We start from the raw sequence: 72,089 nt of genomic DNA on the forward strand, positions 1-72,089 counted from the left end.
ATGAATCAGCCTCCTAGGTTCCATTAAGGAAGTGGGGGTGACTACTGACAACAAACTCACCTTTCACAACATCCTACAGGGGATACAGGACACTCAAGGGCTGAGAAACAATCCCAGGTGGCCAAACCCTGAGTTGGACCCCTCCTCTTACCTAGACCCTCAACACACCCACAACAAGGGCTCCATGTGGTTGGAAGCCTCCAATCACATGCACAAGCCTACATCCATGTGATTGCAACCCAAAATTTCCAATTAGGAGCATGTAGTCCTAGATTCAGAGCCTAAATTCCAGGTCTTCCTGCAGACCACTTCCCAGAACTTCTTGTAACTTCTTATATGCATAAATGACATGAAAACAAAGCTAAACATTCAAACTTGAGTTATAGGATTGACCTAACCAAGCCTAACCATGACATTCATTTTGTTAAGAATAGAACATGTAATTTATAGGTCATGAATTCATATTTGAATATAAGGGTCTGGTACTTATCTGGGAATCATCAAGAATGTCTAATGCCATCTCATAATATCTACAATAACACTTATTAGTTAATGCATTCAATAACCATTCATCAACAAATCAAACATATCAAACATATCAAGATCCATAACTAGAACCTGTTAGGAAACCATGCTTATAACCAATATATAACCAAACTAATAACCATGATACAATAGCCATCAAATCCACATAATAACAAGTAGAAATACTCATGAAATACAAGAGGAAAATATCTCTTATTAACATATGAAAAATCCAACCAAGTCAGGGACTTCCACGTACCACCTGACCATAGGTTGAGTTGAAACAAAACTTTCTTTCAACCAATCCCCTCGTGTCATATTCCATGCATGAATGTGGGACTCAAGACAAGAACAACTAGGGATTCGCATATATTAAACCACCTCCACCCTCCGGCTTTACCGCAATCCCACTTGTTAGGCCCCTATACCAATAGGTGTCATATGTCATGATTGACTTGATCAGCTATGTAATATGTTCATGCCTTTTATTGTTGCAAAGGTTTTCCATATTTTCAAAAAATCAAAAAATTTAAAAAATGTAAAGAGGGTATACCCTAAAAGAAAAATAAAAGGGTAAAAATAATAAAAGATGGTCAAAAAATGAAAGAAAATGAACCCAACACAAAAGATAGACCAGGAAAGTGTGCAAGTCCAAATGCCACTACTTTTTCACTTTGTGTAATAAACAATTGTGTGCAGCTTGTCACTTATGCCACAATTCATGAATAGTCAAACTATTTAAACTTGACTAATTCATTTTCAATTTCAGGTTGTAGAAATAGAGAATAAATATTTGACCAAACAGTGTAATCTTGGCAAATAAGTAGATAGGTAGAGTAAATAAAAAAGAGCTCAACAGTTTAATATGAGCCCTTGGATGTAATAAGTGCAGACTTAGATAGGCTTTGCCATGTAAAAGAAAAAGAGAATTTGATAAGGGTTTGCTAGTCTAAGTGCACCCTAATAAAGAAGAAAAAAATGCTAAGTTAAAGTAGGTAGGGTAGGTAGATGATGTTGCAGAATTATATGTGATGAATGATGACTCTAAGTATGTTAATCTTTTACTTTCATCAAAAGGCCAAGGCATATAGAACATTGAAAGCATCTCAAGCAAAGCAAAGTCAGAATAATAAACTCCCCTTCTCATTTTTCTTAATTATTCACTCATTTCCCCTAAGTACTAAGGTATTTTTTAAATTGGAGGGGCTCAGAGCATTTCTCTGACTTCTGGAGGGACCGGACCCTCGGCCCAATAATTTAAAAGCCTAAGTACTTAAAACCATTTATAAATATTTCATTCACCTTCATAAGTCTAAAATTACATAATTTCTCATAAAAACCCTTTTTCACTTAAGCCTAAGTTAAATACACTAATCAATTGTTTTATACTTCGCACTTTTCATTTCATTGTCATATTAATTTCTAACTGATATTATATAAATCCCTAATAATGTTCACCCTTTCCCGTATTATGTAAATATGAAAAACCCCGAAATTCTATATATCCTACCCCTGGTTAATTATAATCATAAAGCATCCGTAATCGGGATTAATTAGTTAATTCGCAACTAATTAACTATCGTTAAATCCCCCGTCACATCAATATGGGATTAATTAACCCTCATGGTTAATTAATAACCTCCCCGACCTATCACACCACTCCTGATATAATTAAATTAACCCTTAATTAAGTTAGGCCCGCCTTTGCTAAACCCCATCATATCGCACCTCCCGTTAACCGTCCGATTAGGTCCTCAAGATTTGATGGCTATTATGAATATCGCGCGACCCTTTGTGACCGTGCGTTAGCGTGCGATCACTAAGCGGTTTTTGCACAGTGCCTTCGCCACGCGTCAAACGATCTATGGATTCGCTGGCTCCAGGTTCATTACCGCCTGCCCCCAAAAGTGGTGCGATATGAAACCGCTTACCGCCTTCCCGCATATGACAAAAACATCATATCACTCGCCGCTGACATCATCCACCCGTAAACCAAAAAACCCCACCAACCCCTGACTTTGTAAATAAAACAAACAAGTCATTTTTTTTGTTTTGTACTGTAAACCTACACACGCATGCAAAATAACGTCGAGGTCAACAGTTCGAAGTTTTCAGTCACCAACCTGCACAAAAAACTCGTAGCCGACGCAGCCTAGAGCCTTTTAGCCACTACCAGTACCTGAATTTCACTGTTCATCCCCCGAACACAGGTATTTATCCAAATTCCCGACAAAACCCTATAAGTTCTTGTTTTCCACTGTAATTTGACAGAAAAGGACCCAAATTTATTACAATTCAGTATTTCTTTTGTCATATAAGTTTCCAGACCCTCTGTTTTGCCCATTTCCTACAAAAAACCTAAATTCCCTTTCTAAATCCACATGAACCAAAAATGGAAACCCCGGTGGCTTTGTATGTTGCACCTATAAATGCTCCTCATAAAGATTTGGACTACCTACCATTGGCAAACCAGGACTTCCAAATAAAATACCTTGCCACTGACAAAAATCAGCTCAAAGTCTTTTGCCAAAGTAGAGATAATTATCTGAATGGCTATGATGTTCTGGGACTATGGGAATCCAATCTTCCTATGTACTTTCTCCCCTCAGTCCATGTTTTCCCTGATATAATTCATCAATGCCATGCCAATTATGACCCTAACCGCAGAGCAGTTATGTCTCCCAGCCAAACAATCCTTTTCCCAATAACTGTTGAATCCATAAATGAGATGTTGCAATTTCACTCCAGTCAAGCTTTCACTCCCATTTCCATTTACTTGAGATATCAACTAAACTATCTCAATCAGAACTTAATCGCATCTATCAGACTTTCATGTTATAGAAACATCAGCCTAAGGGCCCACCTCCTTATCTGCAAACTTTCTTCACAGATATGGGAAGACTCATTGTTGATATGATATCTTTGATTATGGGATTCAACACTAGTGAGTTTGTTGATGAGTTAACCCTAGTGTTGTTGTCAATCTTCACTCCTAGACAACCCCCTACTGTTAAGTATGATTATGCCTCATTTATTGCTAATAAGATTCATGACCAGTTCTTGAGATTGGAAAATGAAGGAGTTTTCAAGTACACCACCTTCATTTATCATCTCATGCTGTATTATCAGTCAGAAAACTTCCCTTTTCCTGTCATGAAACTTGATACCAAAGGCAATCCAAGGTCCGTTATTTTTTGGAGTTCCATCTTCCATGATTCCCCTGATTCCCCTTACTCCTATAATGAGTTCATTGATCAGTTTGTTCATCCAGCAACTACCTTATTGACAGGGATTTCCCCTCCCAGGATCAGTGGTGACATTAAGAGGATCCTACAACTCTCCAATCAGTACAAAATAGGTGATTGGTATCTATACAAGAACCATACAGAATTAAGGATATATGGGTGTGATCTTTACCCTTTCAAGTTACCAAAATACGTTCCAATGAGACTGTTGCATTGGAATATTTTAGAGAAAGGATAAATTCAGACTTGGTCCATTTTCATAAAGCCAAAAGGAAAGCTCAACTCAGAATCAAAAATCAGTTAGGCCCTTTTGTCTGCAATACTAGGGAAGCATGGAGAGAGGCAGAAAAAATTCTAGAAGATCACCTTAAGTTACACAAGAGTTTTGGTTGGATGCCATATGACCCTCATAGCTTCATATGTGATAGAAGAATGAAGAATAGGCTGTCACCATATATACACCATAGAATCCCAGAGATTGAACAATTTGCCAATATGGATGAATGGAGGGAGGGGACCCTAGTAGAAACTGATAGTGAACAGGTCAATATAGAAAATGTTATGAGAGATCTTGAGAAAACACTTGACCTGGATTCTTTTGGGCAGGTATGATTTGAGTCTTCTCAGAGGTCAGGGATTAGTGCTTCTACAACTGAAACCTCTCAGCAGCACTCACAGGATACCAGCACACCATTTACAGGAACATCCAAGGGAAAGGGGCTAGAGACTAGCACTCAAGCCACAAAGCAATCTACAATGTCTAAACAACCTGAAACTTCTAAGGAACATGCCCAAATGCACACTCCTCCAACTCAAAGCAATGTGGGAGAACCTCCAATCTTGCAGACTCCTCTAAATGAGGAAAAGAATAAAAAGAGAGACAGGGAAGTAGCTACCCCTGCCAGTGGACCCTCAGAACAACCTGGTGCTAAAAGGCATAGGTTAAATCCTCTTTCAGAGGAGGAATTTATTGAAGAGACTACTGATAGTCAAAGGAAAGAAGGGGTAGATAGTCATCAAACTTTCCCAGTAGGTGGTACATCTACTAGCTCACAGAGACAGGAGCTAGAGAGACAACAAAGTGCAGAGGTATCATCTTTCAGGCCACCAGGAAAGGATACTCCAGATATCAAAAAGAAGTTTATAGAAATAAAAGCCAGAAATGATCCACTGAGGATCTAGGTTTACAATCAATATCTGAAAATGGCTCCCACTAATCAAAACAGATTGATGTCAGCCTATGACATCAAAGAAGGAAAAATGATAATGAGTTATTTCAAACCTAAAGTGCAACAACCTCAATCAACAGCAGATTACCTTAGAACCAATTTTGAGGTCATGGCAAAGGACATTCATCCTTTGGACCAAATTGAATTGCACAAACAGACAGGGGAGATGATCTATTCTACATTGACTGGTAAGGCTATGATGGCCCAAAGATTGGAAAATTCTTTGAATAATACAACTGCCCAATTACAGCTGGAGAAAGCCTCCTCACAGGCTAAAGATAATAGAATAAAATCTTTAGAAGAATTGATCATTGGGTTGGGTCATGATCCACAAGATGTGAAGGCTGCAGAAGCCTTAATTAAAAAGAAAGATGAAGACATAGCTGCCTTAAGAAAGTAGCTAAAGTTTCCTCCTTCAAGACATCCACAAACTGCTGAGATCATAAAGCAAAAGTTTGAAGAAGAGCTGATGGACTTACTCTTAAAACTTAATGAATGACTGAATGAGATAGAGCAAGAATTAGAAAAATCATTGAAGGACAAGCAGGGAGAGTCAACCTCTCAGCCTCCCAATGTGATACCAGTAGTCTCAACTACAGTCCCTTCAACCCTTGGAACAGATTTGGCTCCAAATGCCCCCTTAGTCATAGCAGAGGTGGTCACAGGTACAACAACAACATGAACAGCACAGGAAAATACTTCAAATTTGAGCATAGAGGAACTGATAAGATCAATGGAGGAGATGAAACTCCAAGTTTCAGAGTTACAAAAGGTAAAATAACAATATGTTACCTTAGAATAGAGGTATGATATTTCAAAGATAAATGTTGTAGAAAAGACAAGGGAAATTAAAGGATTAGAAAACAAGGTAAAATCATTAGAAAAAGACCTTACATTTGAAAAGCCCTTGGCAGATATTAGAAAGATTCTTTGGGCCAACATCACTCAGTCAATAAATGATGTTTGGCCATCGATACAGATAATTTTTGAGCAAATTGATTTGGTAAAGGCAGCTCGAGAAGAAATTCAGAGAACAAGAGCAGAATTAGGAAAGATGCCTGAGGAAGCCACCAGGCTCATAAATTTTTTGAATAATAAGAATAAGTACCAGCTTGAAGAACTGGGCATTGAAGACAGAACAGGGACTATTCTGGAAGTCAAAAGGGTATTAACTAAAAGGTCTCTGATGCAAAATTTAGAAAGAAGATGCCAGGATATGCAGGAGGAAATTAATGCTTTTATGGAGAAATTTGGTATTTTGCAGAACAAAGGACTACCTAGTCCTTTAGTTATAAATGATAAATTGATGAGGCACATAGATTATATTGACAAACTGGATCAATATGCAAATAATCAGGCAAGTTCATCAACTAGCACATCAGCACCAAAGGCACTGCCTACAGGCAGAGTTCTCTATGACAGTCTAGAGAACCTCTTCTATGTCGAGCATGAACTAAAGCACTTGTTTCCAATTCAACCTACCTTTTTCAAGTACACCGAAACTAATGAAACCCTCAGAAAACTTCAAAAAACCAGAATACCACAGCCAAAATGGTGGGAAGAAATGTTAGAAATTTTGTAACTAGTCCTTGGTAAAAAGTAAATTTTGGTTTTTACTATAGTCAATGATGGTAAAGAGGATAAACATATATCAAATAGGTAAAGAGTATCAAAGCATGTCAAAGTGTATCAATAAAAATATAAAAGCAGAACAGTCAGCACCAAATTACATCAAAGACAGCAAGATGCTAAATCATAGGGCCTAACTCCAGCACACTCTCAAGAATAGGGGCAGAAAACCATCTGTTTTCCTCTATCTGTTATCTATGAGACCATCTGTCTCTATTTTTATGTAACATATGGTTAGTCATCCCAGAATATATCTCACTTTGTTATGAGATATTTTATTATAAATTTTTTTTTATAAGTACTCCCTCATTTGGAGTATTGAGGATGGATTCTTAAACATTGTTGTAAAACTGTTTATTTTGGAATAAAGTGTTGTTGGACAAATCTTGCATGGTTGGCTGGATGTAGAATTGATGCAAAGGACTTTTCACGGGATTCAAGTGCAATACATCAGACAAATAAGTATCTTATAACTCATGTGTTATTGTTTTCCTATTTAAATATTTCAATTATGTTTCATATATGAATATTGAAACGAAAAAGCTTAATTCAGAAAGTGCTTTAGTGCAATATGTTTTCAATCATTTTTAATCTTGATGTTTTCTTCTAAACTGGCATAAGCAATGAATTCTTAATTGCTCATGTTTCCTAGTTTACTCATTTTGATCATTTATTAAAGAATTCTTAATTTCTCTTTATTGGTGATCATTCAAGTTCTCTTCTCTTAAAACATGTTGAAGGATTCTTAATTGCCCTTCATCCCCTTTAAGTCCATCCCATCCTATCAAGTTATCATTTGCTCCCTATTTTAGCTATCTTGCCCTGTGAAGCCATCCTTTGCTAAGAAACCAAGTCCAGTTGAGCCATTTTCTTTTGACTCCATTAGCCCAATGGCTTGAAATATTCAGTTCCTACCCTCTGCTATTGAATTTCACCACCAAACCCAATCAAAACCCCAAAGCTTTCATAACTAGCCTAATATCTTCCAAAACAAAGCTAAACCTTAAAGAGAGAGCCCTCTCTGGATACAGATTGGCTAGATTCTGTATCTAAAAGTTGGTTTGTGGTTACCTCGGACCCCTTTCCTCTTCTTACAACTTCTAGGAAAATCTAAGTGATAACATATTGGCGACTCCGCTTGGGACGAAAATTTGTTGTTATTGTTGTTCACATTATAACTACAAACGAAGCCTGAAGTTAGCCAGGTAGCCTTCGAACTGCTCTTGCTCTGCAAGATCATAAGTAGATGAATGTTGCTTCAGTCTATCTCTGGTCTAGTTTATGAACTGAACATGAACCAATTCCTCAGTCAAACAAATCTTTAGGAATGTTTTAAAATTCAAATCTGAAACATCTTAAAGAAATCACAGAAGTTGTTGTTGATATTAATTTAGAAAATCAAAACCAAGAAATATGGCTTCAGAAAGAACTCATTACACTAGGTCAATCCCTGATCCAAATCCAACACCTGTGTTTGAGAACCCCAATCTAATTCCCAGAATTCTTAGGAGACAGGAAAGCCAAGAAAATATTGCAAGTTCTCGGCCCATCTATAGATCAAGATCCTGCCCTGTAAGGTGGATTTATCTTGAGGACGAACCCTTTGATGAACAATTTGAGACCTCTTTGTTTGTAACATTTTTTGACTCTGAATTGATTCGCTTGGTTCCATACCCAGTGTTTATTGAAGAGTTACAGTTTGAAGCTGTCAGTTCCTCAATTGACAGACATTTACAAAGTTCAATACAATCTGAGCTTACTTCTGAAGGAACACCTGATCCCTCTACAGTCATTGTTGCTTCTGCAAGTTCTTCACCATTCCCTCATACATCTCAACCCCAAACCACTCCACCACAGACCCCTCCTTCTACCCCTCCATCCACAACCCAAATCCCCATTGTTACCCCTACCCCAGTTGTTGTTCCATCACTACCTGCAGCCATGGAAAACAGGTATACCCCTCTGGTTTTACCAACCAATTTAGGTGCCATGCCTCAAGACTATCAAAGTAAAATCACTCCATTTGATGGTACTGGTACCTACACAGCTCAGCAACATACCAAAAAAATGACTAACTACTTTGAAATATATGAGATTGATACTAATGATGTAAGAATGAGGATATTTGTTCAGAGTCTAACTGGTGAAGTTAGAACCTGGTTTAGGGCTCTAAGAGAAAACAACATAGATAGCCTAGAAACCCTTTATACACAATTCTTGAATCGTTGGGAGAAAAAGAAAGATCCTCTGCAGATCTTATCCGAGTATGAAAACCTCAAGAGAGGAACCCAAGAAACTGTGCAAGATTACTGCACTAGGTTCAATACTGTTTACAATGCCATTCCTCAAAACCTCAGACCCCCACCTGATTTGGCCCTAATCAAATTCCCAGATGGATTTGATTCGGATATGGATTTTCAGCTAAGGGAAAGAGCTCCTAGAACTTTAGAAGAGATGCAAAGTATAGCTGTCAGTGTGGAAGCTAACTTGATGTCTAAACGTGCCAAGGTTAGGAGTGAAAGAAGGATACCACTGAAAGAAGAAGCTTCACCTGTTGAACAGAAACTGGATGCTATAATCAAAGGAATGGAAAGACTAGGAGATAGAGTGGAAAAAATAGAAAGAAAATCTCCTTGGGATCGTCAGCAAACCAACACAGGAAGGAATCCAAATTTCTAGAAAAAACAAAACCAAAACCCTGGGAAGACTGGTCCAAATCAAAACATTAGACCTCCTTTCTAGGAAAATTATGTAGAAGCTTCCAGCTCTGAAGTCCCTCAGAAGACACTCAGATAAATCTGATGGGACTTAACAACGAAGGAGAATTTTTCCTAACTCAAGATGATCAAGAGGCTCACATTCTCAAACAATTTCAAACTCAATCAGGAGAATCCTTTGACTTTAGGGAGGGATATGACACAGCTATCTACGAAGTACACAAGCAGTACAACTTAAGGAGTAGAAGAATTGATGTTCCTGAAAGCAACAAACAGAAAGCTCCAAAACAGCCTATCAAAGGTAAAGCAATCCCTCCACATGTACAAATTTTGTCTAGATCAAATAATAACCCATCTAACCCTATAATTGAAGATGTTTCTGACAATCAACAAAATAATAGTCATTCCTCCACTCCTCCTCCTTCCAAAGGAAATGTGGAAGAACCCCCAGAAGTTGATTTAGGAGAAACTACTAATCATAACCCTACTCTTGAAAAGGAGAAAAACACTGAAAATATAGAAAGTAAAGAGAATCCCACTGTTCGAAACACAAAAGCCCAAATAGAAAAACCTTTCAATTTGGAAACTGAAATAGGAAAGCTAAAGATTGTTGTTTCATTTTCAAAATTAGTTAAACATGATGCCTACCGAAGTCAAATCAACAGATCATTGAACATCATTGGGACTAAAGATTCTGTTAATGTTTTCGATGACCAACCAGAATTAATATTTGGCCCTGAAGTAAATGGGAAACATTTAGAAGGAAGTGTTCCTCCCTTCTATGTGAGCTTGAATATTCATAAAAATCCTTCACAATGCCATGTTTGATTCTAGGGCATCTCACAACCTAATGCCCAAGTTTGTAATGGAGAAATTAAATCTTGACATTACTAGACCATATAAAGATCTATTTTCTTTTGATTCAAGTCAAGTGAGATGTTTAAGATTAATTAAAGACTTGTGTGTTTCTTTAGTTCAATACCCTGCCAAAAAAATCCTGATGGATATAGTAGTAGTAAATATACCTCCAAAATATGGAATTTTATTATCCAAGTCCTGGGGTACTAAGCTTCAAGGATCACTTCAATTGGACATGTCTTATGCTACTATCTCTATTTTCGGCCAACCTAAGAAGCTATACAAAGAGAAATTAATGAAATATGTCGTAAGTAGTCCGGAGAAACCACAAAATTTCCCTATCTACTCAAGTACACTCTGATATGGATTCGTTTATTTTGTACAATGCCAAAACCAATATTGCCAACAATGAACAAGTTTTAGCAGCAGAACCAAAAGAAATTAAAAAAGGAAAAACAAGTGTTCAGATTTAGGAAATCTCAGATGCCAATGATGATTCGGACAGCAAAGAAAAATCAGATGAAAACAAAAAACTAAATCCCCCTACTAAACAAATTCCCATCACCCCTGACACTGATTATGTGCATGAAATTCTTTGGCATTTAGAATTTGATGGCTCAGTCAATAAATTAGGGGCTGGAGCAAGAATTTGGGTGCATAACTTAGAAAATGACCATGCTGAAGGCCATGCCTATAGATTAAATTTTAAGTGCACCAATAATATGGCAGAGTATGAAGATCTTTTGCTAGGACTTAAAATTGTAAAAAGATTAGGAGCAATTAGGGTATCTGCCATAGGGGATTTAGAGTTAATCATAAAATTAATCAATCGGAAGTATTTAACTAGGGATCCTAGATTAGGATACTATAGGGGAACAGTTATAGATATTCTTAATACGTTTTTGGAAACTAAGCTTTTTGTAGTACCTAGGAAACACAACTTACATGCTCACAGTCTAGCCATGTTTTCCAGCACCTGTAAATTACCTTTTGAACCTAATCATCATTTCACTGTTGAAATTAGGCATAGGCTAGCTATCCCTGACAATCTGAAGAACTGGCAAGTTTTCGAAAGTGATGAACAAATTAACAACTTTCTAACTTTGGACAAAGATTTTTCTCACAATCACATAGATGTTGATACAGACAGTAACACTAAACAAATAGATGAGGTAGATGCCAACATTTTAGAAGAAAGCTCAATTCAAATGCTTCACCCCACAACTTTCACCAAGCAGGAAGTTCAAGACTTAAAACAGATGGACCTTGATGAGATAAATGAAGAAGAAACAGAGGTAATTGATCTAAAAGACAATCATCTACCTAAGGGATTAACCCCTCTAGAGGACCTCTTTGATTCCAATGACATTCCTAAGAAACCAAAGATGGAACCATTAAAAGCAGACATTGAAGAATACAACTTAGGGACAAAAGAAAACCCAAAAATGATAAAATTATCAAAGTCCTTACCTCCTGACCAAAAGATAAAATATGTTGAACTTATGAGAGAATTCCATGATGTATTTTCCTAGAGTTATGAGGATTTGAAATCATATGATACCTCAATAATTCAGCATACTATACCTTTGAAGGAAGACCAAAAACCATTCAAACAAAAACTCAGAAGAATCAACCCTGTATTACTACCACTAATTGAAAAAGAAATTAAACGTATGTATGAGGTAGGGATAATTGCACCTATAAGATTTTTAGAGTGGGTATCAAACTTAGTACCAACTAGGAAGAAAACTGGGGAAATCAGATTATGTGTAGATTTGAGAAATGTGAATAAGGTTTCTCTGAAGGATAATTACCCTTTACCTAAGATGGACCATATTTTGCAAAGGGTAGTAGGTTCTTCTAGAATTTCTTTGTTAGATGGATTTTTAGGGTATAACCAGATTCTAGTTCATCCTGATGACCAAGAAAAAACTTCCTTTACCACACCATGGGGCACATTTATGTATATCAAAATGCCATTTGGACTTAAAAATGCAAGAGCTACTTTCCAGAGAGCAATGGACATTGCATTTGCTAAAGAAATTCATGATTTTCTTGTCATATATCTAGATGACCTAACTGTTTTTTTCTATGTCAGATAAGCAGCATTTGGACCATCTTAGACAAGTATTTTTCAAATGCAGAAAATATGGTATCTCTTTAAATCCTAAGAAGTCCTTGTTTGGCCTGGAAGAAGGTAAAATCCTAGGTCACATCATTTCAAAGGACAGCATTCGAATTGACCCTGCCAGAATAGAAGAAATTTTACAAATACCTCGTCCTAGAAGTATCAAAGAACTTCAAGCTTTCTTAGGAAAGATAAATTTTTTTAGAAGATTCATATCTAACTTAGCAGAACTAATTAGGTTACTTAATTACAAGTTAAGAAAGGATTCAAGTATAAAATGGACAATAGAAGCCAAACAAGCATTTGAAGAAATTAATATGGCTTTAACCAAAACATCGGTTCTTACAAGTCCCCCGTTTGATAGAGATTTCATAATTTTTTCTTTTGCCTCAGAGCACACTATAGCAATTGTTTTACTACAAAAGGACGACCAAGGATGTGAAAAACCTATAGCCTTTTTTAGTAAAGCACTCAAAGATGCATCACTAAAATAAAAGATTATGGAAAAACAAGCATTTGCACTTGTTAAATCAATTAAGGACTTCAGAGTTTACATATTATATTCTCATGTGATAGCCTATGTACCAAATGTTGTTGTCAAGGACATCCTAACTCAGGATGGAATTGAGGGAAAAAGGGGCAAATGGATTGCTACCATCTTAGAATATGATATTGAAATAAAACCTACAAAATTGATAAAAGGACAGGGGTTGGCCAAACTCATGGCAGAAACAAATTGTCAAGCCCTGGACATAAATGAACTGGATGACGAACAGGAGATGGCGACTCCACAAATCAGCGAGGTCTTTTCAGATTCACCTTGGTATGCTGATATAATTTATGTGTTACAAAACCTGCAAGCTCCTCCAGGGTTATCCAAAACAAAAAAATAGGTTTCTAAAGATGAAAGCTTCAAAGTTTTGTATTTTAGACTAGAGAGGAGGTGTACCAAAGATCCCAAATATGGCAGGAAAAGCTCAAGAAGATATTTGACAGAAGAACCAAGGCAGAAGATTTCCACCTTGGAGATAAAGTGCTAAGATGGGATTCCAGAAGAGAAGATAAGGGGAAACATGGGAAGTTTGACTTCCTATGGAAAAGACCATATATTATCCATGCCCTACAAGGAAACAATACATATTTTCTAAAAAACTTGGATGGCACAGAGGCAGAAGAAGGGCTAGTCAATGGTCGAATGCTAAAACATTACTTTGATCCTACTTATTAGGATTTATCATGATGATTAACATGTACATACTATATCCTTTGTAATGTTACAGTTTTGATTGGACAATAACTTTTGGAGTTGAAGCCTGAAGAGAAGGCCCTAAGCTTCAAAAGTACCATTGTCATACATATAATAAAGCAACAGGAAAAAGAAGATTGCAGAATACAGTCAAAGTCATTCAGAGGCCATCTGATCTACTATTCTTGACTTTCCACCAGGGAAAGCCATCCCCAAGTGGAGCCACTGTTAGGCCCCTATACCAATAGGTGTCATATGTCATGATTGACTTGATGAGCTATGTAATATGTTCATACCTTTTCTTGTTGCAAAGGTTTTCCATATTTTCAAAAAATTAAAAAAATTTAAAAATGTAAAGAGGGTATACCCTAAAAGAAAAATCAAAGGGTAAAAAGAATAAAAGATGGTCAAAAAATGAAAGAAAATGAACCCCAAACAAAAGATAGACCAGGAAAGTGTGCAAGTCTAAATGCCACTACTTTTTCACTTTGTGTAATAAACAATTGTGTGCAGCTTGTCACTTATGCCACAATTCATGAATAGTCAAATTGTTTAAACTTGGCTAATTCATTTTCAATTTCATGTTGTAGAAATAGAGAATAAATATCTGACCAAACAGTGTAATCTTGGCAGATAAGTAGATAGGTAGAGTAAATAAAAAGGAGCTCAACAGTTTAATCTAAGCCCTTGGATGTAATAAGTGCAGACTTAGATAGGCTTTGCCATGTAAAAGAAAAGGAAAATTTGATAAGGGTTTTCCAGTCTAAGTGCACCCTAATAAAGAAGAAAAAATGCTAGGTTAAAGTAGGTAGGGTAGGTAGATGATGTTGCAGAATTATATGTGATGAATGATGACTCTAAGTATGTTAATCTTTTACTTTCATCACAAGGCCAAGGCATACAGCACATTGAAAGCATCTCAAGCAAAGCAAAGTCAGAATAATTAACTCCCCTTCTCATTTTCCCTAATTATTCACTAATTTCCCCTAAGTACTAAGGTATTTGCTAAATTGGAGGGGCTCAAAGCATTTCTCTGACTTCTGGAGGGACTGGACCCTCGGCCCAATAATTTAAAAGCCTAAGTACTTAAAACCATTCATAAATCATTCATTCACCTTCATAAGTCTTTTCCTAAGTAAAATCTTATTTTACTTAGGAAAATTACATAATTTCTCATAAAAACCTTTTTTCACTTAAGCCTAAGTTAAATACACTAATCAACTGTTTTATACTTAGCACTTTTCATTTCATTGTCATATTAATTTTTAACTTATATTATATAAATCCCTGATAATGTTTACCCTTTCCCGTATTATGTAAATATGAAAAACCCCGAATTTCTATATATCCCGCCCCTGGTTAATTATAATCATAAAGCATCCGTAATCGGGATTAATTAGTTGATTCGCAACTAATTAACAGCCCTTAAATCCCCCGCCGCATCAATATGGGATTAATTAACCCTCATGGTTAATTAATAACCTCCCCGACCTATCACACCACTCCCGATATAATTAAATTAACCCTTAATTAAGTCGGGCCCGCCTTTGTTAAACCCCATCATATCGCACCTCCCGTCAACCGTCCGATCAGGTCCTCAAGATCTGATGGCTATTATGAATATCGCGTGACCCTTTGTGACTGCGCATTAGCGTGCGATCACCAAGCGTTTTTTGCACAGTGCCTCTACCATGCGTCAAACGATCTATGGAATCGCTAGCTCCAGGTTCGTTACCGCCCACCCTTAAAAGCAGTGTGATATGAAACCGCTTACCGCCTTCCTGCATATGACAAAAATGTCATATCAGTCACCACTCACATAATCCGCCTATAAACCAAAAAACCCCGCCAACCCTTGACTTTGTAAATAAAACAAACAAGTCATTTTTGTTGTTTTGTACTGTAAACCTGCGCACCCATGCAAAAGAACGTCGAGGTCAATAGTTTGAAGTTTTTAGCCACCAACCTGCTCAAAAAAATCACAGTCGATGCATCCCAGAGCCTTTTAGCCACAACCAATACCTGAATTTCACTGTTCATCCCCTGAACACAGGTATTTATCCAAATTCCCGACAAAACCTTGCAAGTTCTTATTTTCCACTGTAATTTGACAGAAAAGGACCCAAATTTATTACAATTCAGTCTTTGTTTTCGTCATATAAGTTCCTAGACCCTCTGTTTTGCCCATTTCCCAAAGAAAACCTAAATTCCCTTTCTGAATCCACAAGAACCAGAAATGGAAACCCTGGTGGCTTTGAATGTTGCACCTATAAATGCCCCTCATAAAGATTTGGACTACCTACCTTTGGCAGACCAGGACTTCCAAATAAAAGACCTTGCCACTGATAAAAATCACCTCAAAGTCTTTTGCCAAAGTAGAGATAATTATCTGAATGGCTCTAATGTTCTGGGACTATGGGAATCCAATCTTCCTATGTACTTTCTCCCCTAAGTCCATGTTTTCACTGATATAATTCATCAATGCCATCCCAATTATGACCCTAACCGCAAAGCAATTATGTCTCTTAGTCAAACAATCCTTTTCCCAATAACTACAGAATCCATAAATGAGATGTTGCAATTTCACTCCAGTCAAGCTTTCACTCCCATTTCCATTGGATATTTACTTGAGAAATCAAATAAACTATCCCAATCAGAACTTAATCACATCTGTCAGACTTTCATGTTACAGAAACATCAGCCTAAGGACCCACCTCCTTATCTGTAAACATTCTTCACAAATATGGGAAGACTGGTTGTTGATATGACATCTCTGATTATGGGATTCAACACTAGTGAGTTTGTTGATGAGTTAACCCTAGTGTTGTTGTCAATCTTCACTCCTGGACAACCCCTTGCTGTTAAGTATGATTATGCCTCATTTATTGCTAATAAGATTCATGACCAGTTCTTGAGACTGGAAAATGAAGGAGTTTTCAAGTATACCACCTTCATTTATCATCTCATGCTATATTATCAGTCAGAAAACTTCCCTTTCCCTGTCATGAAACTTGATACTAAAGGCAATCCAAGGTCCGTTATTTTTTGGAGTTCCATCTTCCATGATTCCCCTGATTCCCCTTACTCCTATAATGAGTTCATTGATCAGTTTGTTCATCCAGCAACTACCTTATTGACAGGGATTTCCCCTCCCAGGATCAGTGGTGACATTAAGAGGATCCTACAGCTCTCCAAGTAGTACAAAATAGGTGATTGGTATCTATACAAGAACCATACAGAAATCAGGATATATGGGTGTGAGCTCTGCCCTTTCAAGTTACCAAAATACGTTCCAATGAGACTGTTTGCATTGGAATATTTTAGACAAATGATAAATTCAGACTTGGTCCATTTTCATAAAGCCAAAAATAAATCTCAACTCAGAATCAAAAATCAGTTAGGCCCTTTTGTCTGCAACACTAGGGAAGCATGGAGAGAAGCAGAAAAAATTCTAGAAGATCACCTTAAGTTACACAAGAGTTTTGGTTGGATGCCATATGACCCTCATAGCTTCATATGTGATAGAAGAATGAAGAATAGGTTGTCACCATATATACACCATAGAATCCCAGAGATTGAAAAATTTTCCAATATGGATGAATGGAGGGAAGGGACCCTAGTAGAAATTGATAGTGAACAGGTCAATATAGAAAATGTTATGAGAAATCTTGAGAAAACACTTGACCTGGATTCTTTTTGGCATGTATGATTTGAGTCATCTCAAAGGTCAGGAATTAGTGCTTCTACAGTTGAAACCTCTCAGCAGCACTCACAGGATACCAACACACCATTTACAGGAACATCCAAGGGAAAGGGGCCAGAGACCAGCACTCAAGCCACAGAGCAATCTACAATGTCTAAACAGCCTGAAACTTCTAAGGAATAGGCCCAAATGCACACTCCTCCAACTCAAATCAATGTGGTAGAACCTCCAATCTTGTAGACTCCTTTGAATGAGAAAAAGAACAAAAAGAGAGACAGGGAAGTAGCTACCCCTGCCAGTGGACCCTTAGAACAAACTAGTGCTAAAAGGCGTGGATTAAATCCTCTTTCAGAGGAGGAATTTATTGAAGAGACTACCGATAGTCAAAGGAAAGAAGAGGTAGATAGTCATCAAACTTTCCCAATAGGTGGTACATCTACTAGCTCACAGAGACATGAGCTAGAGAGACAACAAAGTGCAAAGGTATCATCTTTCAGGCCACCAGGAAAGGATACTCCAGATATCAAAAAGAAGCTTATAGAAATAAAAGCTAGAAATGATCCACTGAGGATCCATGTTTACAATCAATATCTAAAAATGGCTCCCCCTAATCAAAACAAATTGATGTCAGCCTATGACATCAAAGAAGGAATAATGATAATGAGTTATTTCAAACCTAAAGTGCAACAACCTCAATCAGCAACAGATTACCTCAGAACCAATTTTGAGGTCATGACAAAGGAAATTCATTCTTTGGACCAAATTTAATTACACAAACAGACAGATGAGATGATCTATTCTACATTGACTGGTAAGGCTATGATGGCCCAAATATTGGAAAAATATTTGAATAATACAACTGCCCAATTACAGTTGGAGAAAGCCTCCTCACATGCTAAATATAATAGAATAAAATCTTTAGAAGAATTGATCATTGGGTTGGGTCATGATCCACAAGATGTGAAGGCTGCAGAAGCCTTAATTAAAAAGAAAGATGAAGACATAGTTGCCTTAAGAAAGCAGCTAAAGTTGCCTCCTTCAAGACATCCACAGACTGCTGAGATCATAAAGCAAAAGTCTGAAGAAGAGCTGATGGACTTACTCTTAAAACTTAATGAACGACTGAATGAGATAGAGCAAGAATTAGAAAAATCATTGAAGGACAAGCAGGGAGATTCGACCTCTCAGCCTCCCAATGTGATACCAGTAGTCTCAACTATAGTCCCTTCAACCCTTGGAACAACTTTGGCTCCAAATGCCCCCTTAGTCACAGCAGAGGTGGTCACAGGTACAGCAACAGCAGGAACAACACAGGAAAATACTTCAAATTTGAGCACAGAGGAACTGATAAGATCAATGGAGGAGATGAAACTCCAAGTTTCAGAGTTACAAAAGGTAAAAGAACAATATGTTACCTTAGAACAGAGGTATGATCTTTCAAAGATAAATGTTGTAGAAAAGACAAGGGAAATTAAAGGATTAGAAAACAAGGTAAAATCATTAGAAAAAGACCTTACATTTGACAAGCCCTTGGCAGATATTAGAAAGATTCTTTGGGCCAACATCACTCAGTCAATAAATGATGTTTGGCCATCGATATAGATAATTTTTAGCAAATTGATTTGGTAAAAGCAACCCGAGAAGAAATTCAAAGAACAAGAGCAGAATTAGGAAATATGCCTGAGGAAGCCACCAGGCTCATAAATTTTTTGAATAATAAGAATAAGTACCAACTTGAAGAACTGGGCATTGAAGACAGAATAGGGACTATTCTAGCAGTCAAAAGGGTATTAACTAAAAGGTCTCTGATGCAAAATTTAGAAAGAAGATGTCAGGATATGCAGGAGGAACTTAATGCTTTTATGGAGAAATTTGGTATTTTGTAGAACAAAGGACTACCTAGTCCTTTAGTTATAAATAATAAATTTATGAGGCACATAGATTATATTGAAAAACTGGATCAATAAGCAAATAATCAGGCAAGTTCATCAACAAGCACATCAGCACTAAAGGCACTGCCTACAGGCAGAGTTCTCTATGATAGTCTAGAGAACCTCTTCTATGTCGAGCATGAACTAAAGCACTTGTTTCCAATTTAGCCTACCTTTTTCAGGTACACCGAAACTGATGAAACCCTCAGAAAACTTCAAAAAACCAGAATACCACAGCCAAAATGGTGGGAAGAAATGTTAGAAATTTTGTAACTAGTCCTTGGTAAAAAGTAAATTTTGGTTTTTACTACAGTCAATGATGGTAAAGAGGATAAACAGAGATCAAACAGGTAAAGAGTATCAGAGCAAGTCAAAGTGTATCAGTAAAGATATAAAAGCAGAGCAGCCAGCACAGAATTACATCAAAGATAGCAAGATGCCAAATCATAGGGCCTAACTCCAGCACACTCTCAAGAATAGGGACAGAAAACCATCCGTTTGCCTCTATCTGTTATCTATGAGACCATCTATCTCTATTTTCATGTAACATATGGTTAGTCATCCCAGAATATATCTCACTTTGTTATGAGATATTTTATTGTAAAAAATTTTTATAAATACTCCCTCATTTGGAGTATTGAGGGTGGATTCTTAGACATTGTTGTAAAACTAATTATTTTGTAATAAAGTGTTGTTCAACAAATCTTGCATGGCTTGCTAGATGTATAATTGATACAAAGGACTTTTCACAGGATTCAAGTGCAATACATCAGACAAATAAGTATCTTATAACTCATGTGTTATTGTTTTCCTATTTAAATATTTCAATTATGTTTCATATCTGAATATTGAAACGAAAAAGCTTAATTCAGAAAGTGCTTTAGTGCAATCTGTTTTCAATCGTTTGTATTCTTGATGTTTTCTTCTAAACTCGCATAAGCAGGGAATTCTTAATTGCTCTTGTTTCCTAGTTTACTCCTTTTGATAATTTATTAAAGAATTCTTAATTTCTCTTTATTGGTGATCATTAAAGTTCTCTTCTCTTAAAACATTTTGAAGGATTCTTAATTGCCCTTCATCCCCTTTAATTCTATCCCATCCTATCAAGTCATCATTTGCTCCCTATTTTAGCTATCTTGCCCTGTGAAGCCATCCTTTTGCTGAGAAACCAAGTCCATTCGAGCCATTTTCTTTTGACTCCATTAGCCCAATGGCCTGAAATATTCAGTTCCTACCCTCTACTATTGAATTTCACCACCAAACCCAATCAAAACCCCAAAGCTTTCATAACTAGCCTAATATCTTCCAAAACAAAGCTAAACCTTAAAGAGAGAGCCCTCTCTGGATACATATTGGCTAGATTCTGTATCTAAAAGTTGGCTTGTGGTTACCTCGGATCCCTTTCCTCTTCTTACAACTTCTAGGAAAATCTGAGTGATAACACCACCAAAACCAGTCAAGGGATCACAAGGCCCAAAACAAGAACATAAACAACCAAGATTTACTGCAATCCTGCCAAAACAGGTCAAGGGGTCACTAGGCCAAAAACAAGAACATAAACAACCAAGATTTACCACAATCCTGTCAAAACTAGTCAAGGAATTACTAGGCCCAAAACAAGCTTGGATGCCTCAGAATTTCTTCACCAATACCTTGAGGAGTTTTCCCATCTCCACCCTCAGGCTTTACTGCAATCTTGTCAAAACCGGTCAAGGGATCACTAGGCCAAAACAAGATCATAAACAGCCAAGATTTGCCACAATCTCACCCAATCAGGTCAAGGGATTAGTGGGCCCAAAACAATATTTGATGCCTCAGAATTTCTTCACAAATACCTTAAGGAATTTTCTCATCTCCACCCTTAGGCTTTACCGCAATCCTGACTAAATCGATCAAAGGATTCCTATTCCCTTGGGAACTTTCCTGAGACCACCTCACCTCGTTCCAAAACCATCCAGAAATCCAAATCTAAACCAAATTAAAGAACCCCATCACACCATGGCTGTCTAGAAATGGCAAGGCAAGGCTAAAACGAGTGTCACACCTAGAAAAACCCATGCCAATGACAGCAAGAGAACTAAATACACAAATTCATGTACCATGCATTCACAAACCAAGTAGGAAATCATACATGCAACCTATTACCTGTTAGGATATTCCGACACATAGGATATAGTTAAGTTCAACTTGGTCTAGTATAGAGTTAGGTAAAGTGTCTTTCTTTACCGTTGTACATTTTGTAACTTACAATCCGACGGTCACGATATGTAGTGATCTGACGGTTCACTCTCACCTCGGTATTACCGACACTTGATCTGTGGCTTGACACCAGATTGGTTCATGAGTTCTATTTAAAGCGCATGGAGGGTCATTGTTCGGGTAATCCGTGCATGAGAGAAGCTTATGTAAATTTTCATTCTTTGATTAATAAATTGCCTGTAGTACCCACGTTGGGACAGGCCGTGGACTGTTTCCCTCTTTGAGGGTTTTAACCACGTCAAAATATTGGTGTATTGATCTGTGATCTGGTTGTGAGCGGTGTCCTTTTGGTATTCTTTCTGAGGAACTTACCCTGTAAATTCCTACATGGTATCAGAGCTATTTGAGGGCCGCGTCCGTTGGTGATCCAAATCTGAAGCCGGTAGAACTGCATGCGGCTGTCGTTTCCTAGATCTGTTGTTTCTGACTGCTTTCAGGCCGAGAGGACTGCTCTGTTGCGTTCGGAGCATCTGTTCCAGTGAGGAACCCCTTTCGTTTCACGCGAAAAGGTTTCCGGTCGCCCTAGCTGCGTCATTTTTCAGATCGGGAGGTATACAGTGTTTTTGCAGTTTACTGTTATTTTCTCTCTGCTTATTTCGGTTTCGGTTTATTTAGCCCTTTTTTTTAACCGGATCTATACCTTTCATTTCTGCGTATTCTCTTTGCTCTGCGACTCTGTGCGATCTGGGCAAATCATAAACAGAAAGGAAGGATTTTTCTCATGCATATGCTCTTTTCCCTGCACCTTAGTGTGATCTCGGAAAATCAGAAACATTGAGAAAAATATTTAGTTTCTCGGCTAAAGCTAACTTTGAGATTTTTTTTTTTTTAAAATATCTAGTTTTTTTGCTAAAGCTAACTTCGAGCCGCAAGGTTCATTTTTCTTTGCATATTCGTGTTGGGTTTTGTGTTTTGTGTTTTGTAGGGGCGGATTTTTTCATTCCCGCACATTCGCGCACTTTGCCGGCAACTTCAACAATTTTTTTTCAAAAAGCCATAACTTCTTCATCCGGAAGCCTTTTTCAGAGCCGTTTTTTTTAAAACAGCCTAATTTTTCGAGATCTATCCATTGGAACACTTACTTTCAGCATCTTCAGCTTCAGTTTTTTAAAAAAAATGGAAAGTCCATGCCAAGTCATTCTTGACAGCACTAACTACTTCCAATGGGTAGCCTACATGGAAGATTTACTTAGAAGTAAAGGTCTCTACAGAATAGCCACAGACCAAGAGAAGAAACCAAAAGATGAAGACAAGGCTGCCAAATGGGAAAATAGACAAGATCAAGCACGTGGTTTTATAGGGATGTCTATTTCTCCTGATCTTAGATTCCATATTGCAGAACTTGAGACTCCTCATGAAGCATTAGAAAAAATCGCTAAATTTTTTGGGATTAAAAATGAAATTAGAGCCCATCAACTTGAAAATGAGTTGCTTACTTTGGATCCTAATAATTTTTCTTGTATTGAAGATTTCTTGTCCAAATTCAAGACCCTTAGATATCTCTTGGAAGGTGTTAAGGTTAAGAAAGAAGATGGTAACCTTATTTATTCCATTCTTACTAAGTTGGGACCAGCCTACTCTGTATTTGTTTCCACTTTCCATTCTACAATAGAAGCTTTCATTTGTCAAGGAAAAGACTACAAGGCCCCTTCCTTTGACTCCTTTTGTGATTCCTTAATAAGAGAACAAGAAAAACTCTTACACCTTGGTCTTCTTAATCTTGGAAACTCTTCCAAGAAAGCGTTAGCCGCCCAGCAGCAACCAAATTCAAAGAATCCTAAGAAGTCATATCCTAAAAAGAATGGTCCTAAACCAAACAAGGGTCCTAAGCAAAATCAGCCTCAAAATGAAAGATCATTTCAGCAAAATGATAAGACCAATAAAAACAAATGGAAGAAGACTGATAGACATTGTAACTTTTGTAATCGAGATGGCCACTTAGAATCTAAATGCTTTAAGAAGATGGAAGCCTTGGAAGCCGCAATGAAGAAACATAACATCCATGTGGAGCATACTTCAACTTCAACTTCCGGAATGGCACTTTCTGCATGTCGTTGTCAATCATCTCAGTCTGGTTATGCATTAAATGTATCTTCTTCTTCTCCTTCTCATGAGTGGCTCATTGATTCTGGAGCCTCTTATCACATGGCCAAAAACCAAGCCATGTTTTCTTCTTTAAATGATTGTAACACCAAAAACATATATGTTGGTGATGATAGATCTCTTAATGTTGTAGGGACTGGAACTGTTCATCTAGACAATGGTCAGTTTAATGATGTATTATGTGTTCCAACCTTATCCTGCAACCTTCTATCTGTATATCAGATAACTCATTCAGGTGAAGGTAAAATTGTTGAATTTTCACCTCATGATGTTGTAATCAAGGATCTGAGAGATCCTAAACAGATTCTAGCTACTGGTATTGCTGATGATTCCACAAGGTTGTATAAGTTTCACAACTTTGGGTCATCAAATCTTCCCTCAGTATTTGTTGCTCATAATGATGAAGTGAGCAAACTTTGGCATGAGCGATTTGGTCACTTAAACTATCGCTCCCTTCAGCATCTATGTAAAGAAAATATGGTGACAGGTCTTCCTATGGTATCTTGCAGAGATGGTGTTTGTTCCGGATGTGTACTCAGAAAACATCATCGGGACAGTTTTGACAAACGTGCCTCTTGGCACACCTCAGCCCCTTTACAGCTTGTGCACAGTGATTTATGTGGTCCACTTCCTGTTGCTTCATTCTCTGGCTGCAAGTATTTCTTAACTTTCATTGATGATTTCTCCAGACGCACTTGGGTATACTTCTTAAAACTCAAGAGCGAAGTATTTAACACATTTTTGGCCTTCAAAGCCTTTGTTGAAAAACAATCTGGACATCAAATTCTTAAGCTAAGAACTGATAATGGTGGAGAATATGTTAAAAACACATTCATCAACTTTTGCACCGAAAATGGAATTCAAATGCAACATACTGTTCCATACACTCCACAACAAAATGGTGTAGCTGAAAGGAAAAACCGCACCTTAAAGGAAATGGCTAATTGTATGCTGCAATCTAAAGGACTCAGTCTTAGTTTTTGGGCTGAAGCAATTAATTGTGCAAATTATATAATCAATCGCACTCCTACTAAGGTTCTACAGAATATCACTCCAGAAGAAGCTTGGAGTTCCATTAAACCAGATGTAAGTCACTTTCGTGTTTTTGGAAGTGAAGCATGGGCCCATATTCCAGATGAAAAGCATAAAGCTTTAGAACCTAAGAGTGAGAAATGTACTTTTGTTGGATATTCTGAAGATGTAAAAGGTTATAGACTTATTCCATTTAAGTCCAAAAATTTTATCATTAGAAGAGATGTAAAATTTGATGAAAATAAATCGGCCTGCGAGCCTAGTCCGGCGGATGTGCCACCTCTTCCTATCTCTTCTACTTTTGAAAACATTTCTTCTTCAGATGATGAAAGTGAGGATGATAATCCTCCCCCACCTTCTCAGGATCCTCAACTTCCAAGATGGGTCCGTGCTACTCGGGATGCAGCAGGTGATCTTGCCGGTGATCCTACAGATCAGCGACGTACACGTTCTCAGTTTGAAAGAGCCTCTTCTTTACTGGCTCAAGCTCCAGTAAATCATGATCCTGACACTTTTGCAGAAGCTTCAGGCCATCCACATTGGGAAGCAGCTATGAATGAAGAATATCATTCATTGTTGACAAATGATACATGGGATCTTGTTCCTCTACCAAAGGGACGCAAACTTGTTAGATGTAAATGGGTTTACAGAACCAAGTATGGACCAGATGGGAAAGTTGATAAACATAAAGCTCGTCTTGTTGCCAAGGGTTTTTCACAGGTTGAAGGCATTGACTACACTGAAACCTTCTCCCCTGTTGCCAAAATGAACTCTATCCGCCTTGTTCTTTCCCTTGCTGCCTCTTTAAAATGGGAAGTCCATCAGATGGATGTTAAATCTGCCTTCTTGCATGGGGACTTGCATGAAGAAATCTATATGGAACAACCCATTGGCTTCATCCAAACAGACTCCAGCCTTGTATGTCGACTTAAGAAATCTCTTTATGGTCTCAAGCAAGCTCCTTGGGCTTGGTATGCCAAAATGGATAGCTTTCTTTTAGAATCTGGCTTTTCTAGGTGTTATTCTGACAATACTGTCTACACCAAGAAAGTGGGCAACTCTCTTATCATCCTTGTTCTTTATGTTGATGATCTTATCCTTACTGGTAGTGATCCCAACCTTATAAACCATGTGAAGTCTAGCCTCAAAAGGAAATTTGAAATGACAGACTTAGGACACTTACACTATTTTCTCGGTCTTCAAGTCTTGCAATCCAAGGAGGGTATTTCCCTTTCCCAGTCCAAGTATGCTTGTGATATTCTTCATCATTTTCACATGGAAGACTGTAAGCCAGCCCCTTCTCCCTTTCAGTCTGGAGTCAAACTTTCAGTCTCTTGTACTTCTCCTGAAGTTGATGCTACCTTATACCGTCAACTTGTAGGAAAACTCTTGTATTTAACCCATACTCGTCCTGATCTTTCCTTTGCTGTTGGCCTTGTTGCTCGTTTTATGCAAAACCCCCGTGAAAGTCATTGGAAAGCAGCCAAAAGAATACTTCGTTATGTTCGAGGTACAGTACAGTTTGGGATTCATTACAGTGCCAAAGCAGCTCCTCTATTAGTTGGTTTCACTGATTCTGATTGGGCTGGTGACCCTGATGATCGGAAGTCTACTGCCGGTTATGTCTTCACTCTTGGTTCAGGACCTATTACATGGGCTTGTAAGAAACAGGCTGCCATTTCTCTTTCGTCAGCAGAAGCAGAGTATCGTGGTGCCGTGGAAGCTAGTAAGGAAGCCTTGTGGCTTCGTCAGATCCTATCAGAGTTTGGCTTTGAGCAGCAGCATCCAACCACACTTTGGTGTGATAATCAAAGTGCCATTCAGCTATGCAAAGATCCAGTCCAGCATCAGCGCAGCAAACACATTGAACTACACATGCACTTCATCAGAAAGCTCATTCATGACCATGTTCTTGAAGTGCAATATTGTTCAACAGATGATCAGGTTGCAAACATCTTCACAAAGGCTCTCACAGAGGCGAAGTTCACTAAACTTCGATATATGCTTGGAGTTCAGGAAGTTGTCACTAAGGGGGGATAGGCTCTAGTGCCTCCTTCCTTCTCCTATTGTGTCATATTTGTAAATCCTTCAATCCTATCCCAAGTTGTTCTTAAGGGGGGATGTTAGGATATTCCGACACATAGGATATAGTTAAGTTCAACTTGGTCTAGTATAGAGTTAGGTATAGAGTTAGGTAAAGTGTCTTTCTTTACCGTTGTACATTTTGTAACTTACAATCTGACGGTCACGATATGTAGTGATCCGATTGTTCATTCTCACCTCGGTATTACCGACACTTGATTCGTGGCTTGACACCCGATTGGTCCATGAGTTCTATTTAAAGCGCATGGAGGTTCATTGTTCGGGTAATCCGTGCATGAGAGAAGCTTATGTAAATTTTCATTCTTTGATTAATAAATTGCCTGTAGTACCCACGTTGGGACAGGCCGTGGACTGTTTCCCTCTTTGAGGGTTTTAACCACGTCAAAATACTGGTGTATTGATCTGTGATCTGGTTGTGAGCGGTGTCCTTTTGGTATTCTTTCTGAGGAACTTACCCTGTAAATTCCTACATTACCTACAAGTATTCCTATTGAAGCTACTTGATCCAACTTTTCCTTACTTTCCTTTGTTTACATGTCTTCATTTGCCTTCCTTTCTCCAATGCTAGAGTGCTCCAACAATAATCTAAGTGTGCAATAGTATGAGATAAGAGAGAGATCTCAAAGCGAAAACATACAATAGTTAACCAGTAAAAGCTGTGAACTAATCCTCAGAAGAATTTTTATTATTGAGGCCTCTGTTTTCATCATTTTCCTCTATTTTCCTTCAATTTTCTTCTCATGCAAATGTGTGACCTTTCATATCCCCTTTCTCCTATTTTCCTTTATTTTCATAAATAAAATACCAATAAATTCCTCTTTTCCTTTTCAAAGGCTTTGCCAATTTCTCCTTAGCCATAATAAACCAAATGAACACCCACTAGAATTTGTTTCCCAACATTCAGCTTGGAATACATATCCCATGACCTTGGTTTTATTTTTCCTTTATTAACTTTATTACATGAACTTTTAACCCAGGGCTATTACAAATTTAAATGGAAATTTTTTCCCTAAATAGTTACTCGAAAATTTGATTTAAGCACATGAGTAAAGTGAAAATTAACCACAGATGTAGAAAATCCTACAAATCTAGCTCTGACAACATGTAGAAAATTCTACAAATATAGCTCTAATACCATGTATAAATTCCTTGTAGATTCAAACTGCAAATTGTAATATGCTAAAATAATTGACTTGAATCTACTCTACTCATCAGCGAAAACAATAAACAATCGATGGAATCATGAAACATACAAGAGAAAGAATTCAATCACACATAACACAATAATTTTATGGGGAAAGCCACATCTAAAAACCCCTGCTATTTGTATATTTCATTAATCAAAGAATTTGGGTATGCTCTGCTCAACCTTGAGCTCAAACTACATAAGTATTTGCTATCCTCTGCATGATTGACTACCTTTAGCCAATACTTATCCAAATTTTCAATTCTCTAAGCTCCTTATTCCTTGCATTTTTCCCTTGGGAATTAGACCCTATTTAATGGGAAAATTCCTCAATTATGAATTGTGCAATTCTCATAGGCCTTCCTATGACTTCATGCACCATTAGTTTAATTTAGATGATTTTATTATTGGTAGTACATTGTCCCTAAACTCCAATCTCAACTGGGTATTTCTTTGATCTGACATGCATGAGTTAATTATGAGTGAATCTTAAGTTTACTGGTTGATCACTGCAGGTTACACCCCACTACTACAGGTTACACCCCACTACAGCAGGTTACACCCCACGGTTATAGGTTACACCCCACTATTACAGGTTACACCCCAATATTGTAGGTTACACCCCACTACAGTAAGTTACACCCCACTACTATTGGTTACACCCCACCATTGCAGGTTACACCCCACTACAGTAAGTTACACTACACTACTACAGGTTACACCCCACTACAGTAAATTACACCCCACTACTGCAAGTTTCACCCCATTACTGGACCTCCCACTAATTCCTCTGTCAATTGGAACTAGTTTAACTTACTTTAACTCAGCTAGACTTAAATAAATAATTACAACTCAAAATAAACTCAGCTAGTGCTCCTAATTATAGGAGACACTCTACATGACTTTAGTTAGACCCTCAGCTCAAATTAACTGAGCTAAATAAGTCAAATTAACTTAGTTAAGTATTACAAGTTGTCATGAGATGTGGAATTACAATTTATTCCCAATTTAATTCAAGGACAAATTAAATTAGTATTTTTCTTGATGTTATTTTTAACATTTCTTGTTATTTTCAACACTCCCCCTCAACAAGAAACGAATTCAAATTTATCCTCATCTAATACCTTTCGAATGTTCTACATGCATCTCTTTTCACTGTTATTATTGCTACTGCAACATATACAAATGAAAATCATCCAAAAATAAATAAATTGAATCAACTGTCTACTGGGAAAACAATGTTGTTGTTGTTGACTCTGCTACTGAGCCTCCTACTCTGTTTTCAACACTTCTCTTCACTCCTCATTATCTAACTAACATTGATCCTCCTGCTACTAAATATTGTGGGCCCCCATAGCAAGGTAATAATACTTGAGACAAAAAACCTCATTGGACCCTGCCAAAAACTCTGCAACTCTTGGGACTATTGCTTCACATCGCCCCACCTCACACTAGGAGGTATGGTTTCATATGTTCCCTCTTACCACTTGGCCTGAAATCTCCCCCTACTAGAGGTATCTTCTTGAAATGATGTTTCCACTCTTCCTCTTTTCTGCTTCTCTACTTGTGGCTGCTCCACAACTTCCTGAGGCTTCTTGTGAGGTTACATGTTGAGAGGTCTAAAATGCTCCCTCTCAACCACCAAATCTCTAGTGTTTTTTCTTTGCTCCTTAAGGCTTTTCATGCATGAGCTAAATCTGATCTACTCATATTATTATCACTAATGCTTCTGTGCTTCTGCTACAACCACTGTAATAATGAGTCTGATCTCCCCAAATCCTGAAGTACTAACTTGCATAAGGATGCTCCCTCTGAAACTAGACTCCCTCTGAGTCTTGATATCACTATGGGAAAACTCTCTGCTCCTCAATCTACCAATGTTAATGATCAAAACTCCTTTTTGTTTCACTAAACATTGGCCCACTAATCTGCCTACTAGCAACCTTCTAGCTCCATTAAGAAGTCTGCACATATGGTCTTCTAGATCTACCTGAACTAAAGCTCCATCAATCTACAACGAAAACTTCAAATTCTTCTCTTCTATTGTGATTTCAGCTTCGATACCATGTAGAAAATTCCTACAAATGTAGCTCTAATATCGTATCAATTTATACAAATATAGCTCCAATACCATGTAGAAATTCCTTATAGATTCAAATTACAAATTGTAATATGCTAAAATAATCGACTTTAATCTACTCTACTCATCAACAAAAATAATAAACAATCGATGAAATCACGAAGCATACAAGAGAAATAATTCAATGACACATAACACAATGATTTTATGGGGAAAGCCATATTTAAAAACCCCTGTTATCTGTATATTGCATTAGTCAAAGAATATGTATGAATACAATATGCTCTTCTCAACCTTGAGCTCTACCTACACAATTATTTTCTATCCTCTACCTGACTGACTTCCTTTAGCAAATACTGAGCCAAATTTCCAAGCATCCAAACTCCTTATTCCTTGCATTGTTCCCTTGGGAATTATCCCTATTTAATGGGGAAATTCCTCGATTATGAATTGTGTAATCCTCACATGCCTTCCTCTAACTGCATGCACCATCAGTTTAATTTAGATGATTTTACAACTAATAATACATTGTCCCTGAACACCAATCTCAACCGGGTCTTTCTCTGATCTAACATGCATGAGTTAATTATGAGTGAATATTCAGTTTAATGGTTGATCACTGCAGGTTACACCCCAGTACTACAGGTTATACCCCACTGCAACAAGTTAAACCCCACTCTTGTAGGTAACACCCCACTACTGCAGTTTACACCCCACTACTACAGTTTACACCCCACTACAGTAAGTTACACCCCACTGTTGTAGGTTACACCCCACTACTGCAGGTTACACCCCGCTACAATAAGTTGCACCCCAATATTGCATGTTACACCCCACTACAGTAAGTTACACCCTGATACTGTAGGTTTCACCCCACTACTATACCTTCCACTATTCCCCCCAATAGTTGGAACTAGTTTAACCGACTTTAACTCAGTTAGACTGAATTAAATAATTACAACTCAAAATAAACTCAACTAGTGATCCTAATTGTAGGAGACACTCTACATTGCTCTAGTTAGATCCTCAACTCGAATTAACTGAGCTAACTAAGTCAAAATAACTTAGTTAACTATTACAAGTTTTCATGAGATGTGGAGTTACAATTTATTCCCAATTTAATTCGAGGACACATTAAATTAGGGATTTTCTTGATGTTATTTTTAACATTTCTTGTTGTTATTTTCAACAACAGATCCATGAGACTAATGAATTAGATAGCTAATCCAAAAGACAATCATCTTCATATCAAACAAAAGTGCACAATATGAAAATTTTACATAGATCTACCATCAAAAGATAAAATTTGTATTTTAAATAAAAGTATTTAAATACAAATTGATGAAACCTAGTCTCTTTTCTCTGTTCCTTGATTCGTTCTCCAACAATCCTTCCAAAATCATAAGCTTTTCCACTAAACGGAAATAGTTGCAATAGTGCAAGCTTTATCTCCAATACAAAGTCTAGATCTCGAAAAGAAAACCCCCAATAACCCATATCTGAGTTTTCCTCTATTATGAAACCAGCTCACAAAAATATAGAAGTGTAGGGACCTAACATCCTCTCTATATAAAACTCAAATTATCATTACAAAAATGCTTAGATATTCTAAGTTGTAGAAGAGATGTACCCTTTCCTCCTTCCAAAACTGATATTTAATAATTTACAAAAATATCCAAAAATGGAGAGTTGTTGGAAGTGGTTAAGATCCATCAAATTTGGAGCTTGAAATGGTCGAGGATCTAAAAATGAAACAGGGTTGTAAATTTTATACATTTTTAAGTGAAATTATGCATATATAATTTTAAGTAAAATAAACTTTTAAATAATGATGTGCATACTAAGTACACAAAAATTAACTTGGAAACCACTAACTAGGAACCAACCTAATTTAGAGGTGCACCTCTATCTTCTTCAATGTATTAATTGAACCATTCACAATATGATAGTCAAGTACTTCAAAAAATAATATACATGTTCAAGCAAACACCTCTTGCATGAATACACAACCTAAATGCAAGGAATATAATACAACTCCAATTCAACAGAATGACTCAAGAAACTAGATTATAAGGATGATAAGACGAGACATTTTGGCATGAAAAATAAATAGTAAAATGAATGAATGAGTGTGATAGGAACATTGTCCCTTTCCATAAAACCACCTTAAAACATATAAGTTGTAATAAAATATTCAACATCATGAATGAGATAGAAAACAACTTGTAGGAATTTGAGGAGATAACCCAAAAACTGGAGGCTTTTTAGCACTCTCTTAATAGATATCTTTATAAATTGGTGACAGCCATAAAACAAAACAATACTAAATGTACCCTCTCTAGTTACTCACAAGCATTATTGAGTACCCATGATGGAAGTCACTAAGGAAGAGGTGTTAATAGGTGGAGAAACCAATAAAAGATCCCATAGCATGTAATTCCCTAAATATAGATGGATTCATGTGGAATTCTATAAGGAGTTTAGAAAATACTAGTTGGTGATGATGTATGGAGGTTAGTATAAGAAATTACAAAACAAGGATAAACCTTATTATCGTTAAAGGTAACCTCCCTAACCCTCATTCCGAAAGATCTTAAAGTCAACTCCCTAGACAAGTTCAAACTCAAAAGCTTCTATAATTACATATATAAAATCATCTAAGATAAATCTCATCATGGATTTGTTAAATTTCAAGGAGAAAGGATGTTAGTAGGGAAGAAGGCACGTTTTTTATGGAATAATACTCACACATGAATCCATTCACACCTTGAAAACAAGTATGAAACCAAGTATGATGATTAATATTGATATGTCAAAGGAATATGAACACATAACTTGTGATTTTGTTTAGGCAATTGTATAAGATTTCAATTTGAGGGGTACGTGAATGAAAAAAATAAGTATGTTAAACTAGATATATCTACTTTCAATTTTGGTAAATGGATCTCCAACATCTCCATTTCAACTGAAAAAGAAATTTCCAACAAGGGAAGCATATATATTTGTTTCTATCCATTCTCCTAGTAAAAAGATTGAGCATGATGTCCCTCATACTAGAAAAGTGTCAATTCAAATTGAGAGGAATTCCATGCAGTGATGATGGAATTCCTTTCTTGCACATACATTTCATAGATGATATCATGCTCTTAGTTGGACAATAATGTGAGAGGTCAAAGGGTTAGATTAAGTCTATATTACTTTTCATGGTATTTTTGGAATAATACTATGTCTCTTAAATCAAAATATCCGACTTTTCGAGTGGCCCCTCCACTCATCATCTAAATTATAATTTATTAATTTATTCTAATCTATATTATTTCAACTTTATTACATTAATTTATTTTTATCCCTAACTCATTTACATTTCCAAACTTTAATCATATTATTAATTCCAATTATTTTTTCAATTTATTAATGTATTAATCTTATGCTCTATTCTAATATTTTAATTTAGTTTGATTTAACCTAATTTATATTATATAAATCAATTTTGGTTTCCCTAACCTAATTTACATTATATAAACTGATTTATCTTTAGCCCAAACCTAAATTGTTTTTTCTTTTTTGGTAAATCTTTGGTCTTTATCTCGGTCCATTCATTGACTCTCTCCTAATGGATTTCTCCTATCCCAATGAATAACCCTTAGCTCTAATATTTTTAATATTGTTTATGTAACATGCTTCTTATCTTTATGATTTTCTAGTCCCTAATGATGAGTTGAGGGTCCACTCGAAAAATTGGATGTTTCAAATAAGATGTTTTTTTATTCCAAAAATACCATGAAAAACAAAATGCCAAATTATGCAAATATTCACACATAAATATAGATTAATTTTTGTTCACTTTAGAAGGATAATTAATCAAATCCTAAAATATTCTTTTTAAATATAATGATAGAAACCCAATTTTTAGAATTAGGGTCTGAAACCTTCCTAGGTCGGTTTGAGACATTAAATTATGTTTTTTGGGGCTAAAATTCTCACCCAAGTGTGGGTTCATATGATGTTATTTTTCACTTGAATACCTTTCCAACAATGTAATAATCATGTCAATCATAGTTCAGATGCAAAATTTATGCCTCCTATAAATTGACCTATCGTGATTGATTACCATAATTTGAGAGGATGTCGTGTTAGCCCCCATTATTCATGGAAAAGGGGATATCCATGTGGTAAATGTGAAGAATACGCTAGAAGATTTGATTTCTAACTCATTTAAAGGGTTGAATGGATCAAATATAATCACTATATTTGTATTGAGATGTGTTATAACTAGGCCACTAGGAAGAAAAGGGGTTCCATTCTATTTGCTTGCATTTTGTTCCATAATAGAGTAGAGTAGTTGAGTGTGGATAGAGAGATATCATAATGGAGGGGATATTTATTTTGTACTATCCCAAAAGCCATATGTGTTAGGAAAATCCATACAACACCTTCTCCTTTGTACTTGCATCATTTCCATTCTAGACAAAAGAGAGAAGACCAGCATCACGTTCCAACTGGGTTTTCTCCCTTATGGGTTTCCTACAGTATATCTTGGTGTTCAATGTGGGTTATGAGTGATTTTATTTACCTATTCTCCATTTTCCACATGTTATCTATTGCATGCATGAATATCAAAATAATAATGGAAAATCTAGAATCTAAAAGGGATTAACCCTTCATAGTATAAGGTTTGATGTATTTTCACAGATTAATTATGATCAACTATTCAATGAAATATCCATGGTAATTTATAGATAATATTGGTATTATAACATGTTTCTTTGGGTATTTTTTGGGAATTTTAAGGGATCAAATTGATTTAAGTAAAAGTACACCCCAAAAAGTGTTACTTTTTAGAGAAAAAAAAATCATATACTAACTTTGACCCTCACACGTTGAGGGTCGGGGTTCCCTAACCCCATATGTTACCCTCACTAATAACCTAATAGAAAAAACCCATATGTTTCCCTCACACTTCGAGGGGGCATATAAACTTAAATTTATAAACAAATAATACCATGACCTGGAATTTCCAAATGCAGCCAAGAAAGGCTATAAACTTCCATCTAGGAGGGGCTCATAAAACCCTAACCATGACTAATGAATCAATTAATAATAACCCTCAAGATCTGGAAAAGGAGAGGTTTGTGTGGTTGGGAGCACATGTTGTAGATATAAACCATAATGTGAACATCCTCGAGGTGATCCTAACCAGTAAGCTCAAGATAATCATAGAAGATGGGGTTTTCAACTCAGAGGTTAAATCAAATGGAAACTCGTGGGATTAGGAAAAACTAGAGAAGGAGTCCCCAATGCCCAAAAACACGTAGTGTAGTTTTAGTGACATGAACTATTTACAATCCCTCTTCAAAATGAAAGAAAATGTGGACATCAACCCATATCAAGGTGAGATCAATGCCTTGAAATTAAATAATTGGTTGTAGTAGTTAGATATTTATTTTAGCGTTCACCACACACACACACACACACACACATATATCATTTGAAATTAGAGGGTCATGCACTAACCTAGTGGGAAATCCACAGGTAAATGCTTAGGCCAGAGGGGAATCCTCAAGTAACTAAGTGGAATTATCTTAAATCCCCCACAAAGTAACAATTATACCATATCAAGTATGTAGAAAATTAGTGGATCTAATGGAATTACTTTATGCAAAGACAGGGGTAGAGTGTATAGCAATACACAATAGAATTACATAAGATGGAAATAATATTAGGTATCTCTGCCAAGACCCCAGATGTACTCCTCAAGTATCTTGTGGGGTATACACAACCATTTATGAAAGAAAGTGGTGATGTTCAAACCCATAACAATGGATGAAGTCTATATACAAGCATGGTACTTAGAAAACATAGGCTAAAATAGAGGGCAAATTAGTGGTTCAAATCATAATGAACACCATGAATCTTCCAAAGAGGGGAAGAAATAGAACAAAAGGGGAAAGAATAAGAAGACATAATTATCGCACACCAGTGCAAATATCCTAAAATCTACTACAATTTTTATGATCACATGGAGGAGAAGTGTTGGAAATTACATCCAAATATCAATTGGAAGAACTTAAATAAGGACATGAATAAGAAAAATATCATAGCTACATATTCAAGAAATCAAGTGTAAATTGGCTCATATATGGATGAGAATATTGTCTTCACATCAATGTAGAAGGGGGTGAATTTGAGTAGCCTTGAAAAATAGGAAGAGAAGGAGACTAGATGACCAAAATCTTCCATATAAAGATGCAAGTCAAGAAGCCAAAAATTGATGACATGTTTGGCTCAGGATCATAGGAAAATCTCATAGTAGTGGATTTGGTCAAAAAACTTGGATTGGAGGTTCATGACCATCCTAGCCCATATTCATTGGAATGGGTCAACAAGGATGCAGGGATAAATGTAACCAAATAGTGTAAAATTAAATTTGCTAGCACTGTTGATTGTATTGATGAAGTAGAAATAGATGTAGTTCCACTTGATGTATGTGGATTTGTGTTTTTTAGTCCATATATGTACATGCAAAATGCAATCTTCATGCGAAGAGCCAACTAGTAGTACCTTATCAAGGATATAAAATCATTCATCATAAATGCATACAAGGAAAGTCAAATATTTCACTAGTAAGTGCTAATTGGGTCAAGAAATTGATCAATTCTAGTAAAAAGTAGGTATTATTATTCTTAAGAGAAAAACAGTATATAGAAGAGTCTATGAGAGTAATGGCATTGTTGGATGGGTATAATAAAGAATAGAGATAGAAATTAAAAGAGTTTCCACGGGCATATACGAGACTTTTCTAAGATCCTAAAGGGATAATGGCAAAGAAGGAACTGGAGCACAAGGTCCAATTGTTTTCTTACCCTCCATTTCCAAACATTATTTTGTATAGGCATTCCATTTTATAAGAAAACTAGTTGAAGAGTGAAGTTGCATTAGTTGTTGGAGAATGGTATTATTTGACCAAGTACCTCACCATTTGGGTCACCAATCATAATTGTCCCAAAAAATGATGGAAATTGGTGAATGTGCATTAATTATGCGACATTAAACAAAATTATTCTTAGACAGAGGTATCATTTATAGGATTGATGACCGATTAGATCATTTGTAGCAAGCAAAATATTTACCAAGTTAGATTTAAATTCATGGTATCACCAAACTTGAGTAAAAAGTAGAGATACCTAGAAGACAAACTTCAAAAGAAAACAAGTTTATATCATTGGTTAGTCATGCCATTTTTTCTATCCAATGCACCAACTATGTTCATGAGATTAATGGATCATATATTGTTCCCATATCTAGATTCGTTCATTATCATTTATTTGGATTATATAATAGTATAAAGTGTTGCTTAGGAGGAGCACATCTCACATTTGATGCGGGTGCTAAAGACTTTGAAGAAGCACCAACTATTAGAAAATATCAAGAAATGTGAGTTTGCACAGAAGTCTTTGGTGTATTTAGTTTATGGGATTGCTAGAGGCGAGCTTAATATAGATCCTATCAAGATGGAGGTCATCATGAATTTCCATGTTCCTACAGTTGTTTTTAAGCTTAGGAGTTTCATTGGGGTAGTACAATATACAAGGAAAGTCGTATCATTGTTTTCAGTAGTAGTTGCTCCATTCCATGCCATAATAGTAAGTGCTAAGAGTTTCCAATGGTGGAAGGGTCAATAGAAGTCCTTTGAAGAGTTAAATAATAAAATCATTCAAACATCGACTCTTGCATAATCAAACTTGGAACAACCCTTCAATGTGGAGATGAACATGAGTAGGTATGTTATGGGAGTGGTGATGTAGGGAGGAAGGCTTGTAACATGGCATAGATTGCCTTATTGTGTGTAGGGTATTTAAGAAACAACCCATGAAATACTTTAGAATGGAAACACTATTTGATAGCAAAGGAGACAACCATACACATAGATCACAATTTTCATGCCCAAAGTAAATTACAACAAACCAGGAATTAAAAGTATATGGGGTCCTTACAATAGTTTAATTTATTGATCAAGTACAAGAAGGGTAGAATTTTCAAGTTGGATGACATACTTTCAATGCCACCCACACCAAAAATCACAACTTTGGTAAGTTTGATGCACATGGATCCTTTCACTCATGATGCATGCAAAGAGATATACCAAAGGATGACTACATTAGGGAGGTGTATCAATAGCTAGAGGGCCAAATTCATGTGAATGATGGTGAAAACACACTTGACTTTTATCTCCAAAGTGGGTTACCTTGCAGGCTAAACAAGATATGTGTTCCTAAGGTGAGTGATCATAGCTAATTGGATAGGATCAAACCACCCAATTTGCAAGGAATTTTTGTGTTGGGAAGGTAATTTCTAATCTATAGAGGTATGTTTACTAACCCAAGATGCAATAATAAGTAGCTAGGTTCATTAGAGGATGTATACCTTGTTTTCCTAGCAAGACTAGTAACAAGAAATGAGGTATATGTCATCTCTTGCATGTACCCGCTAGTCCTTGGAAAATCTTTTCCATGGATTTTGTGGGAGGTTTACCAACTTCCAGGAAGGCACATAACTACCTATTTGTGGTAGTTGACAGGGTCAACAAGATGTGCATTCTATTCCCCTATAAAAATAATATTAAGGGGCAAAAAGAAGTAAACTTGTTCTTTGAACAAGTCTCGATGTAATTTGGGATACCAAGGAGAATCACTTCAAATAAGGAAACCAGATTTCTTAGTGAATTTTAGACTAAATTATGGGAGCATGTGGGAACAAAATTGAAAAGGTATATAACATTTCATCTACATATATATGGGAAAATAGAAGTATTCAGTAGGAATTTTTGGTAAAGTTTTTGAGGGGTTACATTCAAAAGCATATGAAGACTTAGGGTGGAAAACTAGTTTATATACAACACATCTATAACAAATCAATCGAAACTTCAATTAGTAAGTCACAATTTAAGAATTGTTTTTTAGATTTTCCATATTCTCCTTTACATGTTATATATGGGAAACTAGGAGGATCTCATATGGCATTCTTTAAGAAAATAAAATATTCTTGGAAATATTAGAAAGATCCATTTATAGGTATAGGAGGTGTTTAATAAGTCACGAGAAAAATACAAGGTCAAGCATGATCAACTCAAGACAAAGAGGTCATTCAAAGTGAGAGACAACGTATGGTTGCAGTTGAACAAGGAGAGGCTATAAGGTCATGGTAAGAGAATCAAGGCTCTATAATATGGTCCTCTCAAGATACTAGAAAAGGTGGGAGACAATTCTAACAAGCTCGACCTACCCCCATACATGTGCGTTCACTCAGTGTTGAATGTGGAAAATCTCAAACTCCATGAACCTTCCATGTTGGATAAGGAAGAGAAGTATGTCTCAACATCCATAAAGGATTTAGTACCAGATGATCAAGTAAAGTTGAAAGAGGATATAATTTTTAAGAAGAGTTCCAAAACTACAATATAGGTGTAACATGACCTTTAGTAGACTGGGTTGAAAGGACAACTTATAGGCAAGGCTAAATGGTATTCTAAGCATAAGGTACATGGAAAATTTCCTCACCTCATCCAATAAAGATTTTGAAGACCAAAATCCTCCCAAAATGGGGATGTATGATATGTATTGGTCACCTATATAATTTTTCATCCATATCAATGCTTTGAAAGTGGAAAAATTGAAGGAAACAATGTACAAGATTAGTTTTTTCAATAAGACCTAATTTGGAGAATTGGGGCATGAAACTTTACAAGACTAGTTTGAGGAATTAAGTCTTTTGGGGGTTAAAACTTTCAAACTTCAACATGGGACTCCATATGCTATTTTACACTTGAATAACTTTTCAATGGTTTAATAATCGGATCAAATGAAGTTTATATATAAAAGGTATGCCTCCAAAAGGTTGACCTGTCATTATTAACCACCATAATTCAAGAGGATGCCATGTCATCCCTTATTACTCGTGGAAAAGGGTATAGCCAGTTGAGAACTATTAACAAGAATATAAAAGGGACAAGTTGTAACTCTTGTTGAGGGTTTAATAGGTCAAATATAACCGCTATTTGGATATTATGATGTATTATAACTAGGGCACTAGGAGAAAAAGGTGTTCTATTATATTTTCTTGTATCTTGTTCCATATTGAGAGAGCATAATAGAGGGTGTTTCTATTCTCTAGTAGCCCACAAGCCATAGGTCTTAGGAAAATCCATATATGGTGCCTTCTCCTTTGTACTTGAAACATTTTCATTCCAAACAAAAGAGAGTAGAGCAACCTCACCTTCTGAATGAGTTTTCTTTAGTAAGGATTTCCCAAAGTATATCTTAGTGTTCATTGTGGTTTGTGAGTAATTGTATTTACTTTTTCTATATTTTTCTCATACTATGTATTACATGCATAAATAGAAAAAAAGTAATGAAATATCTACAATCTAATCAAAATTAACCTTTCATATTATAGATTTTGGTTGATTTTCATAGATATGTTGTGATGAATTGTCTAGTAGAATTTTGACAACATATCACAAATTAGATCCATAAGGCTCGCTTTTGAGACTAAATGGTTAAAGATGAGAGATAGTTTGAATATGTACTTAATAGTAACACTCAATCCTAGGTTGAGTGGAAAGACTAAAAACATTCGTGAAAACCTTAATAGATCAAGAAAGTGAAACTTTCATAGAAGTTCAAAGACAAAGGGATGTTAGTTTGAAAGGACAATCATACATTTTTAAATGGAGAATGCATGTAGTATGTTGTTATGAAGTAGATACACCGTATGAATTTTATTAGTGTGTCATTAAGGATTTAAAAGGAAAAGTATTGGGTAGTGCCCAATCACTACTATTTGTTTTGTAGATATACAATATTTTTCCGTGAATTTATTATTGGACTCCCATTAGCTACATTACACTTAAAATTAGGTGAGTTTTCATGTTTGTGTTTTTTTCATGTAATGGTGATTTTTGATGAGGAATATTTTTTGAATTTAATCTTTTAGATTTGAACCAAGGTAGATTGTTAGCAAGACATTAGTTTCTATTTAACTAGTTTTTATTTAGTCATTTGTGTTTCACATCTTTGTGAAATTAGTTGATTTTTTCTCTCACATTTTGTTTGAACCTTCAAAAAAAGTAATTTGTAGTAGGTAATCTTTTAATAAGTATTTCACATGTGTGGTTTCTATTATTTTTCATATAAATACTCATATATTACCATATATATATATATATATATATGGACTTTTAATTCTAAGAACTAATCATTAGTTGGAGCTTCCAAATGTGAATATTGTTTTCTTTTCATCATCTTAAATTTTATATATCTCCAAATACTATTTATTTTTATCCATGCATCAGATGTTTTTCTATAATCCTCACAACTAAGATTCAACATAAGAACTTATAGTCTATTCATGAAACTATTATAATAAGCTAAGCCGATTGAGGTATGTAGCTTGCTAGCTTGCAAAACGATGTGTGCATGTTTGGACTGCTTTTTTTATGTTCTTATGGTTAAAACACTTATAACATTGATCATCATATTCATATTCTTTTTCCACTTATTTATTATGTGAATAAGTTCATTAATTTTTTTTTTACCTTTTCAATTTAATCTATAAATTTAATATTAATGTTTTTATTTATGAAATAAACTCTTCATGGGTGGGCATGTTCCTTTGGAAATGAAATTTTGTTATGTACCTTCTTAGGAAAAATTGAGATCCTAATAAATAAAAGGATATTCCTTTTTTTTTTAATAAGTAAATCAATACATGAAATCAAACCATAGTGTATTTGTAGTGCATAGTTCTATGAAATCAAACCAACATTAATATCACTTGAAGGGATTCAATCACATATGTACATGATTTTATGATTTTATAGAAGTTATATTGATTTATAATTTTATAAAAGTTACATTGATTAATCCATAAGTACGATACAAGTTACATAGTTCTCTTATTTTATTTTATTACATGGTACTCTTATTTTATTTTATTTTATTTTATTCCAAGTAACATATAAAATTTATATTGATTAATCCATAAATACAATACAAGTTGCATGATTCTCTTATTTTATCTTATTTTATTTTATTGTATTCCAAGTAACATAAGTTATATGATTCTCTTATTTTATTTTATTGTATTCCAAGTAACATATTTAGTAGGAAGCCTTTTCCCACTTTCTTTAATTCTTAAGATAATACTTATTTTAAACTCTTAATTCTTTAATACCTTATGCCAAATCAACAATACTACTCAAAGTAACTTTAACAATATATTCGTGAGGAGCTCAACACGTCATTTATAATAATAAAATCTAAATAGAGAAGACAATACTAAATCAACCAATTAACCTAACTCTCTTATTTATATGCAAAATATAATTTTTCATAAAATATCAATTATTAATTATTATATAATATCTATATATATAATTCACTTTATGATGAGATGATACATTCATATTTTTTAAATCCAGATGTCATCTTATACTATAAATGACATTTTTTTCAAATTTTCTCCAAAAAGGATAAACACTATCTAATTTTATGTTTTAGCTTTTCTATTAAAATTTAATCATATTTGTTCTAATAGCTTTTTTATTAGAATTTAATCATATTTGTTCTAAGAAATTATAGTTTTTGTTATTTAAAATATATTTTTGAATTCCTAAATTAATCTAATAACATGAAAAATCTTATAATAAACTGATTACAATAAATCCTTATCAAATTTTAAATAATAAATAAATAAATAATAATTATAAAAAAAACTTCAATAAAATAAATAAATACAAATACAAATGCATTAAACATAGAATCTAGAAGCAAAATATACACGTGCCTACCCTACTTTAGGGAACAAAGAGCATCCATTTACTAGAAATACATTCATGGGGTTTATATCCCTTGTGGGCTTCGTAAACAACACTTGCAATTTTTAGCATCTCTTCATTCTAAGGACCCTTGCAAGGGGAATTTTAGTGTGGTGAAATGGAGAAGAATGGCAGCTGGAGAAGAATGGCACTCGTGTATTATTTTATGCATTGGCTGGTTATGCAAACCCTCAACGTTGGCGTTAGTATTGAAATACCGGGTGTTGATACTGGAATTGCTACGTCTCAACTACCGGGAGGGTTTCTACAGTATGAGTTGTCCGGATGCAGAATTCACTGTGTTTGAGATGGTAAAAAAATGATTCAGAAACAATCCTGACTTAGTGCTAAATTCTCGAAACTTGATATAAATCTGAAATCTGTTATGTCTAACTCAATACACAATATATGGTATATATACAAGTTGTGTCATCTGTAAATCCTCGAAAAAGAAATATACAAATTGTGTACGTGTTGGCGTGAAGCAGAGCAGCAGATCCAAGGAACCGTTCAGGGTTCCACCAATAACTGCGGCAGGAAGTAGTACAATAAGCACAGAGAATACACTCGTACATCCTATTCAGCTTAGCCCTCATCCTTGCTCTGCAAGAACTCCTTCCGATCGGGCGGGGGAATCTTCCTCCTCAGCCAGGGTTCAATGACCTTATACTGATTGTAGAAATTGGTCATATCAACCACCAGATCCTTGACTACCTACATGTGGGGCAACGGGGTAATAATGGAAGCCTTATTAGAGGCAGTATTGATCTTCATAAGGCAGGCTAACCTGTTAACCCCATCGATGTTCATGGAACACGAACCGCAGATTCCTTCTCTGCAAGAGCGTCTGAAGGCAAGCGTGGGATCGATTTCGTTCTTGATTTTGATCAATGCGTCCAGCACCATGGGGCCGCTCTCCTTCGTGTGTATCTCGTAATCTTGGAGGCGGGGCTTTTCTGAGCGGTCTGGATTCCATTTGTAGATGGAGAACGTCTTTGTTTTCTCAGGTTTGGGCTTAGTGAAAAGATGGGGTTTAATACAGTGATGTGTGGTTCACTGGCAAGTTTATTTGGGTGAAGCTCAAGAGACCACGGTTCAAATCTCATTGAGTACATGATCTGCTGTGGTGGTGGTTCGAGAGCAAATTCCCCACCTTGCGTGAGTCTCGCTTTCCTAAAACCATAGTTGGATGTACTCTTGGTGTTATAGTGGCAGCTACGAGGATTGATCCTGGGTCTCCCATAGATTAGGACTTGCAGTGACCGATTCCTAAAACCATAGTTGGATGTACTCTTGGTGTTATAGTGGCAGCTACGAGGATTGATCCTGGGTCTCCCATAGATTAGGACTTGCAGTGACCGATTCACCATGTCGTTAAAAAAAAAAAGATGGTGGGGTTTAACCTTGTAGGTTGCGTTTCTTGTGGGTTTGATAGCCCTATCTAGAGACTGAAAATGCGGCCATTGTTCCAGTTGTTGTGTTGTTATTCACAAACTATATCTGAAATAGGTGATTTCATGGTAGTGTTTACCTCTGTTTCAAAATCAACACAGAGGTTTCTGGTTCTCCTGCTGTATTGAAATGAAATAATATTTTAATCTCCACTAGATTAAAAATAGTCTATGGGACTATTAGTTCTCTGTTTTTCGTTTTTTGCAATTCAATCTTTTTGTTGTTCAAATTGATGATGAGCTGGCCCAAATTTCCAACGATCTCCTCACTGAAAAGACAATGCCAAGAAACGGATGCTAGCATATTCCCATAACTTTCTCTGATATCTTTGAATGCATCACATTCCAAAATGAAATGTTTTTTTCTCATTCCACTGCCCTAGACCTGAAAAATGTACACACACGTTCTTCCCAAGCTTGTTTAGGCCTTTTCCACCATCATGTTTCACACCGAAGTTGATGTGAGTTGGTTCTTAATTGAGCAATAAGAATCTTTACCATCCACGGAATGCTAACTCCAATGAACTCTTATTGTTGTAGATCACATGTAGGGTTGAATTCCTCAATGTAGTATTTCTTCTTTCTACCCAACTATTTTCCCATACCCATTTATGAAACTTCTCCATAACAAAATCCTTTAGCTCCTTGTTATTTGTGAGACAAATATTGAGATAGATATTTCATTTTTGCATCTACATGTAGTTTTGTTTCATCCATTATACATGCAAGTAAATAAATCTACATGCGATCACCATCTCAAAATAAGATTACACCTTCAACCATGGGAGTTTAGCATTCTCTATTTTGAACTATGGAATTTACTTTGTTTCTCTTTCATGTATAAAATGGTTTTTCTTTCATGAGTTTCTCCACTTTTAATTGGCCATTTTTAATTGCAATTGTGTTGTGGTATGCCCAACACCCAATGTTGATGGTTTTAGTGATGAATGTGTTGGTACATAGATAAAATGAATGGTAAAGAACTTAATATCACACATGCGCAAGATAGAAATAATAGTCCTAAATTATATTTTTAAAATTATTTTTATTTATAAAATTTATGTATTATTATTTATCATTTTAACGTTTATTTTAAAATATATATATATATATATATATATATATATATATATATATATAAGAAATTATAAGAAATTTCATTAAAAATATAATTCAAATATTATAAATATTATTTTCAATAAAATTTTAAAATGAAATACATGATATCAAAAAAATATATAAATAATTTAATATGCAAATGTTATGAGCGTGTATATATATATATGTAAAATTTTGGGTATTTATAAAAAAATATGTAATTTTTAATAGTAATTAAATAAATAATTAATATTATTTTTAGTAGAAGACTTCTCTATATTGATCCCAGGTGGATGTACCATCGTTGATTTTTATTGTTTTTATTTATGGGCGGTCATGATTTATTCTTAAAAGAATATGTTTCCTCTGAGTTATTGTTTCAATATGAAAGTTACAAAGATTGTTTCATTGTGATAAAGATTGTTTCAATATGAAATTCAATCATTATTTCAACCATAGTCCAATGTCACATTATGACAAAGATAATTTCAATATGATAATCATGGTCAACCATGGTCAATCATGGTCAACCTTGGTAAACCATGTTCAACCATGTTTTATAAAATAATACATTTTCATCCATGGTCAATCATGGTCAACCATGGTCGAACATCGTATTGTGACAAAGATTGTCTTGATATGAAAATTAACCACGGTTAAGCATGGTCAACCATGGTCCAACCTCACATTGTGACAAGGATTGTCTCAATATGAAAATAAACCATGGTCAACCATGTTTATTTTAGTGTTTATAATATTATTCCCTTGGGTTCATAATCCCTTGGGGTTTTAGTATTAATCCCTTAGGTTTATTATTCCTTTTGGATTATAATATCAATCCCTTGGGTTTATAATAGCAATCATGGTCAACCATGGTCAATCATAGCCAACACATGGCCAACGATGGTCAACCATGGTCAAATGTCGCATTATGATAATGATTACCTCAACATGAAAATCAACTATGGTCAACCATTGTCTCACATCGCATTGTGACAAAGATTGTCTCGATATGAAAATCAATCACAGTCAACCATGGTCTAATGTTGCATTTTCCTACCATTGTCTCACATCGCATTGCGACAAAGATTGTCTCGATATGAAAATCAATCATAGGCAACCATGGTCCAATGTTGCATTTTCCAACCATTGGTCAACCATGTTCAACCATGTTTTATAAAATTAGACATCGTCATCCATGGTCAATCTAACGTCGCATTGTAACAAAATTTGTCTTAATATGAAAATCAACCATGGTTAAGTATGGTTAACCATGGTCCAATGTCACATTGTGACAACGATTGTCTCAATATGAAAATCAGCCATGGTCGTCCATGTTTATTTTAGTGTTTATAATATTTAGCTTAGGGTTTATAATAACAGTCCCCTGGGTTTAATATTATTCCCTTTGATTTTTAGTATTAATCCCTAAGGGTTCATATTCCTAGGGTTTCATATTATTACCTTAAGTTTATAGTTCGTTGGGTTTTTAATATTAATTCCTAGGTTTTATTAATCCCTTGGGTTTATATTATTAATCCCTAGGATTTATTATTCCCTTGGGTTTATAATATCGATCATGGTCAACTATGTTTGATAAATTCAATCATGGTCAACCATTGCCAACCATATTTTATAAAATCAATCATGGTCAGCAATGGTTAATCGTGGTTAACCATGCTCCTACGTCACATTTCGACAAATATTATCTCAATAAGAAAGTGTTTTAGTGTTTCAACTATGGTCCAAGGTCGGATTATGACAAAGATTATTTCAATAAGATAATCATGGTTAACCAAGGCCGAACGTCGTATTATGACAAAGATTGTCTTGATATGAAAATTAATCATGGTTAAGCATGGTCAACCATGGTCCAACCTCATTGTGACAAGGATTGTCTCAATATGAAAATCAACCATGGTCAACCATGTTTATTTTAGTGTTTATAATATTCTGCCCTTGGTTTAATAATCCCTTGGGGTTTTCGTATTAATCCCTTGGGTTTATTATTCCTTTTGGCTTATAATATCAATCCTTTAGGTTTATTATTCCCTTGGGTTTATAATATCAATCATGGTCAACCATGGTCAATCATAGCCAACCATGGCCAATGATGGTCAACCATGGTCGAATGTCCCTTTGTGACAATGATTGCCTCAATATGAAAATCAACCATGGTGAACCATTGTCCGATGTTGCATTGTGAAAAAGATTGCCTCGATATGAAAATCAATCATAGTCAAGCATGGTCAACCATGGTCCAATATTGCATTGTCCAACCATTGGTCAACCATGTTTTATAAAATCAAACATGGTCATCCATGGTTAATCATGGCCAACCATGGTCGAATGTCACATTGTGACAAAAATTGTCTTGATATGAAAATCAACCATGGTTAAGCATGGTCAACCATGTTCCAACGTCACATTGCGACAAGGATTGTCTCAATATGAAAATCAACCATGGTCAACCATGTTTATTTTAGTGTTTATAATATTTATCTTAGGGTTTATACCTTGTGTTTATAATAATAGTCCCTTGGGTTCATAATTCTTGGAGTTTTATTATTAATTCCTAAGGGTTCATATTCCTAGGGTTTAATATTATTCCCTTAGGTTTATAATTCCTTAGGTTTTTGGTTTTAATCCCTTGGACTTATATTATCGATCCCTACAGTTTATTATTCCCTTGGGTTTATAATATTGATCATGGTCAACCACGGTCAACCATGTTTGATAAATTCAATCATGGTCAACCATCGCCAACCATATTTTATAAAATCAATCATGGTCAGCCATGGTTAATCATGGTCAACCATGCTCCTACGTCGCATTCTGACAAATATTGTGTCAATATGAAAATCAATCATTATTTCAACCATGGTCCAACGTCAGATTATCACAAAGATTATTTCAATATGATAATCATTGTAAACCATGGTCTATCATGGTCAACCTTGGTAAACCAGGCTCAACCATGTTTTATAAAATAATATATTGTCATCCATGGTCAATCATGGTCAACCATGGTCGAACGTTGTATTGTGACAAAGATTGTCTTGATTTGAAAATCAACCATAGTTAAGCATGGTCAACCATGGTCCAATCTCACATTGTGACAAGGATTATCTCAATATGAAAATCAACCATTGTCAACTATGTTTATTTTAGTGTTTATAATATTATGCCCTTGGGTTAATAATCTCTTGGGGTTTTAGTATTAATCCCTTGGGTTTATTATTCCTTCTGGTTTATAATATCAATCCCTTAGGTTTATTATTCCTTCTGGTTTATAATATCAATCCCTTAGGTTTATTATTCCCTTGGGTTTATAATATCAATCACGATCAACCATGGTCAATGATAGCCAACCATGGCCAACGATGGTCAACCATGTTCAAGTGTCACTTTCTGACAATGATTGCCTCAATATGAAAATAAACCATGGTCAACCATTGTCTGACGTCGCATTATGAAAAAGATTGTCTCAATATGAAAATCAATCATAGTCAAACATGGTCAACCATGGTCCAATCTTGCATTGTCAACCCATTCGTCAACCATGTTTTATAAAATCAAACATGGTCATCCATGGTTAATCATGGTCAACCATAGTCGAATGTCACATTATGACAAAAATTATCTTGATATGAAATCAACCATGGTCAACCATGTTCCAACGTCACATTGCGACAAAGATTGTCTCAATATGAAAATCAACCATCGTCAACCATGTTTATTTTAGCGTTTATAATATTTATCTTAGGTTTTATACTTGCATTTATAATAATAGTCCTTTGGGTTTAATATTATTCCCTTACGTTCATAATTCCTTGGAGTTTAAGTATTAATCCCTAAGGGTTCATATTCCTAGGGTTTAATATTATTCCCTTAGGTTTATAATTCCTTGGGCTTTTATTATTAATCCCTGGGTTTTATTAATCCCTTGGGTTTATATTATCGATCCCTAGGGTTCATTATTCCCTTGGGTTTATAATATTGATCATGGTCAACCATGTTTAATAAATTCAATCATGGTCAACCATCGCCAACTATATTTGATAAAATCAATCATGGTCAACCATGCTCCTACATCGCATTCTGACAAATATTGGGTCAATATGAAAATCAATCATTGTTTCAACCATGTTCCAACATCGGATTATGACGAAGATGATTTGAATATAATAATCATGGTCAACCATGGTCAATCATGGTCAACCTTACATTGTCATCCATGGTCAATCATGGTCAACCATGGTCAAACGTCGTATTGTGACAAAGATTGTTTTGATATGAAAATTAACCACGTTTAAGCATGGTCAACCATGGTCCAACCTCACATTGTGAAAAGGATTGTCTCAATATGAAAATCAACCATGGTCAACCATGTTTATTTTAGTGTTTATAATATTATTCCCTTGGGGTTTTAGTATTAATCCCATGGGTTTATTATTCATTTTGGATTATAACTTCAATCTGTCGCAATCTCATAAAGATTGTCTCAATATGAAATTCAATCATTGTTTCAACCATGGTCCAACGTCGAATTATGACAAATATTATTTCAATATGCTAATCATGGTCAACCTTGGTAAATCAAGGTAAATCATGGTCAACCTTGGAAAACCATGTTCAACCATGTTTTATAAAATAATACATTGTCATCCATGGTCAATCATTGTCAATCATGGTTGAACGGCATATTATGACAAAGATTGTCTTGATATGAAAATTAACCACGGTTAAGCATGGTCAACTGTGGTCCAACCTCACATTGTGACAAGGATTCTCTCAATATGAAAATCAATCATGGTCAACTATGTTTATTTTAGTGTTTATAATATTATTCCTTTGGGTTCATAAACCCTTGGGGTTTTGGTATTAATCCCTTGGGTTTATTATTCCTTTTGGATTATAATATCGATGTCTCACACTATGACAAAGATTGTTACAATATGAAATTCAATCATTGTTTCAACCATGGTCCAACGTTGAATTATGAAAAATATTTTTTCAACATAGTAATCATGTTCAACCATGGTCAATCATGGTCAACCTTGGTAAACCATGTTCAACCATGTTTTATAAAATAATACATTTTCATCCATGGTGAGTCATGGTCAACCATGGTTGAACATCATATTGTGACAAAGATTGTCTGCATATGAAAATTAACCACGGTAAAGCATGGTTGATCATGGTCCAACCTCACATTGTGACAAGGATTGTCTCAATATGAAAATCAACCATGTTTATTTTAGTGTTTATAATATTATTCCCTTGGGGTTTTAGTATTAATATCTTGGGTTTATTATTCCTTTTCGATTGTAATATCAATCCCTTGGGTTTATTATTCCCTTGGGTTCATAATATCAATCATGGTAAACCATGGTCAATCATAGCCAACAATGGCCAACAACGGTCAGCCATGGTCAAATGTCACATTGTGACAATGATTGCCTCAATATGAAAATCAACCATTTTTTGACGTTGCATTGTGAAAATGATTTCCTCGATATGAAAATCAATCATAGTCAATCATGGTAAACCATGGTCCAATGTTGCATTATCCAACCATTGGTCAACCATGTTTTATCAAATTAAACATGTTCATCTATCATCAATCATGATCAACGATGATTGAACGTCGCATTGTGACAAAATTCTCTTAATATGAAAATCAACCATGGTTAAGCATGGTCAACCATGGTCCAATGTCACATTATGACAAGGATTGTCTCAATATTAAAATCAACAATGGTCAACCATGTTTATTTTTGTGTTTATAATATTTATCTTAGAGTTTATAATTTGGGTTTATAATAATAGTCCCTTAGTTTTAATATTATGCCCTTGGGTTCATAATTCCTTTGAGTTTTAGTATTAATCCCTAAGGGTTCATATTCCTAGGGTTTAATATTATTCCCTTAGGTTTATAATTCCTTGGGTTTTTGATGAGCCCCAGAAATGAGTAATTATATGGGCTCATTCAGCCTCCTAATTTGACTTAATCCACCATTATCATTAGTTTATTGCATGTTTTTCATTATATTTATGCTAATAGAGTGAATTGGGTTAGTCATTATGCCAACAAGTCTAATGTGTGCTTTATGCAGATTTTTGGTCAATTTTGAGACAAAATCAAAGGTTTAAATGAGCACTTGGCAGCCAAATTTGTGGAGAGGATTTGTAGGAAGGTTTCCCCTTAATTTATGAGCCCTTACCTCGAATTCTCCACCAAAAACTCGGAGCACAAGGGGCAGCGAAGCAAGTCAAGTAGGACTACTGTTAACTGCAAGTTTTGGCAGCCGAGTCCCTAAAGTTTAGGAGGACTGTTGGGGTCCTCAATTTGTATAAATAAGAAGGCTTAGGGCCTCATTCGAGTTAGTCATTTTTTAGTCAATTTTTAGTCAGTTTTAAGGTAGGAGTTAGTCAGATGTTAGTTAGATTTTAGTCAGTAGGTTAGCTCTACATTTTAGCACATTTTCAAGCTTTTTCTTGTAGACAGTTTTTGGGATGTAACTATTATTTTTTGGTCAATAAAGATGAATCCAACTTTGCACCAGCTCTAATCTTTCTTAGGGGGTTGTAGCTCTTGGGGTTGGGCCCAACTCAAGTGTCAGTACCTCCTTTGTGTACTTTTATGTGTCTTTGCTGCATTCATAGAATAATTTCTGCTATTTAGATTAAAATCTTGCTTTGTTACTTAGGTCATTTTTGATGATTGAAATATATTTTCATGTCTCAGGTTGATTTGATAGGTTGGTAACAGAAAAGATCTTTGAAAAATGCCATCAAGCAACCCTTGATCTCACCTCTCCCTCCTTGGGACCATGAGCTGAGACCAAGGTGTCCTTGCTGCCACAAAAACATTGTTCTTGCTTCTTCATGCAATTGCTAGTGTTAGATTCTCAGTTGTAAAAGTTGATACCTATTGTGATTACATGCGTATACTGTTCTTGCTTAGTTTTCATAGTTATCTTACATGATTTCCTACCAATAAAGTTCTGTTCATCATGATTGCTGGGTTTCTAGGTCAAATTAGGTCAAGATAGCTAGATCTTTGGTTTGCATAGTCTTTGTTTGATTAGTTTTGAGAAATAGTGTGCAGAGCATCTATGATACATCCCTACCTACCCTTCCTCCATCATGCAACCTATTCCAACCCCTCACTCAAGATTTCTTCCCTCCATTTGCCACACTTTCCCAACTAACCCTAATTTCTACGTTCTTGTGCAAAATCGCTTTCTTATCCTTTGAACCAATCCAGCCATCACCTTCATGTTTGATCTTCATTAACAGAGTCCTAGACCCTCTAACACCCTCATCCAACCTTCATTTCCTTTTTCCCACCATTTTTCCTCCTCCAAACCTTCAAAAATCCTCTTTCGGATCTTCCTGTAGAACATCTTGTAGAACCCCTGCAGACTTCCTGTAGAAGATCACGTGAGCAGTTTCTCGAGATCTGATCATTGTGAAACTCTCTGGAAGGGTTCTAGGGACCCCTTAGGCCCTCTTCTTACCTTCCCAACCTCTTGCAAGCGCCCACTCCATTTCCTTTCGCCAATCAACCTCTGCACAATCAAAAATAGTTAAAGTACATGCATAATAATTCTGCAAAATTACTCAAAAATGAAAAAAGATGTTTTTTCCAGATTTTACTTCAGAAGTAGCTTAGTCACATGCAATTTACCTTTCCAAAATTCAATGGCATCCATTTCCACCACTTTCATCTCTTTTCTTGCACCAGTAGGGTTAGCCGGTAAAACTAGGGTTTGCCAGGGTTTGCATTTCCTTCCAGCTTTCAGCTTCTTTCTACAAGTAGACTAGCCTCTTTTGAGTTAGCTTTCGTCCATCACAGTTAAAATATTCTTCTAAGAGCTCATAGAAGTTGGCTTAAGCTCCTAGCGGACTTGTGCCAGCTGATCAAGTGACAGCCGCGACAAGAGCTAGTACTTGTGCATATAGCATCGTCGCTTCCAAGTTTGTTACGAACTACCAGGTTGATAAAAGTAAAGAAGGGAGCCCTAGGAGTTGCAGCATTATTGTTGCAATATTGGAGCTCACCAATTTTTAGTGTTAATCTCTAGGTTTTATTAATCCCTTGGGTTTATATTATCGATCCCTAGGGTTTATTATTCCCTTGGGTTTATAATATTATTCATGGTCAACCATGTTCAACCATGTTTGATAAATTCAATCATGGTCAACCATCGCCAACCATATTTTATAAAATCAATCATGGTCAGCCATGGTTAATCATGGTCAACCATGTTTATTTTAGTGTTTATAATAGTATTCCCTTGGGTTTAAATCCCTTAGGGTTTTAGTATTAATCCCTTGGGTTTATTATTCCTTTTGTATTATAATATCAATCCGTCGCAATCTAACAAAGATTGTCTCATTATGAAATTAAATCATTGTTTCAACCATGGTCCAATGTTGGATTATGACAAAGATTATTTAAATATGATAATCATGGTCAACCATGGTCAACCATGGTAAATCGTGGTCAACCTTGGTAAACCATGTTCAACTATGTTTTATAAAATAATATATTGTCATCCATGGTCAATCATTGTCAACCATGGGTGAACGTCTTATTGTGAAAAAGATTGTATTGATATGAAAATTAACCACGGTTAATCATGGTCAAGCATGGTCCAACCTCACATTGTGACAAGGATTGTCTCAATATGAAAATAAACCATGGTCAACCATGTTTATATTAGTGTTTATAATATTATTCCCTTCGGTACATAAACCCTTAGGGTTTTAGTATTAATCCCTTGGGCTTATTATTCCTTGTGGATTATAATATCAATGTGTCGCATTATGACAAAGATTATTGTTTCAATATGAAAGTCAATCATTGTTTCAACCATAGTCCAACGTCGAATTATGAAAAATATATTTTTAATATAATAATCATGTTCAACCATGGTCAATCATGGTCAACCTTGGTAAACCTTGTTCAACCATGTTTTCTAAAATAATACATTTTCATCCATGGTCAATCATGGTCAACCATGTTCGAACATTGTATTGTGACAAAGATTGTCTTGATATGATAATTAACCATGGTTAAGCATGGTCGACCATGGTCCAACCTCACATTGTGACAAGGATTATCTCAATATGAAAACCAGCCATGTTTATTTTAGTGTTTATAATATTATTCCCTTGGATTCATAATCCCTTGGGGTTTTAGTATTAATATCTTGGGTTTATTATTCCTTTTCGATTATAATATCAATCCCTTGGGTTTATTATTCCCTTGGGTTTATAATATCAATCATGATAAACCATGGTCAATCATAGCCAACCATGGCGAACGATAGTCAACCATGGTTGAATGTCACATTGTGACAATGATTGCCTCAATATGAAAATCAACCATTGTTCAATGTTGCATTGTGAAAAATATTGTCTCAATATGAAAATAAATCATAGTAAAGCATGGTAAACCATGGTCCAATGTTGCATTTTCCAACCATTGGTCAAACATTTTTAACCATGTTTTATAAAATTAAACATGGTCATCTATCATCAATCATGGTCAACCATGGTCGAATGTTGCATTGTGACAAAAATTGTCTTAATATGAAAATAAACCATAGTTAAGCATGGTCAACCATGGTCCAACATCACATTGTGACAAGGATTGTCTCAATATGAAAATCAACCATGGTCAACCATGTTTATTTTAGTGTTTATAATATTAATCTTAGGGTTTATACCTTGGGTTTATAATAATAGTCCCTTGGGTTTAATATTATTCCCTTGGGTTCATAATCCCTTGGAGTTTTAGTATTAATCCCTAAGGGTTCATATTCCTAGGGTTTAATATTATTCCCTTAGGTTTATAATCCCTTGGGTTTTTAGTATTAATCCCTAGGTTTTATTAATCCCTTGGGTTTATATTATCGATCCCTAGGGTTTATTATTCCCTTGGGTTTATAATATTGATCATGGTCAACCATGTTTGATAAATTCAATCATGGTCAACCATCGCCAACCATATTTTATAAAATCAATCATGGTCAGCCATGGTTAATCATGGTCAGTCATGCTCCTACATCGCATTCTCACAAAGATTGTCTCAATATGAAAGTCAATCATTGTTTCAACCATGGTCCAACGTCGCATTATGACAAATATTATTTCAATATGATAATCATGGTCAACCATGATCAACCATGGTCAATCATGACCAACCATGGCTAATCATGATCAACCATGGCCAATCATGATCAATCTTGGTAAACCATGTTCAACCATGTTTTATAAAATAATACATTGTCATTTATGATCAATCATGATTCATGGTCAACCGTGGTCGAGCATCACATTGTGACAAATATTGGCTTGATATGAAAATTAACCATGATTAAGCATGGTCAACCATGTTTCAACCTCACATTGTGACAAGGATTGTCTCAATATGAAAATCTACCACGATCAACCATGTTTATTTTAGTGTTTATAATACCTTGGTTTTATAATATTAGTCCCTTGGGTTCATAATATGTTGGGATTTTAGTATTAATCCCTTGTTTTTATTATTCCTTTAGGTTTATAATATCAATTCCTTGGGTTTATAATATCAATCATGTTTAACCATGGTCAATCATAGCCAACCTTGGCCAACGATGGTCAACCATGGTCGAATGTCACATTGTGACAATGATTGCCTCAATATGAAAATCAATCGTTATTCAACATCGCATTGTGACAAAGATTGCCTTGATATGGAAATCAATCATAGTCAACCATGGTCCAACGTTGCATTGTCCAACCATTGGTCAACCATGTTCAACCATGTTTTATAAAATCAAACATGGTCATCCATGGTCAATCATGGTCAACCATGGTCAAATGTTGCATTGTGACAAAAAATGTCTTGATATGAAAATCAACCATGGTTAAGCATGGTAAACCATGGTTCAATGTCACATTGTGACAAGAATTGTCTCAATATGAAAATCAACCACGGTAAACCATGTTTATTTTAGTGTTTATAATATTTATCTTAGGGTTTATACCTTGGTTTTATAATAATAGTCCCTTAGATTTAATATTATTCCCTTGGGTTCATAATCACTTGGATTTTTAGTATTAATACCTAAGGGTTCATATTCCTAGGGTTTAATATTATTCCCTTAGGTTAATAATCCCTTGGGTTTTAAGTATTAATACCTAAGTTTTATTAATCCCTTGGTTTTATATTATCGATCACTAGGGTTTATTATTACCTTGGGTTTATAATATCAATCATGGTCAACCATGGTAAATCATGTTTGATAAATTCAATCATGGTCAACCATCGCCAACCATATTTTATAAAATCATTCATGGTCAGTCATCATTAATCATGGTCATCCATGGTTAATCATGTTCAACCATGCTCCTCCGTCGCATTCTAACAAATATTGTCTCAATATGAAAGTCAATCATTATTTCAATCATGGTCCAACGTCGCATTATGACAAAGATTATTTCAATATGATAATCATGGTCAACCATGGTCAATCATGGTCAACCTTGGTAAACCATGTTCAACCATGTTTTATAAAATAATACATTGTCATCCATGGTAAATCATGTTCAACCATGGTTGAACATTGTATTGTGACAAATATTTTCTTGATATGAAAATTAACCATGGTTAAGCATGGTCATCTATTGTCCAACCTCACATTGTGACAAGGATTGTCTCAATATGAAAATAAACCTTGGTCAACGATGTTTATTTTAGTTTTTATAGTATTTATCTTAGGGTTTATAATATTAGTCCCTTGGGTTTAATATTATTCCATTGGGTTCATAATCCCTTGGGGATTTTGTTATGAAACCATCTCACAATAAGATAGAAAATAGAGATAAACGCCTTAGTATTCAGCCTCTTCTAGGGGGCAACCTCCTTTACATTACACAAATGAACAATTCTTGGATGATACAAATGACAAGACCTCCTTTCTATATATAGGAGTCTAAGGGGTCATAATATAATTAGAACCGACATAACAATAATAATGTAAGGGCACAACAATAACAATAGTGGGCTTATATGGGGCACAATAATAATAATATGGGTACTACATGGGCACAACAATAGAATAAGGGGATTTCACTAATAACAATAAGGGGTTACACTAGTAGTATAGGGACCTAACAGTTTTAGTATTATTCCCTTGGGTTTATTATTCCTTTAGGTTTATAATATCAATCCCTTGGGTTTAATATTCCCTTGGGTTTATAATATCAATCATGGTCAACCATGTTTAATCATAGCCAACCATGGCTAATGATGGTCAACCATGGTCGAATGTCACATTGTGACAATGATTTCCTCAATATGAAAATCAACCATGGTCAACCATTGTCTGTTGTCGCATTGTGACAAAGATTACCTCGATATGAAAATTAATCATAGTCAACAATGGTCCAATGTTGCATTGTTCAACCATTGGTCACCCATGTTCAACCATGTTTTATAAAATCAAACATGGTCATCCATGTTCAATCATGGCCAACCATGGTTGAACATCACATTGTGACAAAAATTGTCTTGATATGAAAATCAACCATGGTTAAGTATGGTCAACCATGGTCCAACGTCACATTGTGACAAGGATTGTCTTAGTATGAAAAACAATCATGGTCAGTCATGTTTATTTTAGTGTTTATAATATTTATCTTAGGGTTTATACCTTGGATTTATAATATTAGTCCCTTGGGTTTAATGTTATTCCCTTGGGTTTGACCCTCGATCAGGGTGTGAGCTGGCAGACAGAGCCATTAAGGCTGTCATCATGAAAAGGACACCAAGGAATGGTGCCACCGCCTCCCACATGCTTGAATCGTAGGGTGCGGTGGCTGTCGGCATGTTTAAGGCAAGAGGGATGAGGGAAGGTGGAAATTGCATGCAACCAAGTTTACTAACCGTGGAGAAGGATAACAGTTTGGAGGTTGTAAGAGAAGAGGTGACGACGATGAAAGTGGAGAAGAGGCTTCGGGAAGACAAGGTGATCCAATGACTCCAACCGCTATTTATTGGGTATGTTAATTGGTTCTGCCTATACTCCATTATGCCTCCCTACGTCTGGTTTGTTAATTGGGATTTGCATGGGTGCACGGGATTTGTGGGTGAGAGAAATTTTGGCAAGGTGATTAGCTTGGTGGCATAATTCTGTGGGAATAATCCCATTTCCATGGGTTCTACATGGGTTTCACTCTATTTTAGCATTATACTCTCTCATATGGGGCTTATTGGGTTCGGTCGGAAGGGAGTCTGCCCGAGTGAACTCTAGTTTCTTATCTGCTTGGCAAACCTGGGGTCGCGGATAGGGAGGTTGCAAGTGTCTACGTGTTAATGTAAGTATGGTTCTCGGAAAGCTCTGAGAATGCCAGGGAAAATTGGAAGACCTGGGTCCTAAGGGCAGGCGCCAAGCCCCTGAGGGGAGCTAGTAAGGGGGAGGTTGTCGCAAGACGGGGGCTTTTGAAATTGGGGAATTTGAAAGAATGGAACATCGGCTAGGTCAGCCTTAGACGGTTGAAGGGAAGGGGGGTGGCTAGCAACGTTTGGGTTGGATTCCTCATGGAGGTCGGGGTTCAGATGTCGGGCTGCCAGGACAGCCAGAGTAAAGTCAAGGGGAATGGGGGCAGGGTCATTTAGCAGGGGGGAAAGGACATGAGGGGCATGGTTCCTGTTGGCTTGGTTTCTGGGCTACAAGCTCTGTAGGTGGCCATGCACCTCGCTTCCAAGACCATGGTCAAAGCGTTTGTAAGCCAAGGGTCATGTAGGGGCGTCCTGGGAGTCATGGGTGGGGGCTCCTTATGCTCAAGGGTTATGCAAATGAATCATGGGTGGCAGATTTGATGCATTGGAAGAACCTTTGGGAGGCGGAAATATAGAAAATAATGTTTTGGAAATTATGGTTTCTTATTCCTGTAACAGGCCCATTGAAAGGTAACTACCCTACGACAAGAAGAGCATAGAGACTAGTTTCTAACCAATGACAAAATTTGGTTGGAAGGTACAAGGACAAAGAGGCAATGAGTCGAGCGGCGAAGGGCAAGGGACAAGGAAAGAGATTGTGGGGGAGCGAGGTTGAGGCTAAGCCAAGCACTATTGGTAAACAATGAGGCAAAAAACCCATGGCTAACCTAATACAGGAATTGGCGACTGCTTACGCAGATGGCACCAAGGAGGAAATCAAACGGCTCATAGCAGAATGAGAGGAGGATATAAATCACCAAGCGAGCATGGAGGAAGTTGATATGGAGGATGGGATGCTCCTGGTTTCGTATCTAGGACACACCAAGGGACGAGAGATGCAATACAAGCAGGCCCTATATATGTATTGGCTTATGAAATGCCTCCTGGGCAAGGCCATGGAACAAATTTGGACGACTGCTCTCCAGGATTTTCCAAATTACAAACAGGATTTTCAAAAGTTGCAATTCCAATTGCAGAAACAGGATAGTCGTCGAGGCCGTATTAAGAAACATTTTCCATGCCTGTTCATGCACACTGAGCTACCAGGATCCAGCGTGAAAGATCCAGCTCTGGTTACATCAACATCCGCTGAGCAAGAGGACTAGCATGTTGGCTCTTAGTTATTTTTTGATTAGTTTTCATGCAGATAGCTTTTAATTTACAGTTTGCAGTCATATATATATATATATATATATATATATATATATATATAGAGAGAGAGAGAGAGAGAGAGAGAGAGAGAGAGAGAGAGTATGGTTGTGGACATGACAATCAAGTTTATATAGCTTGGATAGATAGACTAAGTATTTTTTGTTACTGGATGGTTTATCATGCAGTTAGGTGGTCAACAGACTTGGTTTCCCAATGGGCAAGTTGACACCACCTAACCAAGATCTATGTGGTTTTAACTTTCTTGCTTATTTTACAATGAAATTAAAGATTTACCGAGCTTAACAAAAAATTATATATATTATTCCCTTGGGTTCATAATTCCTTGGAGTTTCAGTATTAATCCCTTGGGTTTATTATTCTCTTGGGTTTATAATATCAATCACTCAAGTTTATAATATCAATCATAGTCAAACATGGTTGACCATGATCTTAGGGTTTATATACATTGGGTTTATAATATCAATCTCTTGGTTTTATTAATTGAAGGGTTCATATTCCCAAGGTTTAATATTATTCCCCTGGATTTTTAGTATATTCCCTATGGTTGATAATATCGATCATGGTGAACCATGTTTTATTATTAATTAATAATTAATAATAATAGTTAATAATAATATTAATAATTAATAACAAATTTATATTAATAAATTAATACATATTTTTTTATTAATAATTAATAATAATAATAATATGAATTAATTATTACTAAATAAATAATTAAATTATTGTTATTAAGATTATTATTATTTATTAATATTACTAATATTAAAGAGTTTAGACTTCTGTGATCCATACTTTGATTATGAGAATAATTTCGGCAAAATCACATAGAGAATCATTTGTCGACGCGTTTCGAACCAACTAGTTTCGTATCATTAATTATTATTATTAAATAATTAATTTATATTATATCATTTAAAATTAAATTATAATAAATTATATTTAATATTTAATATAAATTATTAATTATAATGATATTAATAATATTTTTATTATAATTGTTGTTTTTGTAATATTATTTCTATTATTATATATTTATCAATGGTATATATAAATGAATCCTTCAGCCTATATCAACCACATCAATATTTTTAATATGGTTGTGCTAGTAAGTCAATACTACAACATGATCAATTACCTATTTATGGCTAATATCATGTTTTTTCATATCTATCATTAAAACTTCTTAACATGTTAAAAGTTTCTTCAAAGGCGTTCCTTGACTTTGAAGGGTATTTGTTATTGTGAATGGTTCACATCAAACTTTGAACGAAGGAATTTCTCGAAAAATGTTCAATATCTGATACAGAGATCAATTCATATTCTCATGCATCATTGAATTTATGTGTAATATGAAATTCATATTCACAATTCGTATGATTAAGAAATATGAATAAACATAATTTATTTTATAATTAGCATAGATTCATTTTAATTTTGGATTTATCAAGCATCTTGAGAAATCAAATCTCTCAAGATGTAAATCTGTTTTTTAGTGTAAAATTTGAAGAAAAAATTGTATTTTAAGAAATTTGATTTCTTCTCTTAATAATTCTTAAAATGTTATTTATATTTATATAAATTTCTCTTCCTCATACACATTTTTAATATACATTTTTCGTTGACATATTTGATAATTTTTAGAGTGTTAAATTTTTTTATTATAAATATTAATCTAATTGTCACAACAACATCTCCTCCATATTGGGTTCTAGAATGTTTATAATCTTTTACCGTTAGAAAAAATTATCGTAAATATTAAGTTTTTATATGCTTAATAAAAATTACGAATATGGTCTAAGGAGTTTAGCTCAAGTCGTAGAGGCACATATTATGTTTTGTCCTACTTGGTGAAAATTGTGAAAAAATCCATATAAACGAGTTCTACTGGATAGTCCCATAATCATTTAATTGGGAAAAAAGTCACTAATATGAATTATTATTTTAATTCATGTAGTAATATATATATATATATATATATATATATATATATATATATATATATATATATATATATATATATATATATATATATATCTATCTATCTATCTATCTATATATAAGATCATTATTATTTAAATTTACTTAAAGTGATATGCTTATTATATTTTTTAATGAAAAATATTACTTATAATTTTAATAATAAAAACAAAATTACAATGTAATAAATCAAAATGAAATAGAATTTTTTTATTATTATTTTTTAATTGAATCAATATTATGTTTTATTATTACCTTGATCGGTGTGTGGACCAGTGGTTGGGACAGCCTGGGCATATTAATGATGCATACCTCTGAGACATGTACTGTCACCCCCCACATGCTCAAGGTGATGGGTGCGGCGACCCTTGGCATGAGTGCATGCAAGGGTGGTGGGAAAGGTGGCAGGGACGGAGGTGAGGTAGGATGTAAAGGAGAATACGGTAGGCAAGAGGGTGAAGTTGGAATTTTGGCTTGCAAAGGAAGAAGGTGCTGCAGAGGAATGGGAAGGCGACGACTTCTTCAGCTCCAAGCTTGGAGACAACCTGCATCTATATACGGGTATGTTTTCCGGCCTTTCTCCTCCATTGCAATGATGTCCTGTTTGGGGTTTTGCTGGTGGGAGAGGGGGGATAGTAGGAAGATCAATTGGGGGGTTGAGAATTGTTGGTGGCAATGGGGTAGGAAACTGGTAGCAATTGCCTAGCTCTATGTTTATATCTTGCGTCTATCGGCTATTGCCTATGGTCTCTATTGTGTTAAACCTGTGCTATCTAGTTTGGAGAACCTGGGTTCTGTTAGCCAAGGTTGGTGCAGGGCTAGCCATAGAAGGCACGTGAGTGATGGCAATGAGATGGATGTTGGGGGAAGGGAGGAGTAGTCAACTTAGTGCATAGGACATAGGTCATGCAACTACAACAAAAGAACTCGCTGGGATAATGGACATTCCCACTAGGAATATGGAAATTCCAGGGACTTAGAGTGGAAAGTTGAGCATGATAAAGAGAGTGGCAACACTAAAATTCCCTGGGCAGAGGGGGAAGGGTTACCAATTACTGCTTGGAAATCTGATGGAGTGAGGGTGGGCTCGCGAGTTTGGCTGTGGCAAGGAGCGGCTTACTTGACAATGACTGGAAGGTATTAGGTATGGAGGAGGGGAGCGACAGAGGGTTGTTGGAGGCAGACCCCCTCTGGGGACTGTTCTCTCAGCCATTCTGGCTCTGACCCCGATAGGGAAAGGATTGAGGAAGAGCACGGCGTGGCTTACCTTACCGACAATGAAATTTAGGGAAGGAACCAAATTATATTAAACTGTTTTAGATTAATGAACTATCACTATGAACAGAACAATGTAAACTTTGAAACGAGAACTATAAACTCAAAACGGGAACTCTGGCCAAAAAAGCCCCATAAAAACATCAAAAACAGTGCCAAAAACGAAAAGTGTTGATGCTGGAATAACACCTTTCTTTTCTATGGTAAATTTTCAACATGTTTTAAAAATGGTGGTGAAAACCAATTTTTTGTGCAAAAATTGTCCAAAAAACACCCTCAAAACGAAGTGTTGATGTTCGAATAACACATTTTTTCAATGGTACATTTTGTGAAAAAAACACCCTCAAAACGAAAAGTGTTGACGTTGGGATAACACTTTTTTTTCAAAGGTAAAATTTCAACATTTCGAACTAATGGCGTAAAATATTTTATCTTGACCCCGAAAAAACATTAAAATTTCAAAAAAATAATGAACATAAAATAAAATAATAAATTAAAACAATGAAAACACACAAAAAAAAAAAAAACAAAACAAAAGTTAAAATATATACTAAAAACAAAACATAAAATAAAAATAGAAAACAAAAAAATCAAATATATTAAAAAAGACCAAAAAAAAAATCAAACATAAAAAAAAAAACAATCATAAAAATGTAAAAAAAATAATAATTAATTAATTAATTAACCTATAAAAGATAAGAATTAAAAAACTAATAAATAAATTATAACCAAATAAGTAGTAAAAAAACATATTTAAAAAAAATGGATATTATATATATATATATATATATATATATATATATATATATCTTGTAAACCATAGAAAAAAAAAAGGCAAAAAATATATATATATATGTATGAAAAAAAAAATCACCGATAAAATTAAGTAGGTAAAAATAGAAAGATTTAAAAAACCCAAAAAAAAAACCCAAAAAAAAAAATTAAAAGCAAACTAGATTCAAAAAAATAAAATAGAAAATTAACAAAAAAATAAAATTAAAAACCACTAAAATTAAGATTAAAATGTTGATCACTTAAAAAAACAAATATAAAAATAGATATAAAAAAGAAAAAAAAAATGCTAAAAAAAAATTATCTCATAAACCATAAAAGAATTTGGAAAAAAAATAAACAAAAAATAAAATATATATATATATATAAGTAAAAACAGAAAAATTAAAAAAAACATTAACAAAATTAGGATATCTATATATATATATATATATTAAAAACAAAGTAGATTAAAAAAAAACAAAACAAAACAAAACAACAACCTAGTAAAATTAATATTAAAAACATTTGAAAAAACTAAAAAAACAAAAATAAACTCAAATTTAATATATATATATATGAAAATTTTAAAAATATATGTCTTTTCAAATTTAAAAAAATAAATAAATAAACAAAAATGAATTTAAAAAATAAAAAAACATTTAATGTTTATAAATAAATATGTATTTTTATTTTTATTTTTTTTAAATTATTATTATTTTTTATTAAACAAAAAATATATATAATTTTTTTAAAAAAAATTATTAATTTTTTATTAAACTTACATTTTTTATTTAAAAAACAAAAAAAATAAAAAATTTAATATTTAATATTTTTTTTAAACAAAGTTTTTTTAAGTTAAAAAAGAAAATATATATATATATATATATATATATACTCACTCTTTTTTTTAAACCATAAAAATTAAAAAAATTAAATTTTTTTTTAAACAAATTTAATTTTTCATTTAGAATAAATAAATAAATATAAAATATTTTAAACAATTTTTTTATTTAACCCCCCAAAAAAAACACGAAATTATTAAAAAAATTTGAAATTTTTTTCTTAACGAATTTTTTTAATTTAAAACCAAAAAAAAAAAAAAAAAATACTGCCTGCTCGGCCATTGGTGGTGGCGCAGCCCTGGGCAGAGGGCCTGCACGCAGACCCTCCGCTCAGGGCCGTGCCACCACGCGCGACAAGCAGGCGGTATTTTTTTAATTTCAAAAAAAAAAAAATTGTTTAATCTTTTTTTAAATTTTTAATAATTTTTTTTTAAATTAAAAATAACTAAATAAATATATTGTTTTAAAAAAATGTGTTTAAATTTTTTTTTTAATAATTTATTTAATAAAAAATAGATAAATAATAAATAAAAAAATATATATAATAATAAAAAAAAAAAAAAATTAAAAATAATAATAATAATAATTTTTTTATTTTTTATTTTTTATTTTTTATTTTTTAAATAAAAAATTTAAGCTTAATAAAATAAATAATTTTTTTTAAATTAAAAATACATATTTCTTTATAAAATTTAAATGTTTTTTTTTTAAATAAATATATCATTTAATTTATTTATTTATTTATTTTTATTTTTTTTTAAGTTTGAGTTTATTTTTGTTTTTTAAGTTTTTTTTAAATGTTTTTAATATTAATTTTACTTTTTTTTGTGTTAAATTTTCTATTTTTTTTTTTAATCTAGTTTATTTTTAATTTTAAATTTTATTTTTTTTAGTTTTTTTAATGTTTTCTATTTTTACTTACTTAATTTTATATATTTTTTTAAATTTTGTATCTTTTTTCCAAATTCTCTTATGGTTTATTAGATAATTTTTTTTTGACATTGCTTATTTTGTTTTCTTGTCTTTTTCTATATATATTTTATATTTGTTTTTTTAAGTAATCAACATTTTAAAAAAGAAAAATAAACAACTTGAAAATTCACTAAGTAATCATAATTTAAAAAAATAAAAAAAATCTAACATAATAAATTTTAAAGTGTGAAAAATAAGTCCTCTAAAAAAATGGTATGTTGCATCAACATGTTTCAAAATGAGCATGAAAATCACTAACATTTAAAAACAAATATTTATATTTGATACATAAGAAAATTTAAAGTGTCAAAAATATGCTCCCAAAAAAAAGAAGTGTATTTTGCATCACCACTTTTCAAAATCAGGTCACGTTTTTACTACCCCTACGAAACGGGTAATCGTATCGGTTATTTAAAGTGCCAAAAACTATGCTCTAAAAAAAATATGTGTGTTATGCATCGCCCCTTTTCAAAATCGGGTCAATTTTTTGCTATCTCAACGAAACAGGTAACAGTATCAATTCCCATTCCAAAGTTTATGTTGTTACAGGTCTCGGGAATTTATGATATGGATCGTCCTACGAGAGGCCGTGGTCACGGAAGGAGGGAACCGATCCCTCGAAAGGATAAGGAACTGAGTACGTCAAAGCCCCGCAGGGGAAGAAAGTCGGTAGAACACCTTATCATTGAAGCCACAGAGGCCTATCGCGTGGGTACTGATGAGGGAATTTGGAAGTTGTTAGAAGAGTGGGAAGATGAAATAAAGCAAGGCAACGAGACAAAGGAGGATATGGAAAATTGGAGGACCTTAGTCCCGGGCCTAGGAAATACCAGAGAAAGAATCATGCAGCTCAAGCAGACCTTATATCTCTATTGGTTGATGAAGAGCCTGTTAGGCAAAGCCATGGAAAAAATCTCGGTAGGCATGGCAGTTTCACTCCAAGGTATGCCGAGCTACAAGCAAGACCTGCAGAAAATTCAATTCTAGCTCCATAAGCAAGACATCAAGTTGGACAGATTTGAAAGACACATTCCATGCATCATATAACAGTCTGAGATGCATTGATCAACAGTTAAGGACCCGACACTAATGGAATCGGCCTCGGAGGAGCAGAAGGGCTAGTTAGTTCCCTATGTTTACTTTTGTTTTATATGCGGATAACTTTTAATTTCCGTCATGCAAGTCTATGTATAGCTATAAATCTAGAATATGGACATGAAACAGATACATATATAGCTTAGGTAGAGAGATTAAAACTCTATTTTTTTTGGATGGCTTACAATGCGGATAGGTGGCCAACAGACTTGGTTTCCCTCCTGGGCAAGTTGAGGCCACCTAGCCAATCTATGTGGTGTAAATTTGCCTATGTTTGAATAGAAAATGAAAAGGCCCTACCAAGCTTAACAAAAAAAAATTATGTTTTATTATTATTATTCATCATCTAAAGATCACTGCAACATCTCCCCATAGTTCAAGAATATTTCTAGGCCCAAAACTTGATTCAACGTTCTTATACACTTTTATTTTGTGACATTTAAACTGCATAATTTTAATAATAAATTTGTTATTTTTATTTTTATTTTTATAACATTTAGATTGCTTCATTTTAATAATGGATTTGTTACATTTAATTGTATTTGTGTGACATTTAAATTGAGTAAATTTAATAATGATTTTGTTATATTTACTTGTATGACATTTAAATTATATAATTTTAATAGCAAATTTGTGACATTTAATAGGGTTAAATTATTAATAAGGGTAATGACACTAAATTATTTTATTTTATTTTATTTGAACAAAATGGGTATTTAGACTTTATATTAAAAAACTGGAAAATCATGGTCAACATGGTCAACACCATTTACAGTCATAGTTCCCATTAGCCATTTCCAAAAACCAGACTAATATTTCTTTAAGTTCACTGGTGCCACGGGCTCGTTTATTTATCCTATAATTCTAAGCATATATTCTACAAAATTGGCCCCGGAGTAATATACATCTACAATACATTATGAAAACATTTTTTAATTTGCCCCAGAAGGGTTGGGATCCAAGTTTGAATTTTCTTTTAGGGGTACCTACTTGATTTCCAAAATGCCAGTGTTGCCATCCTCTTTGCTAAGCATTGATGCTTGTAGATTCAATCTCGGATCCTTCTTTCCATGCTCCAACTCCTCCTTAGTGTCCCACTTAGCTAATTTACCCCCATTCTTCATCATGAGTACCTCAGACTCTAGAAAAAGCCCCATTCTTCATCATGAGTACCTCAGACTCTAGAAAAAGCAAATGGCACTTTGTTCAGGCACTCAGCCACTCCACCTTATGCTTCTTTGTTTTTTCCCTATCATTATTCTCTTGCTCCAGCAAAGCCAACCTTTTGTCCATCGTCTCGTACATATCCAACAAATTTTTGAATATTTTCTCCAAAACCTTCCTCCAATGCTTAAATTCCTTCGGTTACTCATTGCCTACCATTTCTACTAATTCCCACCTCTGCAACAAGAATTTCCAGTTCAAAAATAATTCATTCAATTATTTTTTAGCTTGGAATCCTAACTTTATAGCCTCCCCTTTATCTTTAGCGAAGATTCTTGTTTCTATCAGCATTAATTTCAGGAGGGGGGGAGCCACCATTTTTGTTTTCCCCAACTCCGAAATCTAGTTAGCATTAATATGTAGTGATATTGTGATCTTCCGCTCCCACATATTGTGATCTTAAGCTTTTAATCCCCACCACCTTCCTATGTCATGGCTCCAAATGTGTGATCATCCTCTCATGCATTGCACCAAGTGGAGGACGGATTTGGATTTGCAATGTCTTCTTGAGATTAGTTCTTGTTGGACATTGGTTTCATTTCCCATTAATTCTTCTGTCAGTGTATCTAGTTTGATCGAGTTCCCCAGATTCTTCATTTAATGCTTTGCATTATGGAATTGGCACCCATATCCTTTCTCAATTATGTAGAATTAAATCCCCTTGCTCCAGGAGTGTGCCTTGGTTTTCCAGAGTGTCTGCCACTGCATTGAGAAATTTGTGGATGTGGACAAATTGAATATTCTCAAAGTGGTCCACCAATATGGAAATTCTTCGAAAAATGGGTGGGAAACTGAGTCGTGGTCCTTAGATGGCCTTCGAAACCTGATAAATAACCAATAGTGAGTCTCCCCACAATCAACAAACTTTTGAAGTCACAATCCCTTGCTATTTATAAGACTTTCCATAATGCCCAGAACTTCATCTAGTTATTGGTTGATTGTCTAAGACCCCACGCAAAATTATATTCCAAATGTTCATCAAGGTTGAATAGTACCCCTCCTGATCCTACTCCTGTGACCCGAATGGCACTAAATAATTTAACTAACGAAGACATCTTGTATTTGTGAACCCAATATCATTATTAGTAGTAACTTACAAAGTTCATTGAAAATTTTGTTATTGTTAGTGGCAATACATGAGTCATGTTATATTTATAAATTTTATTAAATTATTTATTTTTATTTTTTAAGTATAAGAAGAAGTTATTATTATTATTATTATTATTATTATTTATGGAAAATTTGAAATATTTTTTCCCAAGAATATCTAGAGGAAGAATAGTTTAACAATTATACATAGTAATAACTACTAATATAATGAAATTTAGTATTGAGTGTTATACAAGCATCTTGTTAATTTTAAAACCCTTTATTAAGTCCTAGATATTGAATTATTACATTTTTATTCTTATATTGTTAGGTCGGTCAGAACCTTTCATTGTACCATTTTTCTCCCATATATATATATGTGTGTGTGTGTACCCTAAGAAGATTTAGACATGGGATCACCATGAAAACTATCGAAATTATGAAAATCATTACTAGTATAGAAACCATGGACTTAATAAAAATTTTCCTTAAATCATCATTTTTTAGCTACAAAGGAAGAATATATGAGCAAACACATGGATTAGAAATGAGCTCGCCATTATCACCAATAATATCTAATATCTATATGGAACACTTTGAACTAAGAATGCAAAGTTTGTTCCCACTGACCCTTGAAGAATGGAAAAGATATGTTGATGACATATTTGTGAAATGGAGCCATGAGAAAGATAAACTTGAATAATTTGTAACACAAATCAATAGCCTCTTGGAGCACATTAAAATAATTATTGAAGTTGATAAAGACAACTACTTACCTTTACTTGATGTCCTACTCACTAATAAATGATCTGAAAATCACTCTTGAGTGATCTCAGTCAACTAATTTATGAATGAAGGTATTACAGACTCATGTGATGGTGTGTGTCTATGTCATTTTAGGCAATGGATCGATCAGATTGAAAAATACACAGACACTTGGAAAATGGAAAATAGCAAGAGAAACACAGTAAGAAAATACAAGAACACAACAATTAATAAGGATTTCACCCTATCCTCCAGGGCTACGTCTCCGGTCCAACTTTCAATGGTGGCCTTCTTTTATTGTGTCTTTAAAGTAGAGATTTACAATGAGGAGCTCACTTGGAGTCTCCTGAAATAGATAATGCTTGGCAAGGTGGTTCTTGGATTCCCCAAGCCACTAGAGTGCACAGACTCTTTTCCTTACCAGATCTTAACCTCTCTGGTCTTTAATGGGAGGAGCCCAATTTGGTGCTCAATTCCCAACAGATCCTCTCAGGGATTGCTTAAACCTCTCAAGATTTATGTCTGCTCGATGTTGCCTTAGGTCAGCTCGGCTCTCTGTTTTTCTACTTCTTGCTTCACTGTCTTTTCTTCGCTTTCGCTCTCTCTGTCTTCGTTCTCTACTCTGTCTCTTTGTGTGTTCTGTTCTGTTTCTGTTCATGGATTAAAGCCAATCTATCCCTGACTACTCGCTTCCTCTTTCGCCCTCGTCGGATCGACTATTGTTGCTCGCTTGGAGTTCCATGTCTCTGTGTCATCATCAATGGCTCATAGGGAGTGGCCACTTATCCTCTCACGAACTGCGCTAGCTCTTCCTCGTCGGTTCTGTTTTCTAGTTACACTGTGGTATGACTCATCTGCCAACTCAACGGTCAAATCGAACTTCAAAGTTATCTATGCCGCGGCTTAATCCCTTGTCGAATTCGGTTCCTCCATTGGGTGCAATCTCCACCGTTAGATCTGGAACCCCAGATCCTACGAAATTCGCTCATTTCACGTAATTGACTTGCTCAACCGTTAGCGCGCAATGAGTGGCGGTTTTCTCTCTCCTCCGCCGGACACGCGTCGAGCATTGAATGGAATCACTCGTTTTTCTCCAAATCCGCTTACCGCCCAAGGATGCCCCCGATACACTGCCGGTTTTGAAGCGCGGGACCTGCCTTTCACCTTAGCACTTTCCCCATGGTTTTCCCGACTTCCATGCGACCGAGCACTTCGGGGCTCTTTCCTTCTCGAGGGGTTTTTCCTAGCAATGCGCAATTAGCGCTAATCGCGCATCAGAAATGCCCTCTGTTTCCCAATCCAGGCTTCCCAATGGCCAGTTTTGCCTCCTACGCGGTCTCCATGGGCCTCAATCAGCGTGCTTTGACCGAGGTCATCGTCATTCCTCACTGGCTGCAAACTGCCACTGTCTAGAGGTCTTTCTGATCGCTCTGTGTTCATAAATTTGAATTTTTGTCCTGATTTGATACAGTCATGGTATTTTGATTATTTTTCATGGATCCAATTTGGATCACAACCTTCCCACTGAAAAAGCTTTTGGACCACCAAAAGTTGGTTTTCAAGCATCGACTAAGTGAGGGTACAATTTTCTCACTTGTCCAATCTCTATCCACTTTGCACTGCTCGGCTTTGAACCCTTGAGCCTAATTCTGAGGTACTCAACATCTCCCCTGTGCGTCGTCCTCACCTTCCTATCCAAAACTGTGTCTTCCTGCAATTCATTAAGATATTCAGGTAGCAAGTCATCAATAGAAGGCAATTGAATCTGCTCTTCAGGATCCTCAATTAGTGAAGGTTCAAACAACCTCAAGCAATTTGCATTTATGACTGAGTAGATGTGCATGTAAGTTGGTAGATCAAGGTGAAAAGCATTCTCACCAATCTTCTCAAGTATCTTGAAAGGTCCATACCTGGTAGGATTTATCCTTTTACCTTCACCTTGCATCCTGTCCTTGCTGATATACAACCAGACTTGGTCACCAACTTGAAAACTATGCTC

General features: G+C 35.0%; 1 pseudogene; it reads right to left on the bottom strand.

Annotated features, from left to right (window-relative positions):
• Window positions 1-15,166: 15,166 nt before the first annotated feature.
• On the bottom strand, window positions 15,167-44,031 carry LOC149188608 (succinate dehydrogenase [ubiquinone] iron-sulfur subunit 2, mitochondrial-like; annotated as a pseudogene).
• Window positions 44,032-72,089: the final 28,058 nt, after the last annotated feature.

The sequence above is a fragment of the Pinus tabuliformis genome, chromosome 3_1 (assembly GCF_031772625.1).
Source record: "Pinus tabuliformis cultivar Carrire ecotype Pingquan chromosome 3_1, CPIR1, whole genome shotgun sequence".
Taxonomy (NCBI): domain Eukaryota; kingdom Viridiplantae; phylum Streptophyta; class Pinopsida; order Pinales; family Pinaceae; genus Pinus; species Pinus tabuliformis.